A 72,089-nucleotide genomic window follows, 5' to 3' on the forward strand; every position below is an offset into this window, starting at 1 on the left:
TGCTGCTAGAGACAATAAAAGTCCTGCATCTTTCCATGGCATGTTGTTTTAGCTGTGAGAAATGATGAGCTAGAGAAATTGCAAGCTGGTGTACAATTTCAGGTGGTGGTGTTTTGCCGACCATAAACTCTGTTCTCTTGCTTAAAAGTCTGAGAAAGGGAAGTCCGACGAAGCTTCAAAATCTCCAAAAAAGGATTGATTGGGTTGGGATGAATGCTTGGGCCCCACTTTGTAATTCTTATTTAATGGATTTTTTTGGAATTTCTTCAAATTTGTAATTTTGGTTTTGGTGTTGGGATGGTTTTTGCTGCTTTCTATTCTTTTTCTATATTTCGTAAATAGAGTAATCTTACTGTTAAGGTTTAGATGTATGTGCTTCAGCAAAACGATGCAATAGATGTTATCATTGGATCCATCACTGACGTTTGTCTAGGTTTTTTTTTAAAAAAACAGGGTTTTAACTTGTATATAAAATCTGACGTTGGAAATGGAACGGTTTAAAACCGTTCCTAAAGTACTGTCCCTAAAATTCGAAACGGTACCATTTAGGAACGGCTTAAATCCGTTCATAAATGACGATTATGGTGCAGTGCAATGATTGAAAAATGATAACATGATTTAGCGAGCGACTCAATAATGAATCCCATTGATTAGGGCAATATAGTTATCTTGCCAACATTCATCTCTCTCCTCTCTCGCAAAGAGGGTAAAATCAGAATTTAATAGGATCAAATTACAATGCAATAGGAGTATTATACTAGGAATAGTTAATCCTGACTATTTATTTTTTAAACAACAAAGAATTTTCTTATTTCCATCACAACTTCAGACATTTTTAGAAAATTGGCTTTAACTTGTTCATATGATGTTGGAATTGTATGATCTTATGCTTGTTGGAAAGTTAAATTTTAAATATGAGCAATTTCACATGATATAAAAAGAGTGGCGCTTCGTGAAAAGTGATAGAAATAATAATTAAAAGCTGATCTAAATAAGAAAGTAGAAAAATACATCTAAAATAAATTAGCTTGGCTTGTGAGTCATTCAACTAAGGGTGTGTTTGGTTTTCCAATTACAATGGTAATGATTAGAAATGGATAATGATTACTTATAATGATGAGTTTGCTATCATTGTTTATTTTATTCATAAATTACTAAAAAAATGATAATTTTATAATATAAAAATATAATGATTACAATTTTCTTTACAAGTGTATTTGACTCTCAATTTATAAGCCGTACTTCTTATTTGGACAAACACATTGAAATGATAATGACGACTCATTTACCTCGCGTTGCATAGGAAATTGGAAAACCAAGCACTTCCTAAAGGATTCATCATGTGGACCCACTCTTCACCTTATCATGATCACGGTTTTCTAGGGTAAAAAAAATATGGACCAAGTATGGTTCCTTGAAAATATGGGCCATTGAACAGTTTGACACAAGTTGTTTGGAAATCAACTGTAAGTCGTTTGAAAATTAATGGCAGGATTAACTTAAATGAAATGCTCCCTGCATTAAAATTAAAGTGAAATTTCAGTATGGCTGTAACACCCTGAAAATCGGGGGTCGAGCAGGTACCCAACTCCCGAGTTCCAACGCATCATTTATGCAACATAGATAATGATGATTTAATATTGTCCATGTTAGTGCATAAAACATGAATGAGATTAAGCCAAATTAACAAATTATACTCCAGGGATAATTGAATTTTCGCAAGCGGAAGACTGTGATAAGTGTATAAAATGTATAAACCACTGTAGGTCCCCAAAGTATGAACGCATTGCCAGGTCAAATAGTTACAAGTATTGTTTCAAAATACAAAATATCAAAAAGTGATGATCCACTACAAGTATAAGCCCTGAAGCCCCGTCGATCAGAACGGTCTATAGAAACCCTCCTGAATACTGCATATATGAGAATGCCCCCTCATCATCCTCAAAGTCCGGCTCCGCCTCGCAGGCTACGCCATCATCTGAAACTACAACGTGGTCTGATTGGTGTTTAAAACACCGTCCCGTGATGTGGGAGTGAGTGATCAACTCAGTGGAACAATAAAGCAAAGGTTAAGATGTTATCAATTTAGTCAAGCAGTAATGATAACACAATATAACAATCAGATCCTAAGTACTTTTATTAATGCAAGAATGATATGAAATAATGATGCATGCCCTCGCCTGCACTCCCTTTGCGATCTTCATCTCACGGTCGCGGCATGTCAGTCACTTCCTCAGTGCTCTACTCAAAGCCAAACGGCACATGCAATGCGGTGCATGAGTGTGATTACTAAGTCTTTATTAGTCCTTTTCATACAGCAGGATTGAGAAACTAAGGTACCTTTCTGTTTTCTGAGGTCTGCACTCATTTCCTGGTGACATATCACCGTGGTGGGAGCGGATTAGGTGAGACCCCCGGATCCACTTAGGTGGGCGGGACTACTGACTATGGGGCTCACTGTGATGTATGTGACTACATCCACTCCGTCCATCCATATTGAAAGCTCATTTTAGGGCATGATCCAAAAAAATGACGTAGTTCCAAATCCCAGATGGACCATAATACAGGAAACAGTGGTGATTGACCATTAAAAACTTTTTGTAGGCCACAAAAGCTTTGGATCAAGATGGTAGTTGTGTGGTCTTTTCATCCAGATGTTTGTGACCTTATGAACAGGTTGGATGGCTAATAAACATTCCAGTGGAATCCATAAAGTTTTTAATGGTGGGGATTCAATCACGACTGTTTCCTGTGGTGTGGTCCACCTAATACTCAAGTCGGTGGCGTGGGTTCAGTGGATCCCCGGATCCACCGAGGTGGGCGGCATTCCTGACTGTGGGGCCTACCTTGGAGTATGTGCATTACATCCATGCCATCCATCCATTTTAAGATACAAATTTAGCGCATGATCCTTAATATGAAGCATATACAAATCTTATGTATACCACACTAGAGGAAATAATGGTTTTTGAAAACTCTCCATTAAAAACTTCTTGGGAGCCACTCAAATGTGTATTTGCCATCTGATGTAGAGCAGGTAGTGGACAGTTTCATGGCCAAGATGGATTACAAAAGGCCCAATCGACGACAGAAGTGATCCGGACTGTCAGACCTTAAATCGGGTGTATCTCGCAATCCGAAATGAGTTATTAGATGTAAAATATATTATTTTGGGGTAGAACGAGCTACTTTAGCCACCCCGGATTGCGAAATACCATTAGATCAACGGTCGTTTTCCTATTTTAATTCCGTTTTTACTATAAATAATAAGTCTTAGTTTGATTATAACTCTTCATCCGTTGTGCTTTAGGAGTTGCGCCTAATGTGAAAAGTGCTTAGAATAATTGGGAGAACAACATGGTGAAGCTAAATAGGACACTTACTATTTTTGGCTGAAAACCTTGCGCACTAGTGGGAATCACAACCGTTTATAAATAGTAAGTTTACTATTTATAGTAAGCTGCGAATTCTAGGAGTTTTAGTTGTAGTTTAATTCTGAAATCTCTCTCATTGCTTAGTATCCCTATTTAAAGGGCTGTGAACTCGTTTATTTCATTCATGAATCAAATTATGAATTTTATAGAATTTATTTATATTTTTCTTGCTTTTTCCTCGTGGATTCTAGAAGTCTCTTTGAGGAATCCAGAGATGCTCCGTGGATTTAAAGTAGTTATCCTTGAGGAAGATGGTGCTCGACTTCATCACGTTCATCCCTATGTCACCATCCAACCTTTTGACAAGGTCACAAACATCTGAATGAAAGTACCACACAAAAAACATATTTATGCAAAACTTTTGTGGCTCACAGGAAGTTTTTAATGGTTGCTCACTACTGTTTCCTGTGGTCTGGTCCACCTGAAATTTGGATCTGATTATTTTTGGGATCAAACCCTTCAATGAGCTCTCAAAATGGATTAATGGCATGGATGTAAGGCGAATACATCACAGTGGGACCCACTTTAGGGATCCACCGACCTCAGTGAATCTAGGGATCTACCGAAGATGCACCCTCGAGTCAGCTTCATTTTTGGGACCGTACCCTAAAATGAGTTTTAAAATAGTTGGATAGTATGGATTTAAGGTACATACATCACGGTAAGCCCCACAGTTAGGGGTCCCACCCACCTTGGTGGATCCGAGGTCTCACCTAATCTGCTCCCCATGAGGGTAGGTGTCACATAACACGTGTCACATTTTAATGAATCATTGTCATTGCAATTGGTGTCTATTTCCTAAGGTGGACCGTTGTGACCTAATCTCGTATTAATTAATAAGGGATTTTAAGATTATTTTAGGGCATGGTGATAAAAGGGATGCGATTGGGTTAACCTAGCTGGAGTCGGATGGTCATGTCAGAGGCTCTATGACCCCACTATGATGTATATGTTTGATCCATGTCTTTTTTTTTTTTTTTTTTTGTTGAAATTTTTATTTTCACATGTCATTTTAGAGCATGAGCCCAAAAAAAGAAGTAGATCTAAAACTCAAGTCAACCATACCATGTAAAGCAGCTGAGATTGAACTCTTACTATTGAAAACTTTTTAGAGATGTTTATTTACCATCCGAACCTGTTTAGAAGGTCACTGTTTGAAAGGAAAACATAAATATCAGCTGGATCCAAAACTTCTGTGACCCCTAAGAAGTATTCAATGGTAGGTTTCAAGTCCCGGCTGCTTTTTGTGGTGTGGTCCACTTGAACCTTCAATCAACCTCCTTTTTGGAATCATATCTTAAAATTACCTTTCAAAATAGACAAAACATGACATATAGATCATGTTAGGCTCCATAGAGCCCCTAACATCACCACACTGGTGGTACCCAATCCGAGGCAGATCCAAATCTCAAGTAGACAACACCATGGAAAGCGGTGGGAACAAGAAAATTTTCCTTCATCCCCAGTCTATATGACCTTATGAACAGGTTGGATGGCAAACAACAATGCAGTAGGGCCTAGGAAAGTTTTAACCAGGGCTGTCATTGTCTCTACTGTTAGGGCAAAACCTTTATAAATCATTATCCGGCATTAAAAGTCTTGAAAACCATAACCTAAACGTATATAGTCTGCACCTTACGCCGGTAAACGCATAACGGATTCATTTTAAACACTTGGTCTTTGTCAACGGCAGATGACAACCTATAGCATGAATTAGGTTAGCTATTTCACCACTAACACTATATGATACCCTAAAATAGATTTGGGTTAGGTTTTCTTACCCAAGTATGCTGTCGAAAACACGGGAATATGGCTACAGACGCGATAGATAAGCGTGTGGAGTGGTGGATTAAATTTCAAGAACAAATGCCAGTACACTCTCTCACTTCCTCTCTCTTTCCGTCTCTTTTCTCTCTTCTCTCTCCTAGGGTTTTCCAAATTCGTATGAGATGAGAGAGAGAGGGTTTAAGGCCCTTACATAGGCCCAGGACTGATGGGAATGGCCCCAGGGCCAAGGTATACTTAGGTTATGTCTAAAGAGTGTCCGTTTCGATTTAACGAAGCACTTCTGGAGGCTCCTTTTCTGTATGCGGTCGGACTTAAACTCCCTGACATTGGATCTATGTCAGGCTAAGTTTTCAGTCCGATCAAATTTACAGATCGACCGCGGTGGAGCAGTTTCAGCTCAACGGTCACCGGTGCTCGATAAGGGCCACTAGTGTACTGATATGCGTTGGAAATTTTTCCTGATCCGAGGGTGTAATTGGGTCAGATTCTGACGGTCTGAATCCTTATATTTGGACCCGCAAGTGAACGACTCAATTTACTTAAGTTTGGGTTCATTTCCTAAAGATATTCGCATTTCTCACTCACTTCGCTCCGGGCTCAAGTTGTGCATTTCTGGATAAAATTAGGACTTGATTTCTGAGGTGGTAGTCAAGTCCAGTAAGGTGGTTATAACAGTATAGTTTCGCGGTCATCGGACTTTCGACGTGCGGTACAGGTCCGATACGGAGTTTCAGAATGCTCCTAAGAGCAACTGGGGTTTGAGATGGATCTTAAGTTTTAAGGTAATGTAGCACTAACTGTTCTACTCGTTTTGAGTCTTACAGATCGTATTTAAAGTGATTAGTGCTAATTTCACAGGTAATATAGTTTAGCACTTAGTTAATTATCCTTGTCTAATTTCTAAAGGTTTCGGTCCTGGGTGATTTCTGCCTGAGGTGGTACTTGGGTCTTTGTACGGATTTTTTCGAGACGTTACAATCTACCCCCCTTAAAGAAAAATTTCATCCTCGAAATTAGTACCTTTTCATACTCCTCGAGAATCTGAGGGTAGTTCTTTCGGACCTCGGCTTCTGTTTCCCAAGTAGCCTCTTCCTCGGTGTGGTGCGTCCACAGCACTTTCACAAGTGGGATAGCCTTGCTACGCAGCACCTACTCCTTCCTGTTTAGGATATGCGTCGGTCGCAGTACATATGTAGCATCCTTGCTTAACTGTACCTGCTCCCATTTGATAATGTGGGAAGGATCGAGAACATATTTCTTCAGCATAGATACATGGAATACGTTGTGAACGCCCGCAAGTGGTATGGGCAAGGCAAGATGGTATGCTACCACACCCACTCGATCAAGTATTTGAAATGGGTCAATGAATCGCGGCGTAAGCTTCCCATTCTTGCCAAACCGAAGGACTCCCTTCATGGAAAAAACTTTAAGGAACGCATGGTCCCCAACATCGAACTCTAGCGGTCACCGTCTCATATCGGCATAGCTCTTCTATCTGCTCTGCGCTGTCAGAAGTTGACGCCTGATAATGTCGATTTTCTCTGAGGTCGCCTGTACTAACTCGGGGCTAATCAAGCTTTTCTCGCCAACTTCTGCCCAGCAATGCGGTGCCCGACAGGGACGCCCATACAGTGCCTCATAGGAGCCATGCTAATGCTTGCCTGAAAACTGTTGTTATAAGCAAACTCTGTATACAAGAGACAATCATCCCAACTGTCCTTGAAATCAAGCACACAAGCTCGCAGCATATCCTCCAAAATCTGATTCACCCGTTCCGTCTGCCCGTCAGTTTGTAGGTGGAATGCGGTACTGAACTTCAGTTTCACACCCATTGCTTTCTGGATGCGAGTCCAGAAGATAGATGTGAATCGCGTGTCTCGGTCCGACACGATCTCCAAGGGAACTCCATGCAGATGCATAATCTCCCTGATATACAGTCTAGCCAACTCGTCTGCTGAGTTCAAAACTTTAATTGGGAGGAAGTGAACCCTCAAGCCTTACAATGAGCTCACCAAGTGAACGGACGGTTTGGATATAACTCATACCTCATGATGGGACCCACAGAACATGGTGACGTTAACCCATCAGCCACATCACGAGACACCAGCCAATCTGCTTTCGGCCAGATTACCTGCGGATTGGCTGATGTACCACACACCAGCTGTATAGCTGGTGTATTGACGTCAGCAAATTCTGTGGATCTAATCATAAGGTATGTGTCATATCCAAACCGTTCATCTATTTGGCGAGATCATCTAAAAGCTTGAGACGAAGAATAAGACAGATCTGATTATCAAGTGGACCTCACAGAAAAAAGCAGTGGGGAATTTAATTGTATACTATTGAAACCTTTTTAGGGGTCACAGAAATTTTGGATCAATATGAAATTTGTTTTTCCTCTTCATCCTAGTCTTTGTGACCTTATGAACAGATTAGATTGAAAATGAATGTTATGGTGGGTCTCAACTAGACAACACCATGGAAAGCGGTGGGAACAAGAAAATTTTCCTTCATCCCCAGTCTATATGACCTTATGAACAGGTTGGATGGCAAACAACAATGCAGTATGCCCTAGGAAAGTTTTAACTAGGGCTGTCATTGTTTCTACTGCTTTTTATGGTGTAGTCCACTTGAGATTTCGATTTAGCTACCTTATTTTTGAGCCCGTGCCCTAAAATAACCTTACAAAATAGATTGGCAGTATGGTAACACATATACACCATGGTGGGGTCCACACAACTTGGTGGTGTGTGGCACATCACGCGATTGGTTTCCCTTTTCTCAATTTTCTATTTCCCGGTGATATGTCATGGTGGTAGGTGCGGCATAAGACATGTCACATTCTAATGAGTCATTGCCATTGAAATTCGTGTCTATTTCCTGAGGTGGACGGTTGTCACCTAATGTCATATCACATTGGAACGAATCATTGTCATTGAAATTCGTGTCTATTTCTTAAGGTGGAATGTTGTCACCTAATGTCATATTAATAAGGGAATTTTAAGATCATTTTAGAGTATGGCCAAAAAAGGAACGAGATTGGGTAGACCTACCTAGAGACACAGTTATGTTAGGGGCTCTATGGAGCCTACTATGATCTATATGTTTTATCCCGCCCTTCTTCTATTTTGACATATCATTTTAGGAATGAGCCGGATTGAAGGCTCAAGTGAACCATCCACATAAAGCAGCGGGGTTGAACTCTTACCATTGGAAACTTCCTAGGGCCCACCTCTTACCATTGGAAACTTCTTACCGCCCACCGTGATGTTTATTTACTTTCTATCGCAAGGTCACATAGACCACTATGAAGGGAAAACATAAATATTTCAGTTTGATCCAAAACTTCTGTGGCCCTCAAGAAGCATTCAATGGTAGGCTTTAAGTCCCCACCGTTGCAGTGGTTTGGTCCACTTGAGATTTCAATCTGCCTCCTTTTTGGATTCACGCCTTCAAATAATCTTTTATTTTTATTTTTTCAAAAGGAGGGAGCACACCCCTATATTTTTGATTAAACGAACGGAAGGAACAAAAGGAAAAACAAAAGGCTAAAGCCACTCTGACGCAAAGAATGCTCCAGACTGGCCTATCTTCCCAGCAAATGGGACAATTCCCTGCTCCTCCACTGATCGGGGATCAAACAGATGTACCTTGAAATGATCTTTCAAAATGGACGGCATGGATAAAAAATATAGATCATGGTAGGCTTCATAGAGCCCCTAACATGACCATCCGTCTCTAGCTTGGTCATGAGATAGTACCCCAGTCCCGCTAGAAAAAATAAGGCAAATCCCAATTTCAAGTGAACAACACATTATATAAAAGTAGAGATTGAACGCGCTCACTATTGAAAACTTCTCGGGCTACAAAAATTTTGCCTTTGTCATGGATAGGTAGGATGGTAAATAAACATTGTGGTGGGTCCTAAAAAGGTTTTAAATGTGGGTATCATTATCCCCACTGATTTTTATGTAGTCTAGTTGAGAGCCTCATTTTAGGCCCATGCCCTAAAATGATCTCACAAAATGGATACACAGTGTTAACACATATATTATGTGCTGGGGGCCTTGCACAAAACCTTAGGATCTAGCCTCCCAGAACAAACCAGAATTATAGGATAATAAAGCAATGAAATAAATCAAAGCATAAACCACACCACACGAGATTTTTACGTGAAAAACCCTCAAAGAGGTAAAAACCACGGGACCTCGTTCAAATCAACAATCCACTATCAATGTTACAACTGATCACAAGCACACCTTGCTATAATCAAACATACATCACTCACGCAGGAGCGGATAAATAGTAAGAGAACAAAGAAAAACGGAGAGATCTTACCGATTACGAGGACGTAAAAGCGCTGAGATGTTGATTGCACAGTGGATCACCTCCATGAGCATAACCTCCCTTCCACAAGCTTCCTCTCTCTCTTTCTCTCTCTCTCTCTCTCACACACACACACACACCTTTGATAGCCCTAAACCCTTTAGCAAACCCTTGCAAAGCTTTAAGAAACCCTCTTGTATTACCTAGAAAGACCCTAAGCACCCCTATTTATAGTTTAGGAAACTCCCTTCCGCATCCTGTTGCGAAAGACCTCAGATTTTCACAGTCCGCACAAAATCCGGACTCAAATTTGCATAAGCTCGACTAGTCGAGCACTTCCCTTGACTGGTCGAGCACCTCGGAGAAAATACTTCAATTCATCGCTAGACTTTGAGTTGAGTCCCACTCGACTAGTCGTGCACCAGCCCTCGACTAGTCGAGTGAGGCTCACGACCAGTCGAACTTGGGGCAAAAACCCATCATTATGGTGGGTCCACACAACTTAGTGACGTAAACACACCACTGAATATGATGGTGTGTGGCACATCACCGATTCGGCTTCTAAATAAGGAAATAACGAAATAGGCAGCTAAATACTCTTAGTCATCTAATCCTTTTGCCATGACTATAATGAATATAACCATAAGATATTTTTCATCTAAAAATATGAGCCAAATGATAATTATCAGGTAACAGTACCATGAACTCATCTGATCTTATGTATTAATTAAAATCTTGGTGATAAGAAGAAAAAAGAAGAAAAATTATACAAAAAAATAGGAATAATAAATTTGAACTTTTATTCGCACATGATTGCAGCCATCTGCCCTAACCTCATCTTACCAAAAAAAAAAGAAGAGTAATCCATTTACAATGATTTTTTATTGTTTTTTTAACATATGGTGTTTAAACCTGCATTTCTAAATAAATAAAAATTCCCTAATAAAATTAAGAATGGGCGCCATCAATCTAGCGAAGCCTTGGAGTGTAAAGGTGAATTTCCCTTTCGTTGATTGGGAGTGTTGGTCTTGCATTCATCTCTGCATTCTGCAATAAGGAATGGTAAAAGTCATTAGCCTAAGCCATGCAATCCTTGAATCTGAATCCAACTGCATAGGTAATCTACTAAGGTGTGTTATTTCTGGGTCAGGGCGGAGTCAGTATCAGCCCTTAGGCTTAATTGAGCCTTGAAAGAAAATGTTGCAAAACTTAAGCCTGGGCTAATTTAGGAGAATGTGTTACAAGCTTGAGCTTGGCCAATGAAACTCAGCAGACCAGTCCAACTCGTAGCCTCCCACAAATCCTACTAAGGTCATCTAGTTCTTGGAAAGAAAATCAGAGACATGGCTCAAATTTTCAAGTCAATGTATGAGAAGAAATAATTTTGGCCATTGGTTTATTTTTTAAAATTATGATTTAAATACGTTGATACTACAATCAAGAATTAAATGAGTTTGTGACAAAGAATTTAAGCATGGATATTGGAATTGACTTGAATATATTGGATTTATTTCTGCCTACTGCAACAACCAATCAGTAGTCATTTGCATAAGCTATGCATCCACCATCCATGCAAAAATTCTTGTGCATGTTTGCCAATACATGTTAGGAAGTAGGGTAACAGTAGAAGAAACTCACATCGTCAACTGCCATCTTTAGTAATCTCACTTGCTCTCTTGAAACAGTTCTCACCTGAAAGTCATGGTACTTGGGTGAAAACCTTATAATAATAATAATAAAAACGATCTCATATGCGTCTGTGTATGTGAGTTTTGATCTAAAACAATCAACTCTGCTGTAAGTTATGTTTCAGTCGACCTCCATAGCCCCACCATCATAATGTGTTGTAGAAATCCAATTTATCATTATAAGAGCCTCAAGCATAAATATCAACCATATCCATGACCTACCCGTAACTTATGATGAAGGGGCAGATATATTATAATAAAATTCCATAACTTAAGTGTACCCTTGCACAATTTAAGTGGTTTTAGGCATGATTTGACACTGTTTCAGTTGGCACGGTTCATTTAACTTTAGATATGACTAGTTTTGAGAAATCTCAATTCTTTTTTTCACGTCTGTGATGCCTGGCTCAAATGTTTAACATACATCAAGGTGAGCCTCACTGTGATGTGTATGTGAAATCCACCTCGATCATCAGATGTGTCAGCACACATTAGGCCTTATGTATTTTGGTAATTTCACACTTTCAAAATCACTGTTAGGTAATTTCCAATTGTACGGAGGCATTATTTGATAAAATCCAAAGTAGGGAGTAATTTTTCCTTAAAAATCCCTACAGGATAGAAAAACAAAGCGTTTAAAGAATTTGTTTCCATTTAAAGTAATAGTTTCTGTTAACCAAAATTTGAAAAATAAAAAACAGTTTTAACATGCTTTTGCTTTTTTTCAAATTTTCATCAACAAAAACAATGCTTCTCCTTTGTTTCAATTTTTTCATGAAAAAAATTCAGAAAATATCTGGTGTAAAAATATATTTCCTTCGTTTGTATTTTTCGTCAGCAGGAGAAACACAATCACACTAAAAAATCAAGAAATAATTGTAAAATATGTTTCAGTTTTTGTATCAAGAAAAATAATCTCCGGAAAAGAATAATTTATATTTTTTTGGTAAAGGAAAAGTGGATTCTTAGAAGAAAATTCCCGTAATTTCCAAATTTATCAAAGGATTCCAATATATATATATATATATATATATATATATATAAATTTTATTTTGAAAGCAATGAAGTCAAAAAATTTGGACCATAGACATAAGTATACAATAAAATATCACATGGATAAAAAATCTTTGAGACTGAATCATCAAATGGGCTGCACATGTATTTTAATGTTTTCAAATGGTTTATATTATTTTTTATGGGGTGGCTCACCTTATATTTAAATTGAACATTTTTTTGTTCTTCCAAACATCATGGCAGATTACATCATTAGATATTGGCTATAATAAAAATATCATATGGGCTCTATAATTCTCCGCTTTATTACTTTCTAAAGAAAAAAAGTGCACAGTGAATATTACAGTAATTTTATCGTTCAAAAAGCACTTTCCTAAAATCATTATTTGGTAAAATCATAACTTGTGAGGAAGTTTGTGGTAAATAAATAAATAAAATCAGCGAATAATAGAGCTGAGGACTGTGAGGAAAATAAAATAAAGAAAAGGGAAAAACGATAATTCTCACTTCTTCCACCGTAAACATTAAAAAATAGATGGAGAGAGAGGTTTGCAGGCATCTTTTCATCCTAACCACATGAACCTAGAGAGAGAAAGGTTTGCTCTATAAAATGGCTGGTTTGTACTTTCTTTTGTTCATAAAAAAAAAAATAAAAAAAATGGCTGGTTTTGAATCTTCTGTTTCAGGTCCCGCTTCTGCTTTTGAATCTTGCGGTTCTGTAGACAATTTGCGCTATAAAATGGCTGGTTTGTACTTTCTTTTGTTCAAAAAAAAAAAAAAAAAGAGAGAGAGAAAGGTAGGCTTGACTTTACTCCGCCCAAGTGCTTGCTGGCTAGCTGAAAAAAGCAGCCTCTTTTCATCCTAACCACATGAACCTAGAGAGAGAAAGGTTTGCAGGCCTCTTTTCATCATATCCACTTAAACCTTAGAGAGATAGGGGGGAGGTAGGTAGGTTTGTAGGCCTTCTTTCATCCTAACCACATGAACCTTCATATAGAAATCCCAGCCATCCATGTGGTCTATTTCACTGTGCATGTGATATTGTGGAAAAATCAGGCACATCCTCTTTAGCAAGCAGGCTGCATGGGTAACCTTTTGCTTTTTCGTATAGGTTTAATGCAGCAGTCTGGATAATGTCGAAAGCAAGAATTTTCTGCTTGTGATAAGCAGAAGATCCGGATTCCTTAGTATATGTGTTGCCTGCCCAACTCGTGGAGCAGCCTAATCTTTGTAAAAAGTTGTTTAAATGGTCCAATGTGAAGTTAGCTAATCTCAGGACCGCAGAGATGGTCTAAGGAACACACCTTTTTAACCATTGTCCACATTACACCTTGCGTGCAAGGAGGGACAGTGAGAGATCCCATGTATCTATAATACTTCCTACTTCCCATCTTTAAGTGCCTTGGATCAACCACTCCCACATTTCTCTCCATTTCATGAGCATCCGCAATAGATCTTATATGCTCCATCAACTGAGAAAGTAACAAACATACATGTCAGAGAGAGAGAGAGAGAGAGAGAGAGAGAGAGAGAGAGAGAGAGAGAGAGAGAGAGAGAGAGAGAGAGAGAGAGAGAGAGAGGTGCAAAGCATATTGAGGAATGAGGACCTTGGAAGAGGCATATATATAACATACCTCTGAGAGAAATGTGTCAGGTCGGCCAATTTTGTACATGATCCCAACCACGGCCGTCTGTTTGTCAGAGCTCTCGTGAACCATATGCACCTCAAGGGCGTAGCTAAAATAACCACTCGTCATAAATTAGATGAGAAATGTGTAAAGTGGAATTGGAAGAGAAATGTTTAGTGCATTTATCACAAATAAGGTGTCTGTATCTGCATAAGATCGTAGCACCATACCTCTTCCCATTGATGGTGTGCTCTGAAGGTGAGTGCCAGTGACACTGTTGTAGTACATATTCAGTTCCATTCACATAAATTGATCCCGCCCCATTAACCCATTTCAACTGCATCCAGCAATAACAAGAATTGAGAATTGAACGAGAAATAACATCTTTTAACATATCAAAATATCATACATTCCCTATTTAATCAACTTCAAGAAAAGCAAGTATTCCTCAATATGAGAGATTATAGAGAACTGTTTTGGTCTTGCATGAAGAAGAAAAGAGTTAATTTTGCGCTAGAAGATATAGTCCCATTAAGGCCACACTTAGAGATGATCTGATGATCAGAACGGTCCAAGTTCTGGGAACTATAACATGGGCCACAATTGACAAATTCTTGAAAGGATGATTTGTTCATTGGTAATTATAGTTGAACATCGACATTAATTTATTTAGTATGATTATGAGAGCCTGGCTGACCATCTGACCTTCTCCCTTGTAGCAATACATGCCATTGAGCTCGATTCTATAAAAAAAGGCAGTAGGAACTACAAAACAAAGTGCTACAGAATTCTATTTTAACATTACCATTATATCATGTCCTCTATTCTTGAGCGTTGCATTGGATGGCTTGTAATGCCTTTTTAATCTCCCTAAATGGGACACTACTTGAACTCTTTCATGCAACAAATCGATTGGAGACTGCATATCTCCATTCTTACACATTGCCCATTCCTCATGTATATCTCCCCAATTTTCAGGCCCTTTACCACTCCCTTTCACATAATCAAATTCCTTCTCATCCTCTGCACCGTAAAATGAAAAAAAAGAGATCATTAAAACCATAGATTAGTGAAACATGAAAGAGAGAAACATAAAGACAGTAGCTTTTATGTTGTTCTGAAAATCAATTACCAACTTCTTGGGATGTTGTTGGGATTGAATGAAAGATAAGTAGGAAAAGGAAAGCACAAAAGAAGAAGAAATGGGTGCTTGAGTTCTTCATATTTCTCTTTCAAAACTCAACAAAAACCAAAATAAAAAAGAAAGAGCAAGTGGGCTTTTCTTCTTTTCTTTTTCTATTTCTGTTTGCTTGGAAACATGGGAGGGAAATGATAGCTTATATAGAACACAGATGTTGAAATTTCACAAGAATATCTGGCTATGGTTGTTGATTTTCAAGTCACACGTGTGAATGGTCGGGACAATTCAACCATGTGTAATTTTAAATTGGGCGCCCGTCAAACAAATGACTCTAACTAGTTATTGTAGTGACGACTATTACTGCAAGTACTCTAGCCTACTACACGTACGTATGTCTTGTTTGAAAGAAGGGGAGCGGATTAGGTGCAGCCCCCTCACCTAAGACGGTATGCCCTTATACGTGGCGCCGACCTTGATGTATGTATTTTATATCGACGTGGACCTTTGATTTTGCTAGATCATTTTAGGGTAGGTCCCACAAATGAAGAAGATCGAAATCTCAGGTGGACCATTCTATAGGAAACATTGGTAATTGAATGTGGGGCCCAGTGTAATGCTTTCATGATGTTTATTTGCCATCTAACCTGCTTATAAGGTTACACAAACTTGGATGAAGGACCAATAAAAACTTATTTCGGATACAAAAGTTTTAGATGAAGCTAATATTTGTGTTTTTTCCTTTATCTAGGTTTGTGTGACTTGATTAATAAGTTCATGGGAAAATAAACACTACATGAAAACTAGGTGGGTCCGAAGAAATTTTTAATGGCCGAGCGTCCAATCAACTCTATTTCTTATAAAATGCTCAACATGGGATTTTGATCAGATTTATTTTTGGGCACATGCCCTACAATGGTATGAAAAAACAGAACAACAATGGGGATATATAATAGATACAGTAAGGTGTGCGCCATGGTTGAGGCTGCACCTAATCTGCTCTGAAAAGAAAGCCAGGACAAGGGTCTAAGGAAGTTCACATGCTTGAAGTTAGGTGGGGCCTACCAAGATGCTTGTGAGAAATCCACCCCGTCCATTTATTTTCCAGCTTACATTAGGACATGAGAGCCGATCTAAGACTCGAGTCGGCCACACAGGAGAAAACAATGAGGATGGAACAACTACTTTTGAAACATTCATAGGGCAATCGGAGTTTTGTATCAGGCTAGGATTTTGTTTTTTCGGGTTATCCCACTTACTGTGGGCCCACTTTAATATATTTATTCTATATCCATGCCATCCATCTATTTTTTCATATCATATCATTTTAAGGCATGCATGAGCCAAAAAATAAAGGAGATTCAAATCTCAAGTGGATCATACTAATAGAAAACTGTGGGGATTGAAAGCCATACCATTAAAAATGTCGTAGGGCCCATCATAATGATTCCCTAATGTTTATTTTTCATCCAAATTGTTGATAATGTCATCAATGTTTCCTATGATATGGTCCACTTGAGAATTGGCTCTGCTTCATTTCGGGCTCATACTATAAAATGATATATAAGAATAGATGAACGGTGTAGATATAGAATAAATACAACAAGGTGGCCCCACGGTAATGGCCGTACCTAATCGGCTCCCCTTTCAAACGTGCTTTGCATGGACATTTTGAACGAAACACCTGGCGCAATTCAAACTCGCCACCGCATTCGCTTCCTTTCTGCCGGATGATGTAGAAACAACTGCATACGCAGAACATGACGAATTCTCGTTGAATAGACCGCGACGGTATAAACAGGTTTTCTATAGAATACATCCCCACATAGTGGAATCGTATACAGAGGATTCTAACAGTTGAATCTGGGACTTTTTTTTTTCAAAAAAAATAATCCAAACCGTTTATCTGATAGCGATCCGTTGGAGGAGATGCTAGAAAAACTTTGATATTCAATTAATATTTTACCATGCATATGCTGACTGTCCATCTTCAAAAACGCAACATAACCAGATTATCAAAGGATTGAAATAATCCAATTAATAGCTTTTATTTGTTGTCTACCTACCGTACAAAATGAGACTCATCATATGAACGGTTTGGATAATCTAAGGATGATCCAAATTCAAAGGTTATGCCCTGCTTCATATGAACGGTTGGATCTTTAGAAGATGACCCATGCGTATTCAAATTTGCGGCGCATTGTTCTGTAGTGGGTTGGGATGTGTTATAGAAAACCTCAAGTGTAAATATCGTCGTAGTTCGTTGTTGGTCCTCTGTACACATCGTTGTAGGTGTAGTGCATCTGGACCATCCATCTTGTGGATCTACTTTAGATGGCCATTGTTTAAAAAAAGAAAACTGACTTTCAAACCTCCAATCCTTTTCTTTCGGCTGTTGAACTTGAAACGGACAATTGCAACCTAGCTTCAATGGTCAGATCTGATGGCTAGGAGTACTATCCACATAAAGGCCAACAAGATTGATGGTCTGAATTCTTCAATCATAAAACCCAAATCAATATGGACAGCTGACGAATCAAAATTGGTACGTTCCTGGATGAAAAAGAACTCTCCTCCATTAATTTTCAACTCTGGGGTTGATATGTTTTACTTTGTTTTCAACATTCTTTCGGTTGATCTTTGCCGGCCCACCGTATAAGAGCTGCCACAGTCTAATTGTTCATACTCTTTCATATTTTATGTTTTCTAACCTTGACCGTGGCCGCCTAGTGACGTCATAATAACTTTATATCAGCGTGTGGTCAGGGACAGACCATCGATCCACATCGGCCATTACAACCGAAGATGTTAAAGTAATTGAGCTGTCACTCCCTTTTATATTTATAAAATAATAAAAGTTATGTATAATAATATAAGTAGACTATTGAAAAATATTTACTAACATACTAATATTCTCACTCAACTAAACTATAAGTGTCAATCATGGCTATCTTGGAAACAATAAAAGATTGATTAGATGAGAAGTAATCTTTAGCGAAGATATCTGCCAATTGATCTTTAAAAATTAGGTGAGTAGAGATAACACAAGATACCAACTTTTCACCAAACAATGTGGTTGTTCAGTTCAACATATTTATTGCGTTACATGGACTGGGTTGCAGACAATTTCATAGCTAAGATGGACTAGATGAGGCCCGATTGGAGGCAGAAGTGATATAGACCATTAGAACCTTAAAACATGTATATCTCGCAAACCTGAATGAGTTATTCGACATATCATATGTGATTTTGGGCAGTAGAAGTTACTTTAGCCAACCAACCCCGTCATGCTGAGTTGCCCACACCAAATTTGTGAGATTTCATATCAACCGTTGAAAATCCATTTTATTTTTGTTTTTACTATTTATGGTAAGTTTTACTTCGATCATAACTTTTGATCTATTGAGATTTAGGAGTTGTGCCCAACATGAAAATGGCTTAGAAAAATTAAGGAAATAACGTGGTTAGGCCAAATTGGACACTTACTTTTTTTGGCCGAAAACCTTGAAGTCTAGTAGAAATCATCACCGTCTATATAGTAAGTCACGATTTTAGAGAGTTTGAGTTGGAGTTTGATTCTAAAACTTCTTCCTAGGTTTGGTATCACTATTTAAAATATTCTAAATTCATTTTTATGATCAATCAAATGATTTTCAATTTTTATTAGAATTTATTTCGTTCCCTTGTGGATTCGAGGAATCTCTGTGAGGAGTTAAGAGAAACTCTGTGGATTTGAAGTACTTATCATTGAGGAAGACCTTGCTCGACCTCATCACGTCCATCCCTGCCTCATTGCATTAACGCAAAATACGCCTTGAGGCAAGTGTATAGTGGCTTAGTTATCACAATATAATGGAATAAGGCTATTCGACAGTGCTAAGATTAAAAAAAGAAGCTATAGTCCACCTTCCCTAAAAAAAAAAAAAAAAAAGGCATGCCAAGCTAGAGATTTTCGTTAGTGTTGTAACCTATGGACCACTCCTCAGCCTTTGGGGAAGAACAAGCAACAATGGACTATTTCTTACTTCTCTAAGAAATGAGATTTCCACCAACAAATGTGTAGAAGCCATTGGTAGGGCGGTGATCCCCAGAGGGAGTTAACACATTCCACATCACAATATACATGAATGTCAAGATGACCATTTTTTTTTCCTCAAAATGATACTATATTCATTTGAAAAAAAAACTTTACAAGAACTAGACAGACTTTCGGACTCCCACCTAAAAAACAGGGGAGCCTATCATATGACTAGGCAACAAACTAGCCCACTAACCAACCCTTACGGTTTCTCCCTAATAGCCCCTAACCCTGTTTTATCTAACAAAATTAACCCTATGATTTCACTAGGGGGATTGAACATGACAAAATAAGCCGAGTTACCTTGAGAGCCGCTACCTAACCGAGCTAAGCCATCTGCTTGGCCATTTCCCTCCCTAGCAATATGATAAAAGGAAAAAGAACCACTGTTTTTGAGATCTTCAATCCTCTTAAGCCAATGATTCCAAACCCAACTCGGATGCGAGCCTCTATTCATGAGATCAACCACAAATCTCGAATCAGATTCCACCTCAACCCTAGAGAACCCCAGACTCCTACACATGAAGAGGCCATTCCATACAAAGCGTAATTCCGCTCTGTTGCTGGAACCAACCCCGAATCCCACCGAGAAAGCAAAGATGAGGTTCCCACCTGAGTTCCTACAAATCCCACCACCATCAGATGGGCCCGGGTTGCCTCTCGACGACCCATCAATATTCATCTTGGCCCAACCAACCTGTGGCTTGATGTTACTAAGAACGACCATAATTAGTATAAAGAATGCTCTTTCTAGGTGCAAATTTAATGTTACTAAGGATGTGAAACACAACTTTAAGATAATGTGAGTAGGGAATCTTTAAAAGTTGTTTGAGCACACTCACAGTATAGGTAATGTCAGATCGAGTGATGGACAAATAAAGTAACTTGCGCCCAGTAAATGTTGATACATTGACGATCATTAAAAGGATCACTATGAATGGTAAACAACCGGTGATCGACTTCAATTAGTATCCAACCAATGGAGACTCAAGGATTCTAGTAAGCTTCATGAGGCCAAAGTATACTTATGTTGAGATTTGAAGATTTCCAATCACAATGAAGTATTGAAGTTCCCTAGGCCTTTCATCTCAAAATTCTTCGTCAATGATGACCGACCATGGAGATATTAGCATCATTACCCGCTGAAGTTGACTCATTGAATCGTGAGTTGAGTCATCGAGGAGATGCGTTTAGAGCTAGAGAGAAGAGGAGAAATGTTTGCTTCTACTACTGATGAAATGATCCCGACAAGCCTTGCTTATATAGGCACATGGGGTTGGGGGTTACGGCTCAGGTTATAAATAATATAATCATTGGAAAACTAACCGTTTATGACCATTTTGATTGTTTATTGTTGCATGGTCATAACCATTGCATGCTTACTATTTAATACAACAGTTTTTATATGGTTATGACCATTGCAGGACTGTTTCATGCACAATGGTCATCTCCGCAACAATAAAAAAAAAACCATTATTATATATAAGGCTCTCGTGATAGTTTGCCTGAGCTTGAGAGGGAGTGATCATTCTTGTGATATGACGTGCATGTATGTGTGAAGTGCAAAGTGTGCCAACTAGCGCCACTACAACCATACTACCTCACTGCCCATGCTCTCGTCTGTGCCTATGCTTTGGAGCACACAAGCCTAGAGCAGGGTATGAGGTGGTCAGGTGATTAAGCTGTAGGCCAGTTGGATCAAGTTGAACTTAGATGGGTCGGCGCAAGGCAACCTGGGCCCATCGGGTGGTGGTGGAATTTGCGGGAACTCAAATGTGAACCTTATTTTTGTGTCCTCAGTGGGGTTTGGAGTTGGATCTAGTATTAGAGCGGAATTGCGCACAGTTTGGAATGGGCTCTTTATGTGTTTAAGTTTGGGGCTCTCCAAGGTGGAGGTGGAGTTAGATTCGAGATTTGTGATCGATCTCGTGAATAGAGGCTCGCATCTGAGTTGAGTTTGGAATCATTGGTTAAAGAGGATTGAAACACTTAAAAATAGTGGCTCGTTCTCCATTCGTCATATTCCAAGGGAGGAAAATGGCCCGGCTGATGGATTGGCTCGTTTAGGCAGCAGTTCTCAAGGGAACTTAGTTTATTTTATCATGTCTGATCTCCAGATTGAGATTAGAAGGTTGATTTTGTTAGATAAATTTGGGCCGGGGGCCATTAAGAAGAAGTTTTAAGATTTCGTGTGAGGGCTAGTTAGAGGCCTAGTCATATGATAGGCTCTCCTACTTTTTGGGTGGGAGCCCGAATTTCTGCCTAGTTCCTGTAAAGATAGCTTTTTTTGGAATAAATATATTATCTTTCCTAAAAAAAAAAAAAGAAGCTCCCTCAAGTTTACCCTACTAGTAAGGTACACCACACCCCACTTATACTATCGTTTCTTCTCTATTCCCAAAGTAATGTGGGACAAAAAGAAAAAGAGTTTTTTTTATCTTTCAAATCATTTTGAAAAACAATTTTTTTTTTATATTTTATTTTTATTAAAAACCAAATACAACACAATGTCGGGTCATAGGTTAGTCGGCCTTAGCTTGGCCGTCACTTGCTTGGGTATATGATAGGTAGACCCAAGGGAATTTTAGTGTCTTGGGTAGGCCCGGATGTTAAGGAGTTCCTGTACTGTCCCCCTCCATCAATGATGTTTCCTTTTCTCTAATTAAAAAAAAAAAACATGCTGCACATGTGAGGTGATGGACGGTGACACATTTGGAATCTTTGAAAAATTCATTTTCTCATTTCTTAGGGATAAGGTGGGAAAGTAAATTTATTTATTTTTCAATAAAAATAAAAAATGAAAATAACAAATTTTCACAAAGAAAAGCTTAGCAAACTATAGAAAGTATATTTCATGGGAAAATAATTATAAGTACTTACCTTTCCATGTATCCAAACAAGTCACAGGGTGGTTCATGGGAAAATAATGTCCTTTCCTTTCATAAATCCAAACAGGTCATAAGATCTGGAAGCGGATTGCGTACTGAGTAACTCAGTACGCTAAGCGTACTGAGTAAAACTTTGTGGAATTCACCATGATCTATGTATTTTATCCACTCGGTCCATCTATTTTATTAGATAATTTTATAACATGTATCCAAAATTGAAGGATATTCAAATGTCAAATGCACCACACCACATGAAACAGTGTGAATTGAACTTATACCGTTGCATAATTCTTGAGTGTCACAGAATTTTTGTATTAATCTTATATTTGTTTTTTTCATTCATCCATGTCTTTGTGATATTATTAACAGCTTGGATGACAAATAGACATCACTGTAGGGCCTAGGAAGGTTTCAACGGTGGAAATCATTATTCCCACTGTTTCCTGTGGTATGATCCACATGAGAGTTGCATATGCTTCAACTTTGGGCTCAACGCCTTAAATGAGCTGAAAAAACGTATGGACGGTGTGGATAAACCACTTATTTTCACGGTGGGCCCAACAGAGTTTACTCAGTACGATAAGAGCGTACTGAGTACGCAATCCGATTCCATAAGATCTGCCCTCATTTTTCTATTTTCCTGTGACATTAATGGTAGGTATCACATAACACGTGTCAGTTTAATTTATCATCCGCATTCAAAGTCTTTTCTAATTCCTAAGGTGAACTGTGGGTCACCTAATCTCATATTAACAATATTAAAACATCAAAGAAGCTTGAGAGTTTAAAGGACAGTGGGCCACCTTTTTTATATTTTCAAAAAAAGTTGTTGGTGACGCGTCCTTTTACAAGAACTCTTGGTCGAGTCCCACCATTGCGATGAAGAAAATGATATGGCAGTCCTCCTGTGATAGTTAACCACCGCATAGAAATTGGTGGTGACTCGTTCTCCTTACATTCCACATTCAATGCGTCCATCAGGACCATCCAACACATATTGTAGATGGTGAATGCCACTAAAATTATGCTGTCCAAAAAATCCTAACCACCAAATTAATTTGATAAAAATATATATGGTGAGAATAAAATAGTGAGCAAAATCAGCTGGTTGCTTGTCAGTGATATGACGGTCTGGATTGTTGCAAGTCTGTTATATATATATACACACAAATTTAAAGAGATGCTACTATTTCTAAAGTAGTGGTGGACCATCATAGAAGTATGCAAAATGATCTAAAATACTACCTACATCTTGTGTAGGTACGCATAAAATACCGCTAGGCAAGAGTAGTAAAAACCCATGTATCTTAATTTCCAAGAAATCAAATGGATGTCTTGACTTTTAAGATTTGAAAAATCCACCTTGAAATCTTTATTTATTTATTTATTTTAAAATTGTGTTTCTTGAGAAATCTGATGACTCTAGTCCAAACTTCTCGCATTTTCATGGCATGTTACGTATGTGAGGAAAATCGTTTACATGGACATGCACGATATATATAATGTACTCCACCTTGAAATCATTTTTTTTTTCCACATCCATGTGCTGCTTACAGATTTTATTTTATTTTATTTTAATTATAACTAATTCACTTTTGTATTCCCCAAATTGATATCTCTGATATTGCACATGGGGCACATGTAAGGCATGGAGATGCTGGTTCCAAATAGTATTTGCCTATGTTTTCCTTTCTAAAAGCACAATTTTCATTTATTCCGTGTTGATGAATTTTAGGTCCATTGCTTCTTTTTATGGGGAGAAATTGAGAGGTCATTCTATAGACCAATGAACGCAGTAAATCTTGAATAGCACTTCTTTCAAATTTAACAAAATTACAACTGGCATGCATCCATGATGTAGAGCAGGTCACGGACAGTTACATGGCCAAGATGGATCAGAAAAGGCCCGGTCGACGACAGAAGTGATCCGGACCTTCGAACCTTAAATCGGGCGTATCTTGCAATCCGGAATGAGTTATCTGACGTAAAATATATGATTTTGGGGTAGAACGAGCTACTGAAGCCAACCAACCCAGCTATGCCGGGTTGCGCAGCCCGGAATTGCGAAAAACCCCTGGATCGATGGTCGTTTCCCCGTTTTAATTTCGCTTTTACTATAAATAGTAAGTTTTAGTTTGATTGTAACTCTTCATCCGTCGGGCTTTAGGAGTTGCGCCCAACGTGAAAAGAGCTTAGAATAATTAGGAGAACGGTTTGGTGAAGCCAAATAGGACACTTACTATTTTTGGCCGAAAACCTTGCGCACTAGTAGACATCACGACCGTCTATAAATAGTAAGTTTACTATTTATAGTAAGTCACGGATTCTAGGAGTTTGAGTTATAGTTTGATTTCGATTTCTTTCCCATTGCTTGGTACCCCTATTTAAAGGGTTGTGAACTCGTTTTTATTCATCAATTAATCAATTTCGAATTTATTAGAATTTATTTCTATTTTCTCGCTTTCTTTCCTCGTGGATTCGAGAAGTCTCGTGAGGAGTCCAGAGAAGCTCCGTGGATTCGAGTAGTTATCCTCATCACGTTCATCCTGCGTCAATTGGTATCAAGCGATTTCCCTCGTGCCGATGGCAAACAACGAAGGTATGAATCAAAATCCGTGGACGGTGATCCAGGGATTCGTTATCTTCTGGAAAGAATGGAAGCTTTCCACGGAGAGTCGATTGACCATGCAAGGGTCGCAGGCAACTCTCGACCGTCTTGCGGATGCGCTACTTCCGCCCCGAGCCCTAGGCGGTGCTCCACCACCCGTGGTGGCTCCACCACCCATGGTCGCGGTACGACACAACCCCGATTTTCGTAGAGCACTACCAGTGGCAAACCGTAGGGCTACACCAGATGATTCAAGTTCTAGCGACGAGGACCTTAATGAGGGTTTTGCGCGACGACCAATCCATGGAGGTGATCGTCTAGATCGTGCTGAAAGAGACTATCGAGGTAAGGCTGAACTTCCTAGTTTTAACGGTTTATTACGTATAGAAGATTTTCTCGATTGGCTATCAGAAGTAGAGAGATATTTTTATTACATGGACGTGCCAGATCATAAAAAGGTAAAATTGGTAGCGTTTAAATTAAAATCTGGTGCTTCTGCATGGTGGGAACAATTACAACTCTCACGAGCTCGCCAGAACAAGGCGCCCATCTCATCATGGGCCCGGATGAGACGTCTTCTTCGATCTCGATTTCTCCCCAGTGATTATGAGCAGATATTATTCCAGCAATATCAAAATTGCAGGCAAGGAAATCGAACAGTCACAGATTATACTGAAGAATTCCAACGGCTGGCTAAACAATCTGTCAGAATCTGAGTCACAGAAGGTGGCACGATTTATAGGTGGGTTGCGACCGACAATTCAGGACCGAGTTCAGATGTACCCAGTCGGGACTGTGGATGAAGCAATTCAATTGGCGGGTAGGGCAGAAACACAACTTGCAAGAGCTCCTGCTCGTCCATATCCTTCAACTCGACCCCCCATGACGGGTTCCACGCAGGATCCAGTGCTGCCACGAGGAAAAGACCTAGTACCTCAACTTCCTACAACCGCAAACCGTGATACGGGGAGCGGCTCATCCAGACCTCAACGTGCAGCACCTACAGCAGCGAGTCCGAGTAGGATTCCAAATCCTTATGCTCGGCCAAGGTCGAACAATTGTTACCGCTGTGGCCAACCAGGCCACTTATCAAACACTTGTCCTCAACGTCCCGCAGCACACTTGACTATAAATGAAGGGGGCACTGAAGATGAGGCCGTAGAGGAAGACCATCGCTTTGATGAACATGAACAAATCACTGAAGAAATAGCAGGTGGCGATGAAATGACGGGCGAGGATCATGGCGAATTTCTAGTTGTGAGGCGATTGCTGTATGCCCCACGAAAGGAATTACATCCACAACAACACAATATATTTCGAACGCGGTGCACCGTCAATGGAAAGGTCTGTGATGTAATCATAGACAGTGGTAGTAGCGAGAACATCGTTTCAAGAGTGATGGTGGACAAGTTGCGGCTACCAACGATGAAACATCCTTCCCCGTACTCAATTGGCTGGATAAAAAAGGTGAATGAGACCAAGGTAACTGAACAATGCACTATCTCCTTTTCAATTGGCAAAAATTATAAAGATCAAATACTTTGTGATGTGGTCGATATGGAAGCTTGTCATATGTTACTCGGTCGACCTTGGCAGTCGGACCGTGATGCGACCCATCGGGGACGAGATAATGTTTACGTATTTGTCAAGGATAGTCGAAAAATAATCCTTGCCCCTATGGCACCAGAGAACCACCCTGAAGCCTCTAAAGTGGAGGGGAGTTCCCTCTTGACCATTCGGGATTTTATGGAAGAATCCAAGGAAACCGGCGAGGTATACGCTGTAGTGGTGAAGGGCGAGGAAGAGGAACCCTCAAACATCCCTCCAAGTTTAAGACTGTTGCTAAACGAATTCAAAGAAGTCTGGCCTGAGGATTTACCTGATGGATTGCCCCCCATGAGGGACATCCAACATCACATAGACCTCGTCCCTGGGGCTAGCCTGCCTAATCGCCCTCATTATCGGATGAGTCCGAAGGAGTGTGAGATACTTCAGGGGCAAGTGGAGGAATTGATCCGTAAGGGTCTCTTGAGAGAGAGCATGAGCCCATGTGCCGTACCAGCATTATTAACGCCAAAAAAAGATGGAAGCTGGCGCATGTGTGTCGACAGCCGAGCAATCAACAAAATTACCATCAAATATCGGTTCCCAATACCACGGTTGGACGACATGCTCGATATGTTAGAAGGGGCCAAGGTGTTCTCTAAACTAGATCTAAGGAGCGGGTACCATCAGATTCGTATTCGACCCGGTGATGAGTGGAAAACGGCATTCAAGACCAAGGAAGGGTTGTATGAGTGGTCATGCCCTTCGGCCTATCGAACGCACCAAGTACTTTTATGCGTTTGATGAATCAAGTTCTAAAACCGTTCACTGGCCGATTTGTGGTAGTATATTTTGATGACATATTGATATATAGTCAGGATGAGGCGGAACACAAGAAACATCTCAGGCAGGTGCTACAGGTCCTACAACTTAACAAGTTGTACCTCAACTTGAAGAAGTGTAGTTTTTTAACTGACAGCCTATTGTTTCTAGGATTTGTTGTAACGTCCACAGGCATTCGTGTAGACGATGAAAAGGTGCGAGCTATTAGGGAATGGCCGATCCCGACAAACATTCATGAGGTGAGGAGTTTTCACGGGTTGGCGACTTTCTATCGTCGATTTGTGCGAGATTTTAGCACTATAGTCGCGCCTATAACAGATTGCATGAAAAAAGGACCGTTCCAGTGGACCGATAAAGCTGATAAGAGCTTTCATGAGATCAAACATCGTTTGTCTACAACACCGGTCTTGGTGCTTCCTAATTTCGACAAATTGTTTGAGGTTGAGTGTGACGCTTCATATGTCGGAATTGGAGGAGTATTATCACAGGAAGGCAGCCGGTAGCCTTCTACAGCGAGAAGCTCAAGCCCGAAAGAAGTGGTCGACTTATGAGCTTGAGTGGTACGCATGTTCAGAGGCTGCGACATTGGCGGCATTATCTCGATTCAAAGAGAGTTTGTTTTGTACACGACCATCAAGCATTAAAGTTTATTAATAGTCGACTAACGTGAATCGTGTGCATGCTAGATGGGTTGCGTTTTACAGAATTCACATTCGCTCAAGCACAAGTCGAGCGGCAGAATAAGGTGGTGATGCACTTAGCCGTCGTGCATCACTACTAGTAACAATGAGCAACGAGGTAGTCGGCCTCGACTGTCTCAAGGATCCGTATGCCGAGGATGAGGACTTCAAAGATTCTTGGATGAAGTGTCAAGAAGGTCACCCGGTGACCTTCATATACGTGACGATTTTCTCTTCAAAGGGAATCGATTGTGCATCCCCCAAAGTTCTCTCGAGGGAGCAGATTATTCAGAGCTACATGGAGGTGGCCTTGGTGGACACCGGGCGAGACAAGACGCGAGCTCTGTGGAAGAGCGGTATTATTGGCCGCAGCTTAGTACGCGATGTGGGAAAAGCCGTACAACGTTGTCATGTTTGTCGACCTCCAAGGGGCAATCTCGAATACGGGCCTCTACATCCTGTTACCTATGCCTAACGGCCCTTGGGAGGATTTATCAATGGACTTCGTACTTGGTCTCCCACGAACACAACGCGGCATGGATTCGGTGTTCGTGGTGGTAGATCGTTTCTCAAAGATGGCGCACTTTATCCCATGCAAGAAGACCCTCGATGCAACACACGTGGCAAATTTATTTTTTAGGGAGGTCGTTCGGCTACACGGGGTCCCCAAGACCATTACTTCTGATCGTGACACGAAGTTCATTAGCCACTTTTGGCGGACTTTATGGAATCGATTCGATACACGACTTCAATTTAGTAGTGCTTACCACCCACAGACTGACAGTTTCAAGTTGTGAATCGCACGTTGGGAAACCTCCTTCGCCGTATTTCAGGAGAAAACCGAAGCTGGGATTTGGCCTTGTCTCAAGCGAGTTTGCATTCAATAATATGGTGAACCGCTCGACAGGAGAATCCGTTCCAGATTATTTACTGACGAGTGCCTCGCCACACACTTGACTTGGTCCCTCTCACCCAAGCACCTGTGCACGAGCATTGCAGCAGAACATATGGCAGACAAGATCATGGGCATCCATGCAGAAGTGCAGACCAAGTTACATGCCTCGAACGAGAAGTACAAGGAACAAGCGGACAAGCATCGGCGACAAAAAGTGTTCGAGGTAGGCGACCGCGTTATGGTCCATTTGCGCAAAGAGAGATTTCCGACCGGGACGTACAACAAGTTGAAAAATAAGAAGATTGGACCGGTACCAATCATCCGAAAGATCAATGACAACGCTTATGTTGTTGATCCCCCAGATGACATGGCCATCTCACGGACTTTTAATGTCATGGACCTAACCGAGTATCATGAACCAGAGCATGACGAGAACTCGAGGACGAGTTCTTTTGAAGTGGAGGAGACTGATGTAGAGCAGGTTGCGGACAGTTACATGGCCAAGATGGATCAGAAAAGGCCCGGTCGACGACAGAAGTGATCCGGACCATCGAACCTTAAATCGGGCGTGTCTTGCAATCCGGAATGAGTTATCTGACGTAAAATATATGATTTTGGGGTAGAACGAGCTACTGAAGCCAACCAACCCAGCTATGCCGGGTTGCGCAGCCCGGAATTGCGAAAAACCCCTGGATCGATGGTCGTTTCCCCGTTTTAATTTCGCTTTTACTATAAATAGTAAGTTTTAGTTTGATTGTAACTCTTCATCCGTCGGGCTTTAGGAGTTGCGCCCAACGTGAAAAGAGCTTAGAATAATTAGGAGAACGGTTTGGTGAAGCCAAATAGGACACTTACTATTTTTGGCCGAAAACCTTGCGCACTAGTAGACATCACGACCGTCTATAAATAGTAAGTTTACTATTTATAGTAAGTCGCGGATTCTAAGAGTTTGAGTTGTAGTTTGATTCTGATTTCTTTCCCATTGCTTGGTACCCCTATTTAAAGGGTTGTGAACTCGTTTTTATTCATCAATTAATCAATTTCGAATTTATTAGAATTTATTTCTATTTTCTGCTTTCTTTCCTCGTGGATTCGAGAAGTCTCTGTGAGGAGTCCAGAGAAGCTCCGTGGATTCGGAGTAGTTATCCTCATCACGTTCATCCCTGCGTCAATCCACCTTTTTGAAAAAGAAAACTTAAACAATGACCTAAAAAAATCTTATTATTAAAACAAATAATATAGTATTAATTAAATTCTTAGGGGAAGGAAGACAAAAAAGAAAATTATTTCAAGAATAGGGAAATTAATTTTTTATTTATGTTAGCAAATGATTGTAGTAGTATGCTCCAACCCCATCTCACATAAAACATACAAAAAAAGTGTAGTACTTTTACAATGATTGTCGTAGTCTGCTCTAACCCCATCTCACATACGGTCAATACAAATTTGGGTGGGTAACAAAAAGGGAAAAAAGAAGAAAAAAATTTAAAAAAAGAAAAAGAAAGGCATACCACCTATCATATGCCTAGAACCCTCTACAAGGAAAAAAGAAGAAAAGAAGCTATCCTTATTATTTGAAATATAAAAAAGGAACATATGCCCATTGAACCAATGATGGTAAATTAATTATATTTATAATATTGGAGTTATGCTTTGAAAAATCAATGTGCGGCTTAATCCCAATAGTTTTGTGAATGTGATATGACTGATCTCTGTCGTTGCTTGATAACCATGGTCCTTTGGGACAATGTTATATGCCTTAGTTGATATCTAATGTTACCTTAACCTTATTATATTGACATGGGTTTGTGAGGAATGTTTCTTATGTGGTTTTTGGGAACTCGAGATTGAACAATAGTCATTGATCAACGAGAGTTGTGATCTATGGATCTTAATATTCTTATTGTGCCATGACCGACATAGATACTTAAAAAAACATCTGTAGACATCATTTTATGAAATCTATGATCATCTTACTTAAGGGGACTGACTTAAGTTAAGGATTGATGACCTCTATCATTTGAAGTCGACTTGGTGTTGGTTACAGCTTTGCCATAATCCTACATGATAATACACTTTTGCAATGGATATGAGATCCTGATATTGGACATTTGGATACTCACATTTGAGGATTGAGCTGAAATCAATAGTTTATACCCCATTAGCCTAAATGATGATATATGTGATCAATGACTTGATATTGCATGAAAGATGATTAATCCTTAAACATGTGTATGTGTATGTATTATAATATTAGATGGCTTCGACTCACTTTACGAGGCTTCTTTGAGGCTACTGAAAGTGGGTTATGTTGCATATGTCTATTAGAATTCATTGATTCTTGTTCAGGATAATATGAAATCCATTGGATTCAGCTTAGAATTTATTTATGATAAGATTTGATGAGGTATGCAATCATAAACCTATGTAATCTGTTTACAATAAGGTATAAAAATCCATGTTTGTTATTGAAATTCAAGAATGAACATATGATGACTAAACCTATGATGGTAAACCACATTTCTAAGTCATAAACTTTTCCCCATTCAAGTCATAAACCATTGTAATGCTTTTACAATGAGATATAAAAATCCATCTATATTATTGAAATACAAAAAAGAACATATAATGTTTAAACCTATGATGGTAAAGAATATTTCTAAGTCATAAATCTTTTCCCCATTGAAGTCAATAATGTACGCCGTCAATGTAGCGAAGCCTTGGAGTGTAGAGGTGAATTTCCCTTTCATTGATTGGTTGCGTTGGTCTTGCGTTCATCTCTGCATTCTACAACAATGAATTAAAAGTCATCAGCATAGGCCATATATCACAATCCACAAATCTCAATCCAACCACCAAGGTAACCCTCATAAGGTGTGTTAATTCTGGGTTGGGGCCGAGTCAGCGTCAGGCCTTAGCCCAACCGAATATTAACCAGCCTAAAAGTCCAACTCGGACATGGACAGTTTAACGATTGAGCCTTTGATTTCAGACTCAGGCTCCTCCATTCACATCTTAAGAAGGCTTGTTCTAAGGCTTGCTTAGGCCTTAGAAGAAAATTTTGCAAAACCTAGGCCTAAAATAATCTGTGGGGCTGTGTTACAAGCTTGAGTTTTTATTTATTTATTTATTTTAAATAAAGGTGGGAGCACACAACCTGATCATGCTAAAACCAAACTTGATAGACCAGCCCAACTCATAGCCTCTAGCATACCCTACTACAGTTTGTTCGGGAGATTGTAGCTTTAAAAAATAAAATAAAATTTAACACACGCACTCACACCCTACACACATCGTGCACACACTATACACCACAGTAGGAATTCACCACAACGGGTACTTAACCATAACCTTGTGTTGAAACTCTTGTGAGTTACCACTGAGGCATGAGTAAGGACCCGAGGGAGATTGTAGCTAGTTCTTGGAAAGGAAATAGGAAATAGGGCTCGAATTTCCAAGTCAATGTGTAAGGAGAGACAATTTCCACTGTTTACTTATTTTAAAAAAAATGATTTAAATAAAACAATGCTACAACCAAGAATTTAAGCATGGATGTGGAATTGATTTGAATAGGTTAGATTTAGATTTATTTCTGCCCACTTAGCAGCCAATAAGTAGTCGTTTGCACAAGCTATGCATCCACCATCCATACAAGAATTCTTGTGCATGTTTTGCCAATGTATATTAGCAAGTACAGTAACAGCAGTACAAACTTACATCGTTGACCGCCATCCTTAGTAACCTCACTTGCTCTCTGGAAACAGTCCTCACCTGAAAATCATGGTACCGAGTATGAAAACCTAATAATAAAACTTTCCATATATGTGTGTGAGTTTTGAGCCAATAGAGTAAACCCTACTGTAAGCTGTGGCAGAATCGGCCTTTGTGTGGCCCACTGAGTGATGCAGACATGCAAATTGTCATCACTTGTCATAAAAAAAACAAAATCTGTAACTTAGATGTGCCGCAGCACAGGAAACATTGTAAGTGGATACGCCCTTTGTTGGTGTATGAGGGGGAGTCCACCCAAATGTTTATATACCATCTGGCCCATGACAAAATATCATACCATTCCAAAACTCAGGTGTGACCCACCTCATGATTTTAATAGTTTCAGGCATGATTTAATACTGTTAGAGAAGGTGTGTTCACCTAAGATTCAGATCTGACTAATTTTGGGACATCTCATTTTTGGAGGGGCGGATGTTTGAGACACATGATGGTGGGTCCAACATAGATTTGGTTGTATGTAATACTCAACTCTATGGCCCCACCGTGATGTGTTAGATATCCACACGATCAATCAGATACAACCTTCCATGGTGGATCATGGGCCTAAAAATCAGACTAATTCATGACTTAGGTGGGCCACACCATAGACAACAGCTGAGAACAGATGTGCACCCATTGAAACCTTCTTTTTTTTAAAATTGTTAATAGGGCCCATAGAGATGTCGTTCAGACATCCATCCCATCCATTGTGTATGTTCCACTTGGATGAGGTGTTACACCAAATTTTAGGCTATTCCAAAACTCATGTTGGCCTCATCAAGTGCTTTTAGATGGTCTAGGCATAATTTCGCATGGTTTCAAATGCTGTGGCCGACTTACGGATATGGCTGATTTCACGGACACAACACGGTGGGCCCACAAAGCTCAACCTGTTAGAAAATTTTTTGCCGCACACACACACACACACACACACACACACACACACATATATGTATATATATGTGGGAAATGGTTCCATGCGGTCGAGCATATGGGAACTTCCCATGAGGTTGAGCTGAGTGGGTCCCACCGTGATGTGTGTCGAACATCTACCCCATTAGTCAGATGCACCATCCCATGGTGGGCCACGATCTTAAAAAAACAAGTTAATCCATGACTTTGGTGGGCCACACCACATACAAAAGTTGAGAGGGGTTACTCTCCCATTAAAACATTCATAATCATTTGTTGGGTCCACTGAGATGTGGTTCACAAATCCAGCCCATCCATTATGTGTGTCCCACTTGGATGAGGGGTCAGACCAAGTTTCAGATGCATGCAAATTTTGGGTGAGCCCCACCAAGTGATTTTATATGTTTTAGGTATGTCTTCACATGATTTTAGATGGTATGGGCCACCTGAGTTCCGTATACAGCTGATTTTTGAGATATCCCATAATTTAAAGGGGTACCCATCAAATGCACGGTGTTGATGTTCGAGACGCATCACGGTGGGGCCCACACAACTCGACCTCATGGGAAGTTCCCATGAGCTCGACCGCATAGAACCATTTCCATATATATATATATATATATATATATATATTGTGTGTACATGTGCCCACCTCAGAGTGCATTTTTCCTATTAAATATGTGTGTGCCCGTGTCTGCATGAGAAATACTCCAGTGCTCTTTGATCACTATGCGAAGTGATAGTGCTTTTAGTTGCAATGAGACACTCGGGCATTCTGATTATATAAACCATGCATATATAATCCCAATCTAATTATATAAACCATGCACGTATACTCTTATCAAGCACGCCGTATTGTTAGGTTTAATGCATTGATATATGTGTAGCCTGCGTGATTAGTGATGCATTCTGATTTTTACAAAACTCTAATATTATATGGTTAGGCTCACCATCACAAATGTCATTTTGGCGCTGTATAAAGGGTTTTTTTTTTTTTTTTTTTTAAATTTTTTTAAATTTTAAAGTTAACTAAGCTCACGACTGTACAAATATTCTAAGGAACAAACCTTTTTAACCACTGTCCAAACTACGCCTTGTGTACAGGGAGGGGTAGTGAGAGATCCTATGTATCTGTAATACTTCCTACTTCCCATCTTTAAATGCTTTGGATTAACCACTCCCACGTTTCTCTCCATTTCATGCATATCCGCAACAGATTTTATATATCCCATCAGCTGAAAAAATAACAAACATACACATGAGAGAGGTGCAAAGCATGGTTAGGAATTAGGACCTTCAAAGAGGCATATATATAATTAGTTACCTCTGAGAGAAATGAGTCCGGTCGGCCAATTTTATACACGATTCCAACCACAGCTATTTGTCCATTAGAGCTCTCATGAACCATGTGCACCTCTAGATCATAGCTACAACAACCATTCATCATGAACAAAATTAAAGAAGATAAATATGAGGTCTATATATATATATATATGATAAGGTGTAAATGCATAAGACAGGTAGCACAATACCTCTTGCCATTGATGGTGTGTTCTGAAGGAGAGTGCCAGTGGCACTGTTTTAATACATATTCAGTTCCATTGACGTAAATTGATCCTGCCCCATTAACCCATTCCATCTGCATCCATCAATAACAAGAATAGAGAATTACACGAGAAGTAACAACTTTTAACCTATCAAAATGTCATACATTTCCTATTTAGTGAACTTCTAAGAAAATAACTATTCCCCAGTATTGGAGATTTAGAGAACTGGTTTGGTGTTGCTTGGAGAACAAAGATTTATTTTTGCATAAGGAAAGGCTGATGCATTCTAATATTACCATTATATCATGTCCCCTATTCTTGAGCGTTGCATTGGATGGCTTGTAACGCCTTCTTAATCTCCCTAAATGGGACACTAATTGTACTCTTTCATGCAACAAATCGATTGGAGATTGCATATCTCCATTCTTACACATCGCCCATTCCTCATGTATATCTCCCCAATTTTCAGGCCCCTTACCACTCCCTTTTACATAATCAAACTCCCTCTCATCCTCTACACCATAAAATAAAAAAAAATAATTAAAACCATAGATTAGTAAAACATTAAAGAGAAGCATAAAGATAATAGATTTTATGTTGTTCAAATCCATTACCAACTTCATGTGATGTTGTTGGGACTGAATGAAAGGTAAGTAGGAAAAGGAAAGCACAAAAGAAGATGAAATGGGTGCTTGGGTTCTTCATCTTTCCCCCTCAAGACCGAGTAAAAACCAAATAAAAAAAGAAAGAGCAAGTGGGCTTTTTTGGTTTTCTATTGCTTTTTGTCAGGAAATGTTGGAGGGGAATGATAGCTTATATAGGACACAGATGTTACAATTTCTCAGGAATTTCAAGTCACGTGTGAATAAGAGAAATGATTAATACAGTCAATCATGTCTTATATTTAGATGGTCAACCATCAAACAAATGGCCCAACAAGGCACCTGAGTATCATGTGGATGACCTATCCATCAGCCCATTTTTTTTCAGCCGTCCATTATTGGCATAGTGTTGCTCAGCCGATGAGATATTATCACTGCCCTAAATTATGGAAGATGTCATCTCCAAAGTATGGCCCATTTAGAAAGTATGGAATGCTCAGCGGATGGTGGTTGTGGTCACGTGCTTGCAAGAAATGATCAGCCGTTACCTTCCGCATACTATAGATTTTCACCACATGTGCATATTTTCTCATGTGTAGGACATCCGAACCATTAAAATATTTGACTTCATCACAAAAATCATCAACACCAGAAAAAACCCAATAGGTGGGCAAAAACCCTATTCAAGTTGAGATCACCAGTCATTCTTTGATTTTTTTGGTGTGTCCCACCGAATAAATATTTTGGCCTGATGTTCAAATCACTTAATTCTCATGATGGGGATATTGTATTCAACCGCTCGGATGTCCTCAATATATGGCATTATGTCGGTACAGAAGGTGCAGTACAGCTAGCTTAAGGTACCAGATAATCTCTCGAGACTTTGTGTTTGAATTGTCATAATGGTGACAGAGATTCGTTGAAGAATGTTTTGAAAACCACTGTCTTTAATGCGTGAGCAATGATGAATGGCACAGGAATCTTCTGCAACACGCCTGCAAACTCACGCAATGCTTAAAAGTCACTAATTTGTGGGGTCTACTATACTGTAAATGTCTAATCCACTCCGTCGATCACGTTCTATCCTTGATGTTAGCTTAATTGATGAAAACAGCTTCATGGAAAATTCATAGGAGCCACATCACATGAAACAATAGAGATGGGATGCGGACCGTAGCTTTGTGTGTGGTGCAATGAACAAAAGCTATGGTGTGGCCCATAAGAGCAATTAATCAGACCTATCATTTTTATTTACTGTTCAAATAATGTTCCACACCTGATGGAGGAAGTAGATTTTACATATAGGACGTTATGGACCCTAAAAAGCTTGAGTGTTTTACCCGGGGCGTAGAACACGTGTTGGAGATTATCCCAACAAGAAATGCTTGTTGAATTGAATGCTGCTTCTAATCACCGAAGTTTTAAGGAGACCAACTCCATCTTAGTGCGTTGTTGCTCATGGAGATATATGGATCTACCGCTTCTACTTCTAGACCACCCGACTGGTCGTTGCTGGAAAATATCAATACCAACATGCTATGCTCGTTTTCAATTTTAGAACTTTAAACAGACAACTGTGACCTACTTCGGATGGTTGAGATTTAGAACAAACCATTCAGTAGATTTTATGTAATAGTGAAATTTCAACAATAGATAAATGGATACTCGTTTAAAGTGCTGTGACAACTAAATATGATCTCGTCATCTATGCCACATACGTTGGGTCACTTAGGAATGGATCAGTTTAATTTATACAATTGAGGTCATTCTATTTTTAAATTACATTAATTGAGTTTTCTCAACTTTTATAGTGAGATATATATATATATATATATATATATATATATATATATATATATATTAAAAACTGAAATGTAAAAGAACTTATTTGGAGAATGCATTCTCCTTTTTACAAATTGCTTGATTTCATTCATAGGTGGTTGAATAACTTTATTTATCTGTTTGAGATGATTGCTCATGGCCTCTCTATCTATCTTGGTGCTTGGTGTTATGAGTGTTTGTCTCGGATCAAGATATAAAAAGTGCAAGCACAACTGACATCATACACATATACTAACAACCAAATTTTATTCAAAGCATAGAAAGATATGACTATTTAATTTTCCGTAATATGACCATCCATGTAAAGGCCACCAATGGTCCAGCTACTTCGATGATACAATCAACAACATAATAGACCTGCGACAAAACAAAACAGATTTGTTCCGCAGTGAACCCATCCTCCCCTCACATGGAAGAAGCCCAGGGAAGTTCAAGAAAAATTGGGAGTTGATATGTTTTAGTGGTCTTGTCATCATTTGCTCAATGAACTGCATCCAGTCAATCTTCCCTCTCTCCCAGCACTTTCTTATGGTTGACTGTGGCCCACCATCACAAAACGTGTCATGATGACTGTTCGTCCTCATTCAAAATCTAGAATAATTATATTTCTGTTGCCTAATCTTGACCGTGGGCCACCTGATGACATCATAAAGACATTATATTCGCATGTGATTAAGGCATCGGACAACAAATGTACGTCAGCTGGCAAGGAAGCTTTTGGGATCTGAATACTTGAAAAGAAGAACGGTTCGTTACATCTCCCTGTACGGACAGAACATATTTCTAGAACGTTTCTTTTCATCCGCACAGTGATCTTGTGATATATATATATATATATATATATATATATTCTTTTTCATAATATGATTCTTGCAACTGGTTTCCGTTGAATGGCCTCAAAATTACAATCAACGGTGGAAAGTCCGCATGGAAGAGAAATGCTCTGGTGCTCTCAGAGCAATATAAGTTAATATAATTCTCCTAGTTTCATTGGGACACATGCAATTCAATCAAGTCATCTAAACTGTCCAATTAAGTCCAATACAGATTTCATGGGATGCCATTCAGACATCACAGCAATCTACTATCGTAACAATCCAATCATCAGCTCGTAATATAGACGGTCAAGATCATTTACACAAAAATAGGTGCATACTGTTGAACTGGTCACCTTGATTTATGTGTTTTATCCACACCATCCATCTGTTTTTCCAACTCATTTTATCCTAGAAATGAAGCAGATTTGAAGCTCAAGTAGACCACATCATATGAAATAGTGAGGATTAAATGCCTACTATTGAAAACTTCCTAGAAAACAAAAGTTTTGGATCGAGCTAATTATGTGCTTTACCCTCATCCAGGTCTGTGTAACCTTATGCATAATTTGGTTGACAAATAAACATCTTGGCCTTAGGAAGTTTTCACCGATGGGTATCATTATCATCACTGTTTTCTGTGATGTGGTCTAGTTAAGCTTTGGATCTGCCTCGTTTTTGGTCTCATGTTCTAAAATGAGTAGGAAAAATAGATGGTCAGCATGGATAAAACATATACATCATAGTAGGCCGCACACAGTCAGGCCACCAGGGATATCCCTGGTGATTGGATCTCTAAAGGAATCCGCGTCCCATTGTTGGACAATTAGCTACCTAATGTCATATCAATAATATTAGATATTAAAGTAGCTTGAGAGTCAGGTTTAATATTAGGGCTGAAAGTTAGGCCGGTTGAGTTGGTGCTCAACCCTAGCCCAACCCTAGCCCAACCCAAGGTTCCTATACCTCAACCTTAACCCAATCCAACCCAACCTCGGGTTAGGAATATTTCTCAACCCAAGCCCAACCCAAGCATGCTAGGTCCAGTTGGTCGGATGGATATATGCTAATATTTTTGTTATTCTAGTATACTTTAATACACGTCTTATTTTTTATACTCATGATTTTATTAATTATATATGTAGTTGTTTACCATAACGAACTTCATATTTTCTCAACAACCAAGGTAAAGATAGCTACTCCTTCAAAAGCCGTGTTGAGTTGCATGTAATCTATTTGGGAGAGAGAAGTTAGCAGGGATTTAACTTGAGTCATCAGAAATGATGTGGACCAATAAGACCCGACAACATTGGAATTTCATCTGCCTTCAACACAGATGATCCGCACTCAATTATAATTTACAAATAACTTATGCTTCGGGTTGGGTCGGGCAACCCGAGACCTCAACCCAAGCCCGACCCAAGTTTTATCGGGTTGGTGTTTGTGTAGCCCAAGCCCAAGACTGAACCCGATGCATCCTACTCGAGCCCAACCCAATGTCGGGTCAGTCATGGGCCGGTCGGGTTCTTTCAGCCCTATTTGTTAGTGTGTGTCCTTCTACACGGAACAGACACGGTACATCCTCACCAGTCTGGTGATGAAAAACATGACTTGGCAGTGCTCCCGCCATAGCTGACCACCATGACTTGGCATCCTCACCCTACATGCCGCATTCACTACGGCCGTTTGGACCGTCCAAATTGTAGCACATATTGTGAGTGGAGAATATCTATAAAATTATGATGATCAAGAAATCCAGACCACCAAATTATTTGATAAAAAAATGGGTGCTTAGGATAAAATATTAATCAATTTGTTGGTTATGCTCCATCATAATTTAGTCATCAATGTCATTGCTAATTTGGTTAGCGATATTAATGGCCTGGATTTATGATCATACATTTATATTATATGTATGGTTAAAGAGTCACAAAAAAGTAGTGGTAAACCAAGGAAAAAGTAGGCAAAATGATGTAGAAAGTGTTGAAGTGGTATGCATCTTGTGCAGAACAGACAAAAAACCTCTAAGCAAGATAAATAAAATCCCATATATCTTAGTTTTCAAGAAATCATATTTATGTTTTGACTTTTAAATTTGAAAATTTCACCTTGAAATAATTTCATTGTGGTGCTTAACAACTAATCGGCAACATTTTCCTTATCTAACGAAAGTTGTGAGCACACCTCCTGTAATGTTATCCATTTGGGTGGCGCCAACCAAACAAAAAGAAAATTTGTGCGTCGCCTATCATATAAGACCATTGATTATAAAACCAACACGTGCCCAATAGTGGTATATATGATACGTGTGACCTGTTTTCATTTTCCGTGGGTTCATCTGAATTATTGTACACTTACATTTTAACATATCAACAAAATTATAAGTGGTGTGCTCTTACCTTTCTAAAAAAGGAAGGCCCGAGGTGCACACACAATAGAGTTTGTTTCCATCTACATTACCATCAATTTGCACCCTAATAAAATCTTATCCTTTGAAAAAAAAATAAAAATAAAATTTGCACCCTAATGCTCCCTTTTTCAAGGACCTTGTCATAAATCAATTTTATTTTCTAGTAAAGATAGAAAGTAAGAAATGGTATTTCCGACAAATTCTCACAAAGAAAGACTCAATAAACAATAGAAAATGTGTTCCATGAGACTAATGTTTCTTTTCCTTTCCATGAATCCAAATAGGTCCTAAGGTCTGCCATCATTTTTCTATTTCCTTGTGATAACATGTGTCAGTCTAATTAATCATTCACATACAATTCTTTTCTAATCTGAAGGTGGATTTTGGGCCACCTAATCTCATATTAATAGTATTAAACATGAAAGTAGCTTGAGAATCTAAGGACCGTGAGCCACCTAATTTTTTTGAAGGGATTTTTACCATAAAATTCATCTAAGAATGAAAATTTACCAAATAGTGTCTTCACAAACCAATATTATTGGGGAGTGCTTTGCCAAAGTGACGCAGGGGAGGACATGAGGTCGAGCACTGTCTTCCTCAAGAGGATAACTACTCCGAATCCACGGAGCTTCTCTGGACTCCTCACAAAGACTTCTCGAATCCATGAGGAAAGAAAGCAGCAAAATAGAAATAAATTCTAATAAATTCGAAATTGATTAATCGATCCATGAAAACGAGTTCACAACCCTTTAAATAGGGGTACCAAGCAATGAGAAAGAAATTAGAATCAAACTATAACTAAAACTCCTAGAATTCGCGACTTACTATAAATAGTAAACTTAATATTTATAGACGGTCGTGATGTCTACTAGTGCGCAAGGTTCTCGGCCAAAAATAGTAAGTGTCCTATTTGGCTTCACCAAACCGTTCTCCTAATTATTCTAAGCTCTTTTCATGTTGGGCGCAACTCCTAAAGCCCGACGGATGAAGAATTATAATCAAACTAAAACTTACTATTTATAGTAAAAACGAAATTAAAACAGGGAAACGTCGATTAAGGGGTTTTTCACAATTTCGGGTTGCGCAACCCGACATAGCGGGGTTGGTTGGCTAAAGTAGCTCATTCTACTCCAAAATCATATATTTTACGTCAAATAACTCATTCCGGATTCTGAGATACGACCGATCTAAGGTTTGACAGTACGGATCACTTCTGTCGTCGACCGGGCCTTTTTTAATCCATCTTAGCTAGAGCTGGGCATCGGACCGAGTCGTATCGGATTTGGTCCAACCCGATCAGGTTCGAAATTTGTAGGTCTTGACCCGAACCCGATCAGATTCGGGACCGGATCCGAGTCATTTAACTCGAACAGATCCTAACTATTGCTGGCCTGAATCGATCCGACTCCGATTCGGTCAGGAAAACCGAGTCGGATCGGATTGAGTAACGTTTGGATAAAAAACTGATGGATGGTGTGGATAAACCAAAAAAAGCTCAAAATAGGCCCCACATAATTAACTCAGTAGGAAAAAATAGACGCTTAGCTTCTTGAAGAAGCTTTACACCAGATAGCTTCTTGAAGAAGCTTTACGCCACAGAGGCTTCTTGGAGAAGTTTCGTAACTCCTAAGTATAGTGTTCGGTGTTCTGTGGGGCCCAACATGATGTATGTGTGTCATCCATGCCGTCCATCTATTTTTATATATCATTTTATGATATGAGAAAAAAAAATGAACTATATCTCAATCTTAAGCGGACCACATTACAGGAAACAGTGTTGAATGAATTTTGACCATTAAAAACTTTTTAGGGGCAATAAAAGTTTTGGATCAAGCTTATATTTATTGTTTTCCTTCATCTGGGTCTTTATGACCAAATCAACCTATTGGATTTCAAATAAACAGTACAGTGGGCCTTCTGAGGATTTTAATGGTGAATATCCATTCATTATTGTTTTGCTGTGGTGTGGCCCACGTAAGATTTATATCCCTATACTTTTTGTTATCAAGCCCTGAAATGATCTGTAAAAATGGATGAACGGAATGGATGAAACACATACATCATGGTGGGGCCCACAGAGCACCGACCATCAGCCACGGGCGGGTGTACCGTGTACTTGCTCTGTAGCTAGCACCAGCTAGCCTACCTAGCTGATCTAGGTACGTGTCGTGCGAAGACGAGCACTGACGTGCCTCGAGCTCCGAGTTGTACGAACGGTTCAAAGGAGATCCACGTTACATGGCCCCACAGTGACGTGTTTACTATATCTACACCGTTCATCTATTTTTAGAGATCATTTCGGAGCATTATCCAAAAAATGAATCATATCCAAAGATCACCTGGACCACACCATAAATAGCAGCAGATATCATGATTTTCACCGTTAAAAAATTTGTAAGGCCCACCATAACGTTTATTTTACATCCAATCTGTTCATAAGGTCGCAAGTACCTGAAAAAACATATTTCATAAGGCCACAAGTACATGATTGAAGAGAAAAAAAAATTTCATATTCCTATGACCTTGAAAAGGGTTTCAATGGTAGACGTTCAATCTCCCTCTTGTTTTTGCAGGGTGGTCTAGTTGATGGTTAGATCTGCCTTATTTTTTGTCTCAAGCATTAAAATGAGCTCGCCAACTGGATGGACGGTTTGGATATAACACATACCTCATGATCAAATCCACAAAACTTGCTAATGTTACCTGAGTCCGTCCGCTTCTCGCCTTCTTCTTGCTAACTTTCTCAGTATATCTCTCTCCAGCAGTTAAGTCCAGGCTCTGAAACCTCCTTCTCGCCTTCTTTTTCCACCGAAATAGAGAAGCAAATATAGAGAGAGAATCTATGATATAGAAAGATGGAGAGAGATAGAGTGATAGGGACGAGCTCAAGTGTACATTGGGCGGGATTTTTTGGCGCCAAGGCGAAATCTTAGGCGGTAAAAGTAAAAATGAAATACACACACACACACAAATATATGTAGTCCAGATCGGGTCTGTCCGAATCGGATCCAATCGGATCGGGTCGGTTCGGTTCGGAACAGGGACTATCCGAATTCGACCCAAAAATAATTCGGATCTGGATTACGCTACTCGATCCTGACCGATCTTGACCATCGGTTCTGTTCGAATCAGGTCGGATTGGGTCTGATTGGGCCGAATCCACCAGTTCAGGTATGAAATGCCCAGCTCTAATCTTGGCCATGAAACTGTCCGCGACCCGCTCTACATCACAAAGGTGAATTTACATTATCACCCTTATTTATATTTTCTTCACAAAGCAGGGATTAAGAATCATGCATGGGCCAATATGGTATGTGTCTAACATCCAACCTATCATGAGATACAAACTAGCATTATTATGAGATGGAGCAAAATTATAAAGGATCCAGGGCCAATCCATGAAAACACCATCAAAACATTCAAATTCAGTTGTAGCCATTTGATGATTTAATCGGCCTTATAATTAGTTCGTGTCATCACCATTGTGGAGTCCATATGTCAGATAGGTTGGATGTTTCACACATACTGTGTTGGCCCCACAAGTCTCGCTTTTCACTACTTTCTAAAAAAAAATAAAATTAGATGAGTAAATTTTAGTAATTTTCTCTGTCCAAAAGCACCTCCCTGTAATTCCTAAGCAGAGGCACTATTAGGTAAAATGTTGATTCTGGAGGAGTTTTGTGTTAAAATCCCATTTTTTATTAAAGAAATATCGGTTGGTGATGCGTCCTTGTACACGACAACTCATGGTCGAGTCCCACCACTCCTGTGACGAAAAAAATGACATGGCAGTGCTCCTGTGATGGTTCACCACCATGTAGAAATTGGTGGTGACTCATTCTCCTTGCACGTCGACCATTAAGACCATCCAAATTATTTTGATAAAAGATGAATGGTTAGAATAAAATAGTGAGCAAAATCAGTTGGTTGATATAATATTCTATCAGAAATTTAGTCAGTCATGTTATTGGTAATTTTTATACTCCATTAATATTTTAATCAGAGAAGTTATTTGTAATTTTTTCAGTGATATCAGCAGTCTGGATTATTGCACACCTATATGATATTAACGGTTAAACAGTTGCTACTATTTTTATAATGGTAAACCATCCTAAGAGTGGGTAAGATGATCTAAAATGCATTGAAGTGGTGTGCATCTTCTGTAGGTATGCATAAAATACTGCTAAGTAAGATTAGCGAAAGCCCATATATCTTAATTTCCAAGAAATCATTTAAATTTCTTAACTTTCAAGATTTGAAAAATCAACCTAGAAATCATTTTATTGTTGATCTTAACAAAATGTTTTTTTTTTTTCGGTTGATTACGAAATTCTATATGTTAGGGGCAAAAGAACCGCATCCTCATTGCTTGTTACACGTATGAGTGAAGTCATTTGGAAAGGCACAAAAGACATAGACTCGATAGAAACTAACATAGAACACTTCGACCAGATATTGGATGAGTTCTCAAAATTTCTACCAATTCACATGAGAATTGGTGCGCAAGTGAGCATTTCAATATATACATAATGCTCAGCTGCTCACAAGTTCACACGGAACTTGTGCAAACTTTTTGAGAACTCATTGTATGGGATGTGAGTCACCCTTAGGGCCTACTTTTACTTTGATCCAAAGCGTTGGTGGGCCATAGAAAAAGAAAACATTTTCCTCTCTTGATTTGCATCTCTTTGCTATGGCCCATCAGAGTTTTAGATTAGGGTAAAAATTCCCCCCTCTCTCTCTCTCTCTCTCTCTCTCTCTATATATATATATATATATATATATATATTCCGTTACCATTCCGGAAAAACTGATGGAAAATGATTGTGCAGGACCGAGTCTCTCTGCAGGCAAAAGACTCATTCATCGAGAGAGAAAAAAGACGGCCACTTCTCTGATGGGATTTTTATTTTTTTATTTTTTAAATTTACATATAAGCTTATACAAATGTCAAACAGGGCATTCATTTGGTGTGGTTGTTGTTGAATTTATCCTTACAAGGAACTTAGGCTAAACCACTTCTCTGATGCAACAAGCTTGTTAAAAATGGAGCATTGGTTATGATTTTCTAACCGTACTCTTTCTTCACTTTTTTTTTTTTCCATAACCATGTGCCACTTTTCTGACGAGCGGCTCTCAACCGGGTTGGAGATGGCAATACTGGATTTCCAGAATTCAGTCTCTAGTCAGAAATGGGCAGGTCAGTTTCCGTCACGTGTATAGAGAAGGAAATGGGCCGGCCGATGGTTTGGCCAATGTGGGAAGTTCCATCCAAGCTACGTCCCTGTTCTCTTCCCTAACAGACTTTCCTCAGGTTGTTAGGGGTTTGCTCTTCCTTGATAGAGTGGGACTTGGGACGATCCCAAATTGTGGATTTAGGTAGCTCTTTCTTTCGGGTCTCTCCTTTTGTGCAGGGGAGTTTTTCTTCCTGTGGGGTAAGGCGCCATCAGGGTGATGGCTTTGTATATCTTCTTTACGATAGGTGGCCCGAGTCTTTAGTTTTTGATAGACTCTTGGGATCACCCGAAGAACAGACTATGTATTTCCCTTTTTTCGAATGAAATGCAAGCCGTCAGTTTTCGGAAAAAAAAAAAAAAAAAACCATGTGCCACTTACAGAACTTTTGACTAATAAGATTCACGTTTGTATTCCCCAACTTGTTATCTCAAGTATAGCACATGGGGCACATGTAGGCTGTGTATTGAGGCATGGAGATGCTGCAGGTTCCAAACATATAGCATTCCCCCACGTTTTCCCCACTGAATTCAAGGATTTCCGGTCGATCAAATCTTTTATGTTGTGAGATTGCGAGGCCATTCTATGGACCGGTGGATGCAGTAAAACTTGAAAGGCCATAAATTGGCCTATATACCCAAATGGCACTTAGACTTTTATTCCCTTGAAAGGCTATATATATTTTTTTCTCTTGGCCTATTTGCATTATGATGGATATATTTTTATTGTGTAGTTTGGTCTTTGGTCTCATCTTGGGACCATAAGCTTCTCGTACATGGTAATGATCAATCTCTCTCTCTAAAAATAAATAATTATTTATTATAAAATGTAGACATCAAAGAAAAAATAAAAAAAGATCTGATAATCCTAACTGTCAAATGATCAATAATCAAGAAATAGACAGCCCACCTTTTTTTTTTTTCAAAACAGATGGACTAGCACCATCTGAACTTTGTTAAAGAGAAAATGATATACAAACAAACTATTCGGGAGGGCTCCACAAAAAAATGCCCGGGTCTTGCCTATCATATCTCCCTCTTACATCCTTCACATACAGATCAACTAACCCTACACAGTATAGACCTATAAGAGGCAAATACACCCCGTATGGCAACCTCCTAATCAGCTACCCTCCATAAGGAGAAATCCCAACAAATTTCCAGATCCTAAGAGCTCCCATTCCAGCATCATCAAGAGTAATAAGACCCCTAATGGGAGCTGGGAGGTCCGATCGAGAAAGGTATCATCTATTCTGCCAACCTTCACTCTCTACCTTCACTCTCCCCACTTTCGCAAGCGCATCCGCCACCTCATTCCCCTCCCCTTAAAAATTCTTAGCCAGCCGATCTTCTTGCCATAACTATGTTGAATATAATCATCGGGTAATTTTCATTTGTTGCTTTTACAATGAGGTAAAATCCAACCTCATTATTGAACACCAAATCTATTCATCAGGTAAAGGTAACATGAACTCATTTGATCTTACATATTAATCAAATTCGATATGGTGGGAAGAAAAGAGAGAATTATTTCAGTAATAGGAAAAATAATTTTGGATTTTTATTGGCAAATGATTGTATAGCAATATGCCCTAATCCCATCTTACATGAATTTTTTTTAAAAAAAATACATTTACAATGATAATGAAATGCTTCTAGAGTAAGGTAAAATTCCAACCTTATTATTGAAATACAAAATGTAGTTATTAGGTAAGGGTGTCATGAACCCATGCAATCTTTGGTATTAATTAAATTTCTAGTGGTAGGAAGCAAAAAGAGAAAATTATTTCAAGAATATGAAAAATAATTTTGGATTTTTGTTAGTAAATGATTGTAGCGGTCTGTCCTAACCTATCATCTTACATAAATAAATAAATTAAAAAAAAAAAGTAGTGCTTTTACAATGATTTTTCCTTGTTTCTCAACATATGATATTTAAACCTACAATGGTAAACTATATTTCTAAGTCATAAATCTTTTCACCATTGAAGTAAAAAAATTATGCCAACATAAACCTACTTGTAATGCTTTTGCAATGACTTGTTATCATTGAAAGACATAAAGGAACATAAGATGTAACAACCTACCTAAAGTTTTAAAAGGAAATGATCAAATTGGTTGCAACAATCATCACCCTCATCTTATCCACCATTCTCTTTATAAGGATGGGATGTTCTCTCCAAACAAAAAGAAAAAAAAAACAAGAGAAAAAAGATAGGGGATAGAGATAAATCAAGAGTAAGAAGGGCTTGCAAGGTCAATACTTTATTTAGTATTATTTTATTATCTATTTATTTATATTATTATGCTTGGGGCCTGCATGATGGACGGTGTAGATTTACCAAGGCGCAACACATGTGCACATGTACCAATAAGTGTGTATATGCACAGTGCACCTTGGAGTACCTCATGCACGTAAAACAAAGAAGAAAAACAAAACACATACTTGTTTTGCTTTTAATTGAATTACGTGTTGGGTCTATTGGTGCATATGATGCCCAATCGATTCGGTTTATTAGATTTCGAGAATCAAAATATAGCAAACCTCCAAAAATTAGGCTAATTAATTAGCAACATTTGGGTGGGCCATTATATATAAAATAAAATTTCAGGTATGTTCAATGTTAGAAGATTTATCGAGGCCGCTTGGACTTCCAATGAAGATAATAATTTTTTTGACCATTCAAAAATAATTGGGTGAACCAATGAACAACTCAAATCTCAGTTAGACAGTCAAGAGAGCTCAAGATAAGGATGGAATATTTTTTAATAGTGGAAGAACGGCCCGTGCTTTTCATGATGGTACGGTCCACCAAAATCATGAATCTGGCTCTTTTTTTACTGGTGTCCTAAAACGATATTGGTAAACTGGTGAATTGAATAGATATAGTGTACACATTATGTGTGGACTATCAGAAAAAAATATAATATATATATAAAGCTAAAAACTACCCTCCCTACAAAGGTGAAATTTATGTATTTAAGGAACTTGAATTGATCTGGATCCTTGGGTCATATATGTGGGGCTATCTTGATGCAAGTGATAAATTCATGCCCTCTATTGATCCTGTCACTTGATAAGATATTTGAGGTTGAAAATTTTACTCAAAAGAAAACTCATGTGGACCACAATGCATTAAATAGTGAAAAATGAATGGTTATTATTGAGCATCGTGTGGGCAACAGAAGTGTTGTTTTGAAGAATATTTTGGGCTCACCTCTTATGTGGGGATGACCCATCTCACCCATGGCTTAGATTATTATGGGACCCATTCTAAAATTAAATAAATAAAAATAAAATTTTGGTTCCAGCGTTAGAAACTGAATGTGGTTTCCAGATGTTAGAGACCATCTTGGGCCATGAGATTGTGGACCCCACAATGATATATGTATTGTATCCACCCCATCCATTTGGTTCGGAAGGCCACTTTGGGCCCGAGTGTAAAACCATGGTGGTTGTACGATAGTCTTCTAGGATATTACGACTCTAATAGATTTCGGATTTAATCGAAATTTCTTCCCATAGTTCACCACAAAGGTGGTAATCATTCAATCAGTTTAGATCCTTGTAGTAGGACCCACGTTGAAAATAATGTGTCAGATATAAATAATATAATATATTTTTACCATACATGAATGTATGGTAAAACTTATCCAAGCCATAGGCGTGTTTAGGACAACACATCCATATGTTATAATATATATGTATCATCATAGCTTGTTGTTATAAGATCCAAGCCATCCATGTGGTGGGTTATCATATAAGATATCTAGTCTGCCTTTTTGGCCAGAATAGATAAGATATACCTTATCCATTAGGTACATTACCTTGTAGAACCTAAGAATCACTAATTGTGGTGTATTGTATATATATTATAAGTATTCTCTAATTTACTCTATCAGATTTCTCTCTAACTTTCCTTACCAAATCATTAAGTGAGTGATCCCAACATGTTTCCTCTTCATATAATTAAAATAAATTGTCGTATTGCTATGGTTGGTTGTACTATGATTATGATTGTGAATGATTTGATTAAATTAATTATAAACTGATTAATGCTGAGATATTATTGAAATTATGAACATGTAAAATGCCTCTCGTATAGAGAGATGTATGTGACAGTTTATATTATTACTGATGCATTAAACATTAATGCCTTGCATCATTAACACTCTTGTATAATTACATAGGGGACAACCCATTATACCCATTAGAAGCCCACTATATGTGGAAGCCTTGCCCGTGCTTACCAATGGTAGAAGCCCACCGAGTGCAGATGCGAGTTGCCGATATCTAACCTAAGCAAGTGGATGGTTTCTATTTATATACACTTGATGCATCATAAACATCATTTATAACATTCGCATTAGTTACATCATTTGTACTGTATTTTTTATTTTTATGCTCGACTGTTATACTCGTGTGTATTATTTTAATTGCATCGTGCATGAATTATAATGACTTCACTCATTGGGCCTGGCTAGCTGACGATGTACTGATGGAAAAACCATACATATATAATTTAAGTAGATACACCGACTCAAGATTAAGAATATGAGGCCAAAACAGTGGATGATCCACAGGAACAATGGCCATATTTAACTAAAGATGAGTTTACTACGCTGGATCAGTAGAATAATTAAATGTGACATGTGTTTCCTATTATTATTATTCTCATCTATTTTTCGAAATGACTTTTTATTTAGATTTTATAATTTTTAAATAACTTATTGATTTTGAACAATGACTTAATAAATGTCTCAAATTGGTGGACAAAAATGTTTCAGTAGTGTTCTCGATTATTTTGAATATGTGGTGGTGAATGTTTGTGAATGGATTAGTAGTTGATATGAGTGTATCAATTAATGTTAATGAAAACATAGAATTCATAATATATTATGCCTCTATTAAAATGACGTGACTCACTGATTTTAGTATACTTGATGTACGAGTCATGTGCCGTAACTCGGGTTTGAGAGTACACATACTCTGTATCTGAATTTCAGGCATGACATAAAATGTTTAAACATGTGATGTTAAAGTATATTTCTAATTAGTCACACATCTTTTCCCATTGAAGCCACGAATGTAATACTTTTACAATGAGGTATAAAAATTCATCTTTGTTAATACTAAAAAAAATGAACGTATGATGTTTAAACCTATGATGGTAAACTACGTCTCTAACTTATAAATCTTTTAAAAAAATGAACATATGATGTTTAAACCTATGATGGTAAATTATGTCTCTAACTCATAAATCTTTTTACAAAAAATGAACATATGATGTTTAAACCTATAATGGTAAACTACATATTTAACTTATAAATCTTTTTCCCATTGAAGTCAAGAATATACACCATCAATATATCAAAGCCTTTGAATGTAGAGGTGAATTTCCCTTTCGTTGATTGGTTGTGTTGGTCATCTTTTTTTCTTTTTAAACAACAGTAGAATTCTATTAAACTTGGTGAAGCTGTACAGAAAGTAAACAATTCAGGCTAGCCCTCTGGGATAAAAAGGAAGGTGGAGGCAGCCAATCATAAAGATGAAACAGTGCAAATCGTGTCTAATTTTCCTTAATATATCCTAGACCCGCCCGATCGAGGAAGAACTCTCCTCTGGACACGAGCAGGAGGGCAGATACCTGGGTATACTACCTGTTCAGTTGGCTTTCGCTACCCAGACGTGCCAGGCCATTTGCCACTCTGTTGGCTTCCCTCAGGATGTGCCGGATAGAGAAAGTTGCTAATCTCTGCATTGCTTCAATCTTTTTCTTGAAATAGTAGATGGTCCAAGGGGTTGGTCTTCCTTTTGCGAGTAGGCCCACTGTTACTTCCGTGTCACTTTTCACTTGGATCTTATGAAGACCTTTTTCCAGGCAGATTCATCCCATCCACCAATGCTCTAACTTCAGCCAGGAAGTTGGATCTTATACTGTAGCCTCTGGAGAAAGCAAAGAGAAGCTTACATGTGTCGTCTCTGCAGACTCCCCCACACCGAAGAGGCCCGGGTTACCCCGAGAGGAGCCGTCCACATTCAGTTTCACCCATCCCACTGTTAGACTAGTCCATTTGAAGATAGAAGGGGGCAATATGGAACTTTGGTTGGAGAGGAGGCCTACGTCACGGATGACATGTTGGCTGATGCAATCTCCACTTGGAGAAAGAGGGTATAAGAGGCTATGATAATCAAGAACCATCTGCAGATATTAGCAATAGCAGGATTTGCTTTCACCTGAATTTCTTCAAATCTCTTCCCATTTCTTGCATTCCATATCTCCCAGAGGAGGCCTAGGTCACGATTTGGTTGTGTTGGTCTTGCGTTCATCTCCACATTCTGCAACAAGGAATTACAAGTCATCAGCATAAGCCCGGTATCACAATATTCCACGACTCTTAATCCCACTACCTAGGTAACTCTCATATGGTGTGCTAATTCTGGTTTGGGGCGAGCCAATATCAGGCCATAGCCCAAATGAACATTAACCAGCCTCAAAGTCAAACTCTGATACAGAGTTTAATAGTCGAGCCTTTGATTTCAGACCAAAGCCCATCCATTTACATCTTAAGAAGGCATGTTCCAAGACTCACTCAAGCCTCAGAAATAAAATTTTGCAAAACCTAGGCATGGGATAATCGGGGGGCTGTTACAAGCTTGAGCTCAGCCCGATGGTACTAGGATCAAACTTGATATATCAGCCCAACTCCTAGCCTCCTGCAAACCCTACTACAGTGATAGGGAGATTGTAGGCAGTTCTTGGAAACGAAATAGGAAACAGGGCTGGAATTTTCCCAACTCAATCTGTTAGGAGAAACAATATATGCTTTAAACTATGATTTAAATATAATGACGCTAAAATCATGAATTAAATGGGTTTGTGACGAAGAATTTAAGCATGAATGAAATGGATTTGCATTGATTGGATTTATTTTTGCCTACTGTAGCAACCAAACGGTTGTTATTTGTGTAAGCTATGCATCCACCATCCATATAAGAATTCTTGTGCATTTGCCAATGCATATTAGCAAGAACAGAAGCAGCTGTACTAGAAACTCACATCGTTAACGGCCATCCTTAGTAGCCTCATTTGCTCTTTGGAAACAGTCCTCACCTGAAAATCATGGTACTTGAGTGAAAACCTAATAATAAAATTACTTCCCGTATGTGTGTGAATTTTGATCCAATTCAGTAAACCCTACTGTAAGAAGTGGTAGAATCGGCCTTTGTGAGCCCCACTGTGTGTCGCAGACATCTCACTTGCATCTCTTGGTTTTATGCCCAGTTATAAAAAAAAATAAAAATAAAAATAAAAAATTAAAAAACTCTGCAACTTAGGTGTGCCACAACATAAGAAATTAACAGTAGAGGGGACGCGGTTTGTTGGTTCATGAGTGGGCCGGCCCAAATGTTTAGACACCATCTGGCCTGTGGGGTGGAAAAATATCATGCCAACCCAAAACTCAGGTGTGCCCCACTTCATGACCTTTTAATAGTTTTAGGCATGATTAGATACTCTTGGAGATGGTGTGGCCACCTAAGATTCAGATCTGACTACATTTGGGACATCTTAGTTTTGGAGGAGCAGATGTTAGATTTGGTGTGGTACATATTTAATTCCATTGACATATTTGGTGTGGCACTGTTGTAATACATATTTAATTCCGTTGATATATATATATATATATATTCAATCTGCGATACGATAGGCTGCCTCCTCAATCTTCTTGTATTGGAGGTCGAGCTCAAAATTGTATTTTGTTCCGTAAAGTAGCACTTTAGATTAATGAAACAAGTGCTTCTTTGAAGAAAAAAAATAAAAAATGAACGCATCCACCAATAACAAGAATTGAGAATTACACGAGAAATAACATCTTTGAAGGTATCAAAATATCATGTATTCCCTATTTAATGAGTTTATGGAGAAAAAAAGTATTTCCTGATGTTGGAGATTTTAGAGAATTGTTTTGTTCTTCATTGTAAACAAAGAGTTAATGATGCATAAGGCATAACTCATTCCAGCATAATCATACGGTCCCATTGAGGCCACACTAAGAGATGGTCTAATACTAGGAACTGTCCATTTTTGGGGAGCTAGTAAGTGTTGATAACAGATTTCTTAAATCTGTTTTCCACTGTTTGATGACATTGAACCAGCTTCAATGTCATCAAAGCCAGTTTGATGACATCGAAGCCGGTCGATGACATCGAGTTTTTTCGAGATTTTTTGCTCGTCACTGGATTGTTTTTGTCATTTTTTGATGACATCGAAGCTAATTTGATGTCATCTAAGGTTGACAAATATTCGATTGCGGAAATGCAGATTCTACAATTTTTGCTTCCCATTCCAGTTCTACTTGTTTCTAAAGCTATATAAAGGGTTGTATACGGAACTATGAGGTATTCTAAGGAAATTCTAAGGCATTTTAGGATTTCTAAAAGGGTTCTAGGGTTTCAAGGGGTAGAGAAAAGGAGAGGTTTTTAAGGATTGCTTAAGCCAAGTAAGTCCTCTATCTTTATAATATGTGCTTTTCATAGTGGAATTTATGTTGCTTTGTGCCGTGGTTTTTTCCCGCAACAGTTTTCCACGTTAAATGTTTGTGTTTTTTGTGATTGCTTGGTGCCTTGGATTGCTATCCTAGATCCATATCTGTGTGATTCCGCAGCATAAATCTCAACAAGTGCTATCAGAGATATCGTTGGAGCACAGATCTGAATCTGCAGGATTAACTATAATTAGAAATGCGAAGTTTGATATTAAGAAGTACTCAGGTAAAAATAAGTTTGAGTTATGGAAGATTAAGATGATTAGTTTATTAACCAAGCAAGGTGAAGCTAAGACTCTTGAGGAGCGAAAATTGACTGTGAAGGATGAAGAATGGGAGACTTTTGATAGTAATGCTTTAGCCTCCATCCGTTTGTCTCACGAATGTAGTTCTCTACAATGTTATGAAGGAGAAAACTACGGCTAAGTTATGGGCGAAGTTAGAGGATGTATATGTGAAAAAATCCTTTGAAAATAGCCTACACTTGAAGCTGCAATGGTATAACTTTAGGATGACAGGTGGTGGAGATTTGGAGGCCCACATTAGCAACTTTAATAAATTAGTGCGAAAATTTTTGGATATGGAGGAAGTGATCAAAGATGAGGAATAAGCATGTATGTTATTGATTCTCTTTTGGTATCGTATGAGTCATTCAAGGACATGATGCGCACTACAAATAAAATCCTAAGTGTCGACGCCGTTATCTCAGCTCTTGAAGGGAAGGCCATAAGAAAGCTTAACGGCGACATGGGGACATCTTTCGATGCACTGATTATGAGGGGTAGGGATTTTGAACAAGGTTTCAAGCTCTATATCCAAATCCAAGGACAAGGATAAAGGAAAGTCAAAGTGTTGAAACTATAGGATGGAAGGACACATGAAAAAGGATTGTGTAAATACTAAATATAAGAGAGAAGAATCTGAGGCTTCGTACAAGGAGGCCAACGTTGCCACGTCAGATGGATTAAGTGGATGAGATGTTATTGTCTTGTCTATGTCTACGATCAGACGCCCATATGATAATCGTAGGGGCGAGTGGATTCTAGACACAGGGGCATCCTTTCACATAACTCCTCATCAGAGTTGGTTTGCCAGCTACAGATAGTGCGATGGTGGACAGGTGTTTATGAGCAATGATAGTGCCTGCAATGTTGTGGCTGTTGGTACAGTATGCATCAAGATGTTTGATGGGACAGAGCGTACCCTGACTGAGGTAAGGCACGTTCCCAACATGAAGAAGAGTCTGATTTCTCTCAGTGCACTCGAGGCTATAGGGTGTAAGTTCACAGGTATTAATGGTGCCTTTAAAGTATCTAAAGGAGCATGAGTAATCATGAAAGCGCAACCAGTTGGTAATCTTTACAGGTTGATAGGGAGCACTTCAACAGGTGAAGCTGTAGTGGCTGTAGTGAATTCCACCTCTGCATGTGTGTGGAATGCTGGCCATGGCCACATGAGCGGGCAAGGCATGAAGGCTGAGACGCGCGGACAGAGATACAGAGTAGGTGGAGCAGCCACCTATGAGTGGAATTACACAACATAATTGCAGGATATCGGCGAGGTACATGGACTTCTCCAACATCGCGTATGCTCTCGTTAAAGACGAGGGGGATCCGTCTACTATTCAGATAGCTCTAGGTGATCCTGGTGTTAAGAAGTTGAAGGTGACTATGTATGATGTGATGGACTCATTATACCAGATTGACAGAGCTAATTTGGGGCCCACCTGATATCTTGATATGCTTCAATTTTAGTCTCAACCCCTTAAATGAGGTGATAAAATGGATGAACGGAGCGGATTCTCATGAACATCATCGTGGACCCCAACCTGAGAGTGAACATGTGCATAGCACACGTACACAAGACGTGTACTGGTCAGGCAACCTGGTCAAAGTCGGGCTGACCCGACCTCTCTCTCTCTCACAGGCAGTCCAACGGGTGGGCGCTGGACCGCCGTTTAATTTTTGTGGACCCCACTAATTGTCTAAAGGGATGATATGGACCTTCCATTACGTTCATAAGGTGGATAAGACGCTGGCCATGCTTACATTTTGGTTCCTTATGCACGTATATACATGGATCGTCGAAAAATGTAGGATGAACGACGAGTTGGTTTGATACAGTGGACACGCCAAAACTCAACCGAAACTACTCATTTCCAACTGGAATTTCACCATGAATCTAATGAGCAGGGTGGATTTTCCAGAAAATATCACTGTGGGGCCCACCAAGCATCACAGCGGAAGAATTTTCGCACCCTACGGACATCCGGCTTTCCCGGACATGGGGTGTTGTGGGCCATCGTTTATGGTTGGTTGGATGATCTGAACCATCCAGAATCTTCAGAAGGGGGGTTTTTACCCCAACCATGGAGTCAGAACATATTTCTTGGAAGTCCACAGTCCGAAAACACCGTCAAAATGCAACTCAGCTTGCATTTTTATTGCTGCTGTGTGTAAAACTCCACTCGATCGACTTCTCCGCCTCTTGTCCTCATAAAAGAAGAAGAACGTGAGAGGGTGAGGTATTCATCAGATCCTTAGCCATGGAGACAAGATGGGCAGCCGTGGAGGCGTGGGCCAGCTTCGACAAGTTTTTCCATCTTTTCTTTACTTCTTGTTTGTTTATTTCCTTTTAACAGATCTAGCTTAATCATGGTCCTGATTGGCTAAACCTCTTAGCTAGGGCTAAGAGGTGAAGCTTGTAACGTGATGGGATGTGCCTATAGCTTGGATTAATGTTTTAATTGAACTCTCTTTTGATTCTAGTTTGATTAATAGGAATGCTTTCAGTTTTTAATGGTTTGTTGTGACTTAAATTATAATGGATCTGCGATAGCTTTGAGCATATTCTTAGCATTATAAGATTTGTGAATTTGAGAACCCTGTTGTTCACCATCGTCTCCTGGGCATGGTTGGATGATGAAATCCTTCCTAACATTCATACATCCCTTAGATTGGTTATGGATTAGCTAAATTCTGTTGTTTGCTTTGTCTCATGGGCATGGTTTTGTGATGGAATCAATTCTAATTCCCATACCTATTTTCTATTTGATAACTAGATCAAAAGGTATGAAGATAGGACTTTAAATCTAGCTGTGTTCTTGAATCAAGCGTAGATCTCCCTGATCTCTACAAGCGGATCCTTGGAACCCTAGTTTTCCACCTTTAAATTTTACAAGTTTTAGTTAAGTAATTCACCATTATTCACTTAAAATTCTCCTGATTTAGATTCATCTTCTTCTAGTTCTAATTCTGGTTATGTTCAGAATACGTACAAGGTTCAGTCCCTGTGGATTCGACCTCGGTCTTACCGAGATTATTACTACATCGCGACCCTATACTTGGGGTGTGAAAAGTTACTAGGCAACTTGAGCTTGAATCGGTTTGAGTTCAGATTAGGCGAAGCCTACTCGGTTCAGATCGACTCACCCATTTGGTTCGAATCGAGTCGGGTCCGAACGAGTCGGATGACTTGAGTTAATCCAGTCGAGTCGTCCCTTGCCCAACTCTACCTATTCCAACGAGACCAACTCCAATTTTGTTCATAGCATCTAAACGCATGCATCTATGGTTTCTAAATCTAGACCGTCCATCTAGGTGGTCCTTGTTCAAAAACTCAATACCAACATGTTATGCTCGTTTTCAATTTTTAAAAATTTAAAATGATAGGTGCCACTTCGTTGCAATGGTTGAGGTTTTAAATGTGAAGGAACTATAAATCAGAAGATGAGATTATTTATTTCCTTTAGTAAACCATTGATGTAGAGCTGGTCGTGGACACTTTCATGTCTAAGATGGACCAGAAAAGGCCCGATTGGAGGTAAAAGTCATCAAGAGCGTCAGAACCTTAAAATAGGCATATCTCATAAACTGGAATGGGTTACTTGATGTACCATATATGATTTTGGGGTAAGATATTTGTAGGGATGGCTGTGAGGAGGTCGATCACCGTTTTCCTCAAGTATAACTACTCCGAATCCACGGAGCTTCTCTGGACTCCTCACAGAGACTTCTCAAATCCACGAGGAAAAGAAATAGAAATAATTTTAAAATATATGAAAGAAACTTATTGATCATCGATAAACGAGTCTACAACCCTTTAAATAGGAATACTAAGACTTGGAAGAAGTTTAGGAATTAAATTATAACTAAAATTCCCTAAAATTCGCAACTTACTATAAATAGTAAATTTCTATTTATAATAAGTGTCCTATGTGGCTTAACCATGTTATTATTCTAATTTTTCTAAATACTTTTCATGTTGGACACAACTCGTAAAGCCCAATGGATGAAGAGTTATAATCAAACTAAAACTTACTAAAAATAGTAAAAATGGAAATAAACATGGAATTCGACTGTCGATCTGATGACATCTCGCAAATTCGGCATGGGCAACCCAGTAAATTTGGGTTGGTTGGCTAAAGTAGCTCGTCCTACCCCAAAATAATATATGGTACGTCAAGTAACTCATTCCGGCTTGCGAGATATGTCTGTTTTAAGGTTTTGACGGTCTTGATGACTTCTGCCTCCGATTGGGCCTTCTCTGGTCCATCTTGAACATGAAAGTATCTGCAACCCACTCTACACCAGTCCTCTCCACTTTAAAAGAACTCATCCTCAAGTTCTCATGCTACTTCAGTTCTTGATAATCAGTTAGGTGCGTCGTAACGATACCCGGATCAAAAGTTATGATTAATTTACGGTCTACCTTCTTTTGGTCTAAACATACTAGGAATGTATCTATGCCACGTCCTACAGTAACCATCGACATAAAAGCTAACAAAATTGATGGTATGGATTCTTCTATGATACAACCAACAATACAACAGACCTGAGACATATCATAAAATGTTCGTCTTGCAAGATTCCATCAGATCAATGGTCGAAAATCTATTTCATTTCCATTTTTACTATTTATAATAAGTTTTAGTTCAATCATAACTTTTGATTCATTGAGCTTTAGGAGTTGTGTCCAACATGAAAAGTGCTTAGAAATTTTAACATGGTTAAGCCAAATAGGACCCTTACTATTTTTGGCCGAAAACCAAGAGGTCTAGTGGAAATCTTGATTGTCTATAAATAGTAAGTTTACTATTTATAGTAAGTCATGATTTTAGAGAAATTTAGTTGTAGTTTCATTTCAAAATTTCTTCCTATGGTTCATATCATTATTTAAGGGATTGTAAACTCGTTTTTTATTTTTTTATTTTTTTATTTTAAATATCATCAATAAGTTTATTTTGGATTTTATTAGAATTTATTTCTATTTTTTCCTCTCCTTGTAGATTTGAGGAATCTATCTGAGTATAAATAAGCTCCATGTCGGAGTAACTATCTCCTGAGGAAGACGGTGCTTGATCTCATCATGCCTATGGCTGCGTCAAATCCGCTTGAGCAGTAGTACATCCTTTATGAACCCTTCCACAAACCCAATGGTAGGTGTCCCTCTACCAATTATCTATGTTGGTGTCACCTTGTTAAATTTCGGATTGACTCTTTTTTTTTTTAGTCCATGGTTGGACGAAAGGGGTATTTAGGTAAAAAAAAAAAAAAACTTATGCACTTGATAATTTTCCAAGACACATGGTAAATTTTCCTTTCCTTTTCTTACACGGTAAAATTCAACATAATTGTTAGAAAACAATAACCAATGGTACATGCATGTTTAAAGAATGTGCTACGCTAGAAGAATGGGTTGGCCAAAGTTTCAGACCAGGACAAATTCAACAAAGCGCCCACCAAAGGGACACCCAAGATCTCACACACATGCCCCACACATATGTGGAGTACTGCATGTCCATACAAATGGCCTTCCTTGGAAGTGTAACATACCACGATGATGCCAGTATTTTTTCCAAGAGTAATTAGATTTCTTAAGCAAAGAAAATATTACAAAATAAAAAAAATCTCAATTATTTTAAGAGACTTTTCAAATCATAAAAGTCAAATTTTTGGTTTTTATTACTGATCAAAACAAAGAAATATATATATATATATATATATATATATATATATATATATATATATATATATATATATATATATATATATATATATATATATATATATATATATATATATATGTGGGTTTTCACTAAGCTCCCTTAGCAGTGTAATTTGTGCATACCTATGCAAGATTCACACCAATTTTGACGTAGGGATGGATGTGATGAGGTCAATCACTGTCTTCCTTGAGGTGATAACTACTCGAAAATCACATAACTTCTCTGGACTCTTCATAGAAATTCCTCAAATCCATGAGAAAAGAAAATAGAAATAAATTCTAAGAAATTCAAAATTTGATTGATAGATGATACATAAAAATGAATTTACAATCCTTTAAATAGTGACACCAAAATTAGGTAGAATTTTCATAATCAAACTCCAACTCAAACTCCCTAAAATTCATGAATTACAAAAAACAGTAAAAAATAATGTCCTATTTGGCCTAACCACTTTGTTCTCCTAAATTTCTAAGCTCTTTTCATGTTGGACACAACTCCTAAAGCTCAAAGGAGGAAGAGTTACAATTGAACTAAAACCTACTATAAATAGTAAAAATGAAATTAAAAAGAATTTTTGACTGTACGATATGATGGAATCTCACAAAGTTGGCGTTGACAACCTGGCGTAGTGGGGTTGGGGGACTAAAGTATCTTCTCCTACCCAAAATCATATATGGTATGTCAAATAACTTATTCCGGTTTGCGAGATATGCCATTTTTAGGATTCTGACTGCCCTGATCAATTTCACCTCCGATCGGACCTTCTCGTGTCCATCTTGGACATGAAAGCCTCTGCGACCTATTCTACATCCAATTCAATGCTTTTTTCATCGTTTCACCTGCTTTCATGATGGTTCACCCTACTTAAAAAATGATATGATACTTTAATTAACCGTACAAACAGTATACATGTGGAATAATCCAAACTGCTGATGTCACTGATGGAAGTATCTGGTTTTTCATACATCAGAAGAAGCATCTGGTTTTTTGATAGGGCTGCCATCAGATCCTTAGTGGTCTTTTCCTTTGAGATGTTGAACGCAACAAATTTTGCCAGAAAAAGTTAAATCGTTCCCAAAGCCTCTCTATTAAGCACCTCTCATTTGCTATTTGACATTTTCTCTATTTTTTTTCCCTCTAAGAGAAAGAGATCTTTCTAATAGAGGTAATCTTCTATCTACATCTTTCAGAATCCAAAGTTCAAACCATCGAACTTTCCAATCCTTACCTTTCATTCTTCTAATATTGATCGCACTCAAACTGAGAGCTCTGATACAAGTTATTGGGAGAATATATTTTTCTCAACCGCACACTAAGCAATATCAATGAAAATAAAAAGAGAAAATATGAAAACTAGAAAACAAAAATTTACATGGTTTTCTTTCGGTATGTCCACATATTCACGTCAATTCACTATGCTTAAAGGCAAAAAATGAAATACTATATCTCAATACAGTGACGTCTCTCTCTCTCACACACACACACATACAAATACACACACGACAAAATATATATTATCCTAAATGAGCTAAGGTTTACATAAAATTTCATGTGAAATTATGAAATCCCTCTTTGAGTTGGGGCAATAGCTCCAAACCCTCAAGTAAGAGGCATTACCCCTTGGGACTTCCAGCGAGCTCACCAACAAAAGTAATGTTTAAATGAACAATACACCTCTAATTATTAGGCTTTACAAATCCTAACACCACTTGTAGGTGTATCTAATGCTACATGGCCAAGGATTAGAGGTGTGCATTTGTGACCCGATCCGGAGGATCCGACTCGATCCGACCCGATCCGGCCCGTTCCGAACAGAACCGACGGTTAAGATCGGGCCTGATCGGGTTGTGGTTTCCAGATCCGATTTTTTTCGGCTCGGGTCCGGATAGACCTCTGTCCGGACCGACTCGACCCGTATAGCCGAACCGATGGGACCCAAACCGATAGGCGAGCGGGTAGTATAAAATATTTTTTTTATTTTTTACCATAATTTTCCTAAAAATAGATGGATGATGTGGATAAAACATATAGATTGTATAAAATATGTTGATCTAAGTCATGAGGACCCAGATGAAGGGAAAAAATAAATATTAGCTTGATCGAAAACTTTTATGGCCTACGTAACGTTTTTAATGGTCAAAATTTATTCAACACTGTTTTCTATAATGTGGTCCACTTGAGATTTTAATATACCTTTTTTTTTTCCTAATGACTTAAAATGATCTATAAAAATAGATGGAGGGCATGGATGAAATACATACATCATGGTGGGGCCCACAGAGTACGGACGTCCGGTAGCCAGGGGAGTAGCCAGTCCGTTTCCAGCGTACAGCTGTAATACGTCTGGCGAGGAGGCGCTCCTTGAGCGCCATGTTGTACGGACGGTTCAAAGGAGATCAAAGTTATGGCCCCCACAGTGATGTATTTATAATATCTACACCGTTCATATACTTTTAGAGATAATTAGAGAGTATTATGAAAAAAATAAATAATATCCAAAGATCATGTGGCCCACACCACAAATAGCAACAGAGAATAATTTTCACTGTTAAATCATTCGTGTGGTCCACTCGATAGTTAGATCCGTCTTATTTTTTGTCTCAAGCCTTAAGACGAGGTTGGAAAATGGATGAACGGTTTTGATATAACACATACCCTATGATTAGATGTACAGACCTTACTCACTTGGCTTAAGAAATTACCCAGTACAGCTCCGCTTGCGTAAAAGGCAAGTACTTTGAATCTTTGATTTTCGTGCACTGCACGTAAGATTTAATAAAAACGCTCGTCGCTCGGTACGTTAGATTGAAAGTTCTTTCATACCCATGTAGGGCCCACCTTAATGTGTATGTTTTATTTAAGTCGTTCATCAATTTTTACATATTATTTTAACCATTAAGTATAAAACGTAGGTATATTAAAGGTTAAAGTAGACCACACCACATGAAACAATTTAATTAAACTTATATATCCGAATTCTACTCAACCCGATCCGACTCGGTTTTCCTAACCGAGTTGGACACTGTTCGAGTCACGAAAACCATGCATCGGATCTGTCCGAATCATGTGACCCAGATCCGACCATGGATCGAATCGGATTTGGGTCAAGCCTGTGGAATTTCGGATCAAGTCGAGTTGAACCTAATCCGATCCGACCAGGACCGATGCCCAGCTCTACCGAGGATGAAGACCCTTCGTAGGGGTGCAGTTAGAGGTGTGCATTTGTGACCCGATTCGGCGGATCCGACCGGATCCGGCCCGTTCCGAACAGAACCGACGGTCAAGATCGGGCCTGATCGGGTTGTGGTTTCCAGATCCGATTTTTTTCGGCTCGGGTTCGGATAGACCTCTGTCCAGACCGACTCGACCCGTATACCCGAACTGATGGGACCCGAACCGCACCGAGCAGACCCGAACCGATAGCTGAGCGGGTAGTATAAAATATATTTTTTATTTTTTACCCTAATTTTCCTAAAAATAGATGGATGATGTGGATAAAACATATAGATTGTATAAAATATGTTGATCTAAGTCATGAGGACCCAGATGAAGGGAAAAATAAATATCAGCTTGATCGAAAACTTTTATGGCCTACATAACGTTTTTAATGGTCAAAATTTATTCAACACTGTTTTCTATAATGTGGTCCACTTGAGATTTTAATATACCTTTTTTTTTTCTAATGACTTAAAATGATCTATAAAAATAGATGGAGGGCATGGATGAAATACATACATCATGGTGGGGCCCACAGAGTACGGACGTCCGGTAGCCAGGGGAGTAGCCAGTCTATTTCCAGCGTACAGCTGTAATACGTCTGGCGAGGAGGCGCTCCTTGAGCGCCATGCTGTACGGACGGTTCAAAGGAGATCAAAGTTATGGCCCCCACAGTGATGTATTTATAATATCTACACCGTTCATATACTTTTAGAGATAATTATAGAGTATTATGAAAAAAATAAATAATATCCAAAGATCATGTGGCCCACACCACAAATAGCAGCAGAGAATAATTTTCACTGTTAAATCATTCGTGTGGTCCACTCGATAGTTAGATCCGTCTTATTTTTTGTCTCAAGCCTTAAGACGAGGTTGGAAAATGGATGAACGGTTTTGATATAACACATACCCTATGATTAGATGTACAGACCTTACTCACTTGGCTTAAGAAATTACCCAGTACAGCTTTGCTTGCGTAAAAGGCAAGTACTTTGAATCTTTGATTTTCGTGCACTGCACGTAAGATTTAATAAAAACGCTCGTCGCTCGGTACGTTAGATTGAAAGTTCTTTCATACCCATGTAGGGCCCACCTTGATATGTATGTTTTATCTAAGCCGTTCATCAATTTTTACATATTATTTTAACCATTGAGTATAAAACGTAGGTATATTAAAGGTTAAAGTAGACCACACCACATGAAACAATTTAATTAAATTTATATATCCGAATTCTACTCAACCCGATCCGACTCTGTTTTCCTAACCGAGTTGGACACTGTTCGAGTCACGAAAACCATGCATCGGATCTGTCCGAATCATGTGACCCAGATCCGGCCACGGATCGAATCGGATTCGGGTCAAGCCTATAGAATTTCGGATCAAGTCGAGTTGAACCTAATCCGATCCGACCAGGACCGATGCCCAGCTCTAGGTGCAGTGGTGGTGGATTCAGATATATTAATACGGGTGGATCCTTAATTGTAAGGCCAACTTGCGATATGTATCTTACATTTGTCGGTCATTCATTTGGACAACTCACTTTAGGACAAGATTTAAATCTCAGGTTAAACACACCACAGGAAAAAATGGTGATTAGCCATTAAAAATTTCTTACACCCACAAAAGCTTTAGATCAAGATAATATTTATATGGTCCTTTCATCCATGTCTTTGTGACCTTATCAACAGGTTGGATGGTGAATAAACATTGTGGTGACCCCAAGAAGTTTTTAGTGGTGGGTATTCAATCACTACTATTTCCTGTGGTGTGGTCCACCTAAGATTGGATTTGCTTCATTTTTGGGATCATGCCCTAACATGAGCAGTCAAAACGGGTGAATGACATGGATGTAAGTCACATACATCAAGGTGGGTCCCACAGTCTGGGATCCACCCACCTCGGTGGATCCGGCGATCCACCGAAGTCCCCCCCCCCCCCACTCGATGAATAAAAAATGAGAAAATGACCACTGTAGGCAAAACCTTTTACCCAGCGGTTTTTATGAAGGAATACAAACTTAAGTTACCAACTTAGACTAACACGTGAGGACAACAAGTTTGAGGACGAAACTGCCCCTCCTTTTTACTGCCGTTGCTTTTCCTCTCCCTCCCTTCCCTCGCTCCATTTTCAAAAAAAGGAGGACGAAAACTATTACACTACATCTGCTGCTTGGATCGCACCACGCTCTAGCTGGATCCCACCGTCTCTATTCAGCAGCGTTATCTCATTTTGCTGAAAATGGTCCCTCCACGGAAGAAAGTATGCACTACAGGTATAATGTAGTACATTTACCTAAACGGTGTAAATTTTTTGTGGGCCATTGAACTGCTGGATGAAGCTTGAATCTTAGTTTTCGGTTCATCCATGCAAAAATCATCATATGAATATGATGGATTACAAGTAAAACATCATTATGGGGGCATAACAAGGTTTCTACGGTGGAACCACTGTTTCCTATGCTGTGATTCAGTTGATATTTCGATATGCTACCATTTTGGGCTAAAACCCTTACTTTAGATGGAAAAACGGATGAACGTCGTGGATAGTCCACATACATTCAAGGCGGGCCCAACTCAATTTTTGTAATTAAAATTTTTTTATATTAATTTTTTGTTATTGGGTTAGCTTGTTAGTACATACCCATGTCAGTACACACACTCCATGTTAGCCACCCCTGCTAGGGATCGATACCAAGACTTCAAGTGTTTGACATGAGGTATCTCCACTCAGTCTGCCAATTGAGCTATGGACCTAGGTGTGCCCAACTCAGTTAACTCAGCACTATAAGTGCGTACTGAGCAAACTATAAATCCAAATTGCGAGAGGTTTTGGTCCATTTGACCTACTTCTCGGGTCACGATTGGTGAAATTCCCTGAGCAACTCATAAATTTGACGGTGATATCATAAAAATATGATGGGGGACTTCCACGGATTCATGTAATGTAACGGAAAATTTTATGAATCGCTCGGTCAATTGTTGAGGGTCGAATATTGTATATCAGACCCCGATTACTGCCTGATTTTACGTACACGATAATGCCTAATATTATAATTTAATCGTGTTTTTGTTGTAGGATGTAATAAGGAGCTTTGATTGAAAAAGAGTATTAAAAGTATGGATTTAACGCTCCGAAGTCACCAGAGCAAGGAATGAACTCCAAGGGACCGAGATCGATGGATATACACGCCAGAGATTCGAGAAAATTGAGAAACTGAAGCTTAAGTGGCCTGAAAGTTAGTCAGAATGCAAGATCACAGGGTTTCCACCATCCACTCGGCTCGAAACTTCATACATGGCCTGAGGACCATAAATTAACCATACACGTCAAATTTCAGCTATTAGATCCTTGTGGAAGTGGCCCAACAGAGAGATCAGAGGATAATAACCATTAAGAAAGCATCTTGGACATCCTTGGGAGATCTGGACCCAAACTGAACTGATGGAAAGAGCACGAAAAACGGTGGGTATTTGTCAAATTTCACTTCTTTTGGATGGTGCAATCAGGAGATACTGACGGCAGAAGATATAATAAAACAGAATGGCAAATCTGTAAATAGATGTGCCATGCATGGCTTACGTGAAGCCCATTGTTTTTTTAACGGTGAATGTTGTCCATACATTGGTTAAGCGTGTGGCCCACCCTGAAGTCAGATCTACTTTAAACTGGAAGCCATGGGCTAACACTATGTATAGGAGCTGATGGAGGGAGTGGATCTCCAAGAATGTCATCATAAGTGGGCCCCACCAATTTTTTGTACAAAACATGCAAATAGTGAAAAAACGTCCAGTGACGTACGTGCCTGTGATTGGGTTTTGACAGTGAGCTCCATCCATCATCATTTTTCATGATCTAGACCGTCCAATGTGTCCTAGAGGGGTGGCTTGACCCTCTCCTAGGTGGAGGAATTATAGAAGATAGCATGAAGCGGATTTCAACCATTCAAACGGAGGACGGATGGTAAAATAGAAAATCAAGTGGGCCACGTCAGAAGAAATTCAAAACAATCCATCTCCGAACGGTTTTTCGAGGAGAAACTGATGTACAGGATGGATTTCTTTGGAAAGTCCGACCATGGCCCCCACCATCGAAACAGCGCAAGTGCCATCCGCAATCCCTGTTTTAGCGCCGGACACTGGGCGTTCTTTTTTTGGCCATTGCACGATCATGGCAATGATCGGATAGAAGATCTGATCCGTCCATCATGTAGCTCATTCAAAAACGTCCCAAGGGATGTTGATTTTACGGACAGATTGCAAGGAAAATGGGAGTTTGGAGGCTCCGAATTTGACTGCGTAAGGGTCATTCACGCCATCGACTTTCCAGTTTGGTGGACTGCTGTGCGTAAAGACCTCTTCCTCAGCCTATTTCTTTTAGGACTCCACAGCAGCTCCAAAGGAGGCCTTTCATCTTTAAAAAGGAGGAGACGTGCGGGAGAGAAGGGGGAATTTTCAGGCGGACGGCTGGAGCGTGTGGAGGGAAGTTTGGCATGGGCAGCCGTGGAGGCCAAGAGAGAGGGGGAGAGGTGGCACGTGAGTGTGGCTTGGGCTGGACTTCAGGGGCAGAATTGAGAAAAAAGCTGGCACGTGGAGTTTGGCTTGGCTGGAACAAGGAGGACGATTGAAAGGGAGATGGGAACGTGAAGACAGGGAGGAGAGAGAGAAGTTTTTTTTTTACTTTTCTTGCTGTGGTTTTTCTTCCCTATTCTTTTTCTTTTGTTTATTTGTTTATTTGTTTATTTTAGCCCATTTATGTGTGGCTAAACCCCTTAGCTAGGGCTAAGAGGTGAAGCCTGCAGCGAGATGGGAGATACTATTTCAAGCTTTTAACTTAAATTCATAAACTGAATTTGATTTGTGTTGATTATTAAAGGAATGTTTTTCTTAGTCTTTAATGATTTGTTGTGACTAAAATTACAATGGGTCTGCAATGGCTTTGAATATTTCTTTTTCCCTTTTTGATGTTTATGACGTCAGGAAACCCTGTTGTTCATCATTGTCCCATGGGCATGGTAGGATGACAGTACCTTCCTGATCTTCATACATTGTTAATTGGTTGGTAATTAGTTTAATTCTATTGTTTACTCTGTCTTCTGGGCATGGTTTGGTGATGAAATCCATTCTAATTCATATACCTTTCATCTCTTGAAAACTAGATCAAGTAAGTTCAGTTTGAATTCCATAATCCTTGATGCAGGCATAAGATCACCCTGATCCCTACAAGTGGATCCTCTGAATCCCTAGTTTCCACTCCTCTAAATTCTTTAAGTTTTACATTAATCTCTCACCATTATTCATCAATTTATATTTGATTTAGATTGCATCTTAGGCTAGTTCTATTTCTAGTTAGTTTCAGGAAACGTACAAGTTTCAGTCCCTGTGGATTCGACCTCGGTCTTACCGAGTTTATTACTACATCACAACCCTATACTTGGGGAGTGAACATCAATTTCATTAATTGCTCGATCAAATTCACCGAAGAGAATTTCATGTAAATCTCGATCAATTTCATTAACTGCTTGGTCAAATTCACTAAAGAGCAAATTGTTAGGCTAGGTCAATTAAATTTAAAGTTCATTCCAATTCATGTTAGCCTCACCCAATTTCAAGCTTGCCTCTCTCAAATTCATGTTTCCCTTGCTCAATTTCTCAGTTGCTTCGTTGAATTTTTACGTTGCCTTGCTCAATTCCTAAGTTCCCTTGCTCAATTTGTAGCTTCCCTCGCTGAATTCAGAAGACTTTTTTTTATTGCATAAATGTTATCTTCTAGAACCCCAACCGAGGAATGAGGATAATCTCATTTGGCAGCTCAATCCTCGCGGTCATAATTATGCTAATTTTGCCTACAAATCTATTCAGGTGATCAAGAGGGCCCCCTTTTCCAGTAGATGAGATTAGGATGAAAGGTATTATCTCAACGCTTCTTTTCTGTCTTGCTCTTAAAAATCATTGAATCCTAAGCCCTCGGAGAAGAGAGATCTCTCCTAATAAAAAATGAGAGGGATCTCTCTTCTATATTATATCTATGAGAAAAGATATAGAGATCTTCTCTGTTCTATCTATTCCTCTATCTATGAGAGGATAGATAGTCTCTTAAAATAAAGTCGTTCTCATCTTTGTTGATGATTTAACTAGCACTCAATCTGTTGGTTGCCTAGCTGAATTTGTACATTAGGTTGCTGAATTTATAGGTTCCTTCACTCAATTTCTAGCTTCCCTCACTTAATTCTTAGGTTACCTCGCTGAATTTCCACGTTCCCTCGCTCAATTTTTAGGTTGCCCCGCTCAATTTCTAGCTTCCCTCGCTCAATTCCTAGGTTGCCTCGTTCAATTTATAGGTTCCCTCTCTCAATTTCTAGCCTTCGTCGCTTAATTTCTAGCTTCTTCTAGCTTCCCTAGCTTAATTCCTAGGTTTCCTCGCTAAATTTTCTTGTTGCCTCGCTCAATTCCTAGGTTGCCTCACTCAATTTCTAGCCTCCCTCTCTCAATTTCTAGCCTCCTTTGCTTAATTTCTAGCTTCCTCTAGCTGCCCTAGCTCAATTCTTAGGTTTCCTCGCTGAATTTTCACGTTGCGTAGCTCAATTCCTAAATTGCCTCGCTCAATTTATAGGTTGCCTCGTTTAATTTCTAGGTTCCCTCGCTCAAATTCTAGCTTCCCTCACTCAATTTCTAATTTCCCTCACTGAATTCCTAAGTTGCCTTGATCAAATTCTAGGTTTTCTCGCTGAATTTCTAGGTTCCGTTGCTCAATTTCTAGGTTCCTTCGCTCAATTCCTAGGTTGTCTCGCTCAATTCCTTGCTTCCCTTACTTAATTCCTAGGTTGCCAGGTTCAATTTCTAGGTTCCCTCGCTCAATTTGTAGCTTTCCTCGTCAATTCCTAGGTTCCTTCGGTTGCCTCGCTCAAATCCTACGTTGCCTCGCTGAATTCCTACGTTGCCTCGCTCAATTCCTAGGATTCCTCGCTCAATTTCTACATTGCCTCGCTCAATTCCTAGTTTCCCTCGCTCAATCCCCACGTTGCCTCGTTCAATTTCTAGGTTGCCTCGCTCAAATCCTAGGTTCCCTCGCTCAATTTCTAGCTTCCCTCGCTCAATTCCTAGGATTCCTCGCTGAATTTCTACGTTGCCTCGCTCAATTTGTAGGTTCCCTTGCTTAATCCCTATGTTACCTCGCTCAATTCCTAGGTTACCTCGTTCAAATCCTAGGTTGCCTCGCTTAATTTCTAGGTTCCCTCACTCAATTTGTAGCTTCCCTCGCTCAAATCTTAGGTTATCTCGCTGAATTTCTAGGTTCCTTCACTAAATTTCTACGTTGCCTGACTCAATTCCTAGGTTCTCTCGCTGAATTCCTACATTGCCTCGCTTAATTCCTAGGTTGCCTTGCTCAATTTCTAGCTTCCCTTGCTCAATTTCTAGCTTTCCTCGCTCAAATCCTAGGTTGCCTCGCTCAATTTTTAGCTTCCCTCGCTCAATTTCTACCTTCCCTTGCTCAATTCCTAGGTTTACCTCGCTAAATTCCTATGTTGCCTCGCTCAATTCCTACGTTGCCTCGCTCAATTTTTAGGTTCCCCTACTCAATTCTTAGGTTACCTCGCTCAATTCCTAGGTTACCTCGCTCAATTCCTACGTTGCCTCGCTCAATTTCTAGCTTTCCTCGCTCAATTGATAGGTTGCCTCGCTCATTTTCTAGCTTCCCTTGCTCAATTTCTAGCTTCCCTCTTTCAATTCCTAGGTTACCTCCTTGAATTCCTCCGTTGCCTCGCTCAATTCCTACCTTGCCTCACTCAATTCCTAGGTTCCCTCGCTCAATTTCTACCTTCCCTCGCTCAATTTCTAGGTTCCCTTGCTCAATTTCTAGCTTTGCTCGATCAAATCCTAGGTGCCTCGCTCAATTTCTACCTTCCCTCGCTGAATTCCTACGTTGCCTCGCTTAATTTCCTATGTTGACTCGCTCAATTTCTAGGTTCCCTCGCTTAAGTCCTAGGTTGCCTCGCTCAATTTCTAACTTCCCTTGCTTAATTTCTACCTTCCCTCGCTGAATTCCTACGTTGCCTCGCTCAATTCTTAGGTTCCTTCTACCTTGCCTCGCTCAATTCCTAGGTTACCTCGCTGAATTCCTACATTGCCTCGCTCAATTTCCTACGTTGCCTCGCTCAATTTATAGGTTGCCTCGCTCAATTTATAGGTTCCCTCACTCAAATCCTAGGTTGCCTCGCTGAATTTCTAGCTTCCCTCGCTTAATTTCTACCTTCCCTCGCTGAATTCTTACATTGCTTCGCTCAATTACTACGTTGCCTCGCTCAATTTCTAAGATCCTTCTACCTTCCCTTACTCAATTCCTAGGTTACCTCGCTGAATTCCTATGTTGCCTCGCTCAATTCCTAGGTTCCCTTACTCAATTCCTAGCTTCCCTCACTCAATTCTTAGGTTGCCTCGCTCAATTGATAGGTAGCCGCGCTCAAATTTTAGGTTGTCTCGCTCAATTTTTAGTTTTCCTTACTCAATTCCTAGGTTGCCTCGCTTATATTTACATATTTATATAAATGTGTTAGAAAAAAATGTAGGTAGAATAAAATTCTCCATATAAAAAAAAAAGAAAAAAGAAAAAAGAAAATGCATAGGGATATGGT

The 72,089-nt window shown here is 39.1% G+C and overlaps 1 protein-coding gene across 3 annotated transcripts; it reads right to left on the reverse strand.

Annotated features, from left to right (window-relative positions):
• Positions 1–10,104: 10,104 nt before the first annotated feature.
• Positions 10,105–35,536, reverse strand: LOC131226234 (alpha carbonic anhydrase 7-like). Of its 3 annotated transcripts, none has more exons than XM_058222015.1 (7): positions 15,011–15,171; positions 14,684–14,901; positions 14,109–14,215; positions 13,885–13,987; positions 13,555–13,722; positions 11,187–11,240; positions 10,105–10,595 (listed from the first exon to the last, which is right to left on the reverse strand). In XM_058222015.1, exons 1-7 carry the CDS (start codon positions 15,099–15,101, stop codon positions 10,518–10,520), a joined length of 819 nt encoding a protein of 272 aa, XP_058077998.1. In that variant the 5' UTR covers positions 15,102–15,171; the 3' UTR covers positions 10,105–10,517. The 3 variants fall into 3 exon arrangements, with proteins under 3 accessions (XP_058077998.1, XP_058077999.1, XP_058077997.1); XM_058222016.1 differs by lacking the exons at positions 11,187–11,240; positions 13,555–13,722; positions 13,885–13,987; ... (1 more) ...; positions 14,684–14,901; positions 15,011–15,171 and adding exons at positions 32,271–32,324; positions 34,304–34,471; positions 34,561–34,663; ... (1 more) ...; positions 35,080–35,297; positions 35,398–35,536 and having other exon boundaries at positions 10,110–10,595; XM_058222014.1 differs by lacking the exons at positions 10,105–10,595; positions 11,187–11,240; positions 13,555–13,722; ... (2 more) ...; positions 14,684–14,901; positions 15,011–15,171 and adding exons at positions 31,099–31,340; positions 32,271–32,324; positions 34,304–34,471; ... (2 more) ...; positions 35,080–35,297; positions 35,398–35,536.
• Positions 35,537–72,089: the final 36,553 nt, after the last annotated feature.

Source organism: Magnolia sinica, chromosome 14, assembly GCF_029962835.1.
Source record: "Magnolia sinica isolate HGM2019 chromosome 14, MsV1, whole genome shotgun sequence".
Classification (NCBI taxonomy): domain Eukaryota; kingdom Viridiplantae; phylum Streptophyta; class Magnoliopsida; order Magnoliales; family Magnoliaceae; genus Magnolia; species Magnolia sinica.

Excerpts from the sequence above, each read along its gene's own strand:
- LOC131226234 (XM_058222014.1), bottom strand. The coding sequence starts at position 35,488 with ATGAAGAACCCAAGCACCCATTTCATCTTCTTTTGTGCTTTCCTTTTC. Across the intron at positions 34,664-34,768 it reads CACACCATCAATGGCAAGAG|CTATGATCTAGAGGTGCACA; the intron begins GTATTGTGCTAC and ends TGGTTGTTGTAG. Across the intron at positions 34,472-34,560 it reads CGGACTCATTTCTCTCAGAG|CTGATGGGATATATAAAATC; the intron begins GTAACTAATTAT and ends TTATTTTTTCAG.